At 38.1% G+C, this 72,089-nt stretch overlaps 1 protein-coding gene and 1 long non-coding RNA gene across 4 annotated transcripts; one reads left to right on the top strand and one right to left on the bottom strand.

Moving 5' to 3' along the window:
- Positions 1 to 23,623: 23,623 nt before the first annotated feature.
- Positions 23,624 to 68,071, bottom strand: LOC121389472 (neurogenic locus notch homolog protein 1-like). Of its 3 annotated transcripts, XM_041521120.1 has the most exons (17): positions 67,828 to 68,071; positions 64,617 to 64,717; positions 59,720 to 59,893; positions 51,032 to 51,122; positions 50,189 to 50,343; positions 47,150 to 47,250; positions 46,192 to 46,271; positions 43,064 to 43,162; positions 41,979 to 42,092; positions 38,360 to 38,458; positions 37,970 to 38,092; positions 36,748 to 36,846; positions 36,357 to 36,479; positions 31,715 to 31,816; positions 28,106 to 28,222; positions 25,271 to 25,366; positions 23,624 to 23,928 (listed from the first exon to the last, which is right to left on the bottom strand). In XM_041521120.1, the coding sequence occupies exons 1-17, from the start codon at positions 67,919 to 67,921 to the stop codon at positions 23,819 to 23,821; spliced, it is 1,878 nt and encodes a 625-aa protein (XP_041377054.1). In that variant the 5' UTR covers positions 67,922 to 68,071; the 3' UTR covers positions 23,624 to 23,818. The 3 variants fall into 3 exon arrangements, with proteins under 3 accessions (XP_041377054.1, XP_041377069.1, XP_041377061.1); XM_041521127.1 differs by lacking the exons at positions 23,624 to 23,928; positions 25,271 to 25,366 and adding an exon at positions 26,066 to 26,136; XM_041521135.1 differs by lacking the exons at positions 36,357 to 36,479; positions 36,748 to 36,846 and having other exon boundaries at positions 67,828 to 68,070.
- LOC121389490 lies at positions 38,775 to 39,763 on the top strand. The gene is made up of 2 exons (XR_005960071.1): positions 38,775 to 38,889; positions 39,329 to 39,763. It is a non-coding gene; the product is annotated as an uncharacterized LOC121389490 (long non-coding RNA).
- Positions 68,072 to 72,089: the final 4,018 nt, after the last annotated feature.

Here is a 72,089-nt window from a genome sequence, read left to right as displayed (position 1 = left end):
TCATCGGATATTGGGTGTCAAACATTTGGTAATTTTGACATATAATCTTAGAAAGGAAACCCGCTACAGTTTTCCATTAGTTGCAAGGGATCTTTTATATGCACCATCCCACAGACAGGATAGCATATACTACGGCCTTTGGTATACCAGACCAGTCGTAGTGCACAGGCTGGAACAAAAAATAGACCAATGTGACCACCGATGGGGATCGATCCCATACCGAGTTGTAAAGGTAGATCTCATCCTAGCGTAACATAAGGCCACTGTACCCCATCTAAAAATATATACTCAACAACGAAAGTTTAGCTAATGTTAAAAAATGGAAAATATTTATAAATTAACCTATTTTTATTAATTAGTATTCACATCTGAAATGTTTACCATTTACAAATAACATACACCCATCAACCTTTGACTTAACACAACAAGAGGACCTGGTTTTGTTGTAAGTTTATTCAACCATGGCAAATTTAGACGTCATAAAATATATTTGCTAAACTTTCGTTGTTGAGTATAGTTAATCATAACACACGAGTGAATGACTGAGGGGATAATAGGTCTACTACAATAGACCACTTCGTAGTTCCGATTATTTCCGTCTAAGCGCAATGAATTCTGGGAGATGTCACGGGTCAATGTTTCTTACTTTTGACTAAAATACACACACACACACACACACACACACACACACACACACACACACACACACACATACATACATACATACATATATATATATATATATATATATATATATATATATACAAACACACACACACAGACATATATATATATATATATATATATATACATATATATATACAAACACACACACACAGACACACATGCACACACACACACACACACACACACACACACACACACACACACACACACACACACACACACACACATCTACAAGTGGTAAACATATTACAACATACGAGGGAATTGTGTTGTCCGATAAAGAATGTGTTCATCCATGCCCATATGAGGCTGACCACCGCATTCTCCTCAATACATTCGATGCATATCAGCAAAGCTACAGATGGATCATGGTATCTGCTACAGGCACAGTCGTAGTTGTCTTAGCTATTGTCGTAACAATGGGTATACCCGGAAGAATGGGTGGCTTTTATCCATGGTGAAACATGCGGTACATACCTGTTCACGTCATCACGATCAAATTGATATGGCAAAGGGAATAGGGATTAGTTTGTCTCCAATTTGAGAAAATAAAAACGACATGTACATGTGGTACCCTGCATTTTTGTGTTGAACAGTATACCTAGATGAATGCCATAAGTGTATTTTAGTTGTGGTACTGACATATTTGGGTCATAGTTTAGTTGATATATTGCATATAGTGTTTTTAACCACACATTTTAATGTTGTTGCCTATGGGGGTTTTTAATTTGGTATAATACAACCGTAACAGTATCCCGTTAGTCCATCTTGAGCGGAAAGCCTCGATTTCGAAGGTCGATCGATCGAGATAGTAAGTCGATCGGTGGAGATAGTAAGTCGATCGATCGAGAAAAATAATTTGATATGATGTCCTTTCCCATCCACATTCCTTTCCTTGCCAAAGGAGAATTCGTCCAACTTACCTGGTTCTCTGTTTCTCAGATTGGGAAGTGGCTTGACTAACACGAGGCAGCACAGACAAAACAATGCCAATCTTCAACATGTTGTCCATCGTGGGCTTCTCCTGTGGCAAACAAGCAGTAACACCCACGCGTCGAAATCATCCGTTAAATACTAAGCGAGAATGACAATAATGAACACAATTTGCATATCGCGAAATCAGCCTACGACGACAAACCGCAATGGGCGTGTTAACTACTGCATATATTCAACAGCCTCAAATTAAGGAAATTTGGTCGTGTGCCATTAAACAATCGTTCCTTTCCCCCTTTTTTGTTATTACAATTCAAGTCGGTGTCTTATTTCAATAAAAGACAGCTCTGTTTATTACAAATCAACACGATTTTTAAAAATTACAATTCAAGTCGGTGTCTTATTCCAATCAAAGGCAGCTCTGGTTATTACAAAGCAACACAATTTAAAAAAATTACATTGAAGTTGGAAAGTTTATTACAATTCAGGGCAGTTTTATTCCAGTTCAAGTCAGTATTGCAATTCAGGGCAATATATAAATATGGTGCTGCGAAATATACTACTGTGGAAATACCAGGAAAAAAAAAAAAAAAAAAAATCTACTACTCAGTTTAATACTGATTTACAGCTGATGGCTTTAAAGTCCACTTGATCAGAATTCATACAACTGAAAAACAATCAAATAGCTTCCTTTGTTTGATCGACCATCCACATTCTTTTGGAATTGGATCTTCTCTTCGTTTTCAGCTGCAGATGTTGGGGTTTTACGATTTACACTTTTTACACATACATTTGTATGTCTACGTTTTGAGCCAATTTTCTAATTCTAACAGATCTAGAATTTCCACCATACAAACTAACTAAATCATTATCTCCTGCATCACTAAAATATTCGTTTATAGAATTGCCACAATCAAAGACTTTGGCATGAGTTCAGAACATTAATCTGTTTGGAATTATTTCAGCATTGTCATATTGTAACAGAACATGGATTTATTACCCATGTGGTTACAAATATCTTGGGACATATCAAAGTATGTCCACCTAGAATGCCAAGTGGGACGTAACACCTTTGACGTCACATGATGACGTCATTAATTGGCGCACTACAGCCTTACAGGAACGTCAACGAAACGAGTGATATAAATTATGATCGATTATGGGTAATAAATAGAATATTAAACTCGCTACCATTTCGTATCATGTTTATGCTAAAGCTCGTGACAATAGAAAATTATTTCACTCATAAACATGATACGAAATGGAAGCTCGTTTAATATCCTATAAATATATAATATTCCTATACACTTTGTTGCCATATTCTGCTTTGTTTCGTTGATATTCAAAACCTTTTTACCACTTCAACCCTTACTTATACATCTTTATACCATTACGCTTTATGTTGAAGTAGTAACAGGGGAAGGATCGAGACTTTGTCGTCTACTACACCCACTATTCAACCTTCCATTGCAAATTTGTCAGCTGTCCCTTTTCCTACAGTGTCTTGATACCACTGTCTTCGTCACAGTTACCGAGATATTGCGTATTTGCGAGGAACTTTTCCATGTATCCCTTCGAGCAGTGCCTTTGGTTTGATGGCTGCTCTATGTAGACATGAAAATATAGTCACAATGCACCTCATAATGTGGCTCATACATTACATATTTTGACATTGTGAAGAATTTGCAGTTGACTATTTCACCATCCAATATGTATTAAGTCTCTACAGGTACGCCTGTAAAAATCTTTATATCTGACAAAGGACCAAATTGCGTCAATTATACCTGGCTTGTTTACTCACATCAGCCCATCAATCCAAGACAAAGCTGGTGGTTGAGCTCATGTGTGAACAGTGAATGCAGTATAGTATAGTATAGTATAGTATAGTATAGTATAGTATAGTATAGTATAGTATAGTATAGTTTATATAAAATAAAAAAGGGACAGAAAAAAGTAATCTTTTTGTAATACCACTTTTCAGCTTTATAGCTATTCTATTTATTGTCCAAGAGCCAGGGGGTGTTTATTTAACCGAAAAGGTGCAAAAGGTCTGAGAGTATGTTTTTAATACCCTGATATATGTAGTTTATGGAACGGGGTTTCTTAGTTACCAAATACATTCTGATTTAAAAAATATTTTAATATGTTTTTAATAAAAGTATTGAAATATGCGTCATGCAGGAATTATGGGTAGAGATAACTAAAATGGCTGTAGTTAAGTCAATATACAAGATAGAGTAATAAATGACCCTTTATATTAACGCTACTGATCTCTACTATATATTCATACAATTTTGGTCCATAGAGATCAAAAGGTCACCATTTTGAAGCGGCGTCTAAAATCGGGGTAATTTTGTTTGTTAAACTTCTGTCTCATTTTTGTAAAATGTGGTTTATCAGATATTTTAAACTATTTTGGTATATGTCTGTGTACATCGATAAGGACACTAACATATTTAGTAAACTGGTTCCGATATAAAATATATAATGGCATAATTTTCATGACACGACAGTTTGTCTGAATTTCCAATATATAAGGGTACGGTAGGTGAAACATGTCATATACTTCTGAAAGTTTTAATGATATGATTATATATTATCACTCATATTGAAGGTAGTAACATGGAGTAATCATTGATGTGCAGTTCTACATGGTTGGTTGATTAATTAGGTCAGCAGAGGTCAAAAGGTCATCATTTGTTGCCGAAGCTTAAAATTGGGCCATTTTCTTTGGTCAGACTTCTCTCTTATTCCTATAAAATGTTGTTTATCACGTTTTCAAAACAGTTTTTGTATTCTTCTAGGTAAATAAGAGGAAAACAACATATTTAGTTAACTGGTTTCAACATAAAATATGTAATGGCATTGTTTTGTTTTTTTGTGATATTGCGATTTGTCGGAATGTCTGATATGGCATCGAATATTCAGACTTGTTAAAACATGTTCACAAAGAAACACGATACCTAGACTGAGTGTGTTAACATTATGCATGTATAGTGTGAATTTTATCGGGAAATAGTTGATGATTGACATAATTTATGTGGACGTTTTTCGATGCTTTGTAGTTGTTGCATAAATTATAATAATGAATTCTGTTTTTGTGAGTTTTTGTTGTTGTTGTTTTTGTTTGAGTTTTTTGTGGATTTTTTGGTGGGTTTTATTTTTTTTTGGGGGGGGGGGGGGTGGATGGAGGGGGGTATCTGATCAACTACTGTAAATTATGAAAATATGAAAAAAATATTCCTTCACTTCAAAATGAACAAAATGTTAAACAGGCAGAGTTTCTGCCAAAAAGAAATTCTTGGGTATGGCGCTATATAATTGAATATTTACAATGTGTGTGCTGCATGCACCTGCTGTCCACCTGAAAGAAAATGGGTTAGGGTTAAGAAAATCATACAATAATAATTATAAGAGTCATTAATTTTGTCAAAAGGTTAACCTAAAAAATGAAATCTGCAAAACAATTTGGGTATGGCGCCATACTAGTTTTACCCTCTGGCAGAAACCATGACAGAGTATATGCTACTACAAGCAGTTGTTTAAAGCACACCTACTATCAACTTTAGACTGCGTTTTTGTTTAGATAGACTTCACATGCAATACCCCTCATCCAGCTACTAATGAATACAAACGCGTTTGTGAACGTTTTTTTTTTGAATGTTTACCAGCTTTCCACATGGCCACTGGGAGCGACTATACCCTTCCATTATTTAGGCTTTCCAAGTTTGAGATATTCAATAAAATATTAGGATGCAACATCCTTACTGACAAGCTGAGGCCAACATATGTATATATGGATAAGATGATTAATTTTATTCTGTATATGGTATACAACTGGCGCGAAAGGGGCCCCAAAACAAATCCTGGGGAAAATTGGTATAGTACATCATGCTATTCCCTAACAACGGGAGACGGATACGATTCACATCTTTGAAGCACCTGCTTTCTGACAAATGTTCACTGATATATAACTTTCTGCTAATGCATCTTATTACACGTGATATGGTTGACTTGTAAATGTAAGCCAAACATATATCCAGATAGAAAGACGTTTCCAAAATACCAATGACAACCGAGTCAGTAGCATTGTCAAGTGATTTTCACGATGCCAGCACCACTGGCCATGACATGCCAGATGAGCTAAGATAATAACCATGATTCCAGTTCGATACCAATGGTAATGGCTTTGAATTGGAAGACAGCGATCAGACCGGTGATGAAAGTAGCTCAAACAATGAAGAGTCATAAAGAATTATCTCACGAGTTGTTTTAAAATGTATCTAACGAGCGAAAGCGAGTTTCATACGTTTTTGAACAACGAGTTGTGAGATAAATGGTATCTAACGGACACGAATGTATTATTATATTTCTTACATATACAAAACAGGTTTTAAGCCAATTTTAACATCTGTTTTCGACTGAAGGTTATTTACCGCCGTTGCACTTGTAGCTGACTTACGCGTCACAGACACATGATGTCAGGTTAACTATACGTCACAGTCTAATTGATTTCCATCGTGTAGTTTTTCATTGGATGTATGGCATTGGTGACCTGGTCATCACCTAGGAACAGCCAGTCGTATGTCTTCAAATTGACAACACACGTAGTGTGTAAACAACCATGTGTAACCAAAAATAACGCATGGCGTTCTCACCAATGGGTGTGTAAGAAAACTAATATATAATATCATCATCATCATCATCATCATCATCATCATCATCATCACAGTGTAACCATTGAGGTTGATTGATAACACAATGGGTCTAACAGATCGGTGGTCTCGTGGTTAAGCCGTCGGACATACTGGTAGGTACTGACGACCCAATGAGTAAGACCACTACACCGACTTCTCTCTCACTAACCCACTGTCCTGGACAGAAACCCCAGATAGATGAGGTGTGTGCCCAGGACAGCGTGCTTGAACCTTAATTGGATATAAGCACGAACATGAATGAATAAATGAATGATTGTATGTTTTGTGCAATTTAGGCAAGATTGAAGATGAATTTCATAATATATTGCGCATTTTTAGGATTACAGAGTTTTATATATTGATATAAATCATTATAGAATCCATTCATCTATGTTTAACTTAATATAGTTATTATCTACTAATAACGTCAACGAATTATGTAAATTAGGAAAATATTTATATGTTTAATAGACGAAAAACTAGTTCTAAAATTTACACTTTACGTTTTCAAATTGTTTAGTATTGTAAACACATTTTCTTACGTTCTCCTTATCTGTAAATTGTTATTATACACGTTATCGCTGATTACTTATTTTCAAATAATTTGACCTTTTGTTTACAACATACACATTTTATTCCTATAAAAAGGAATACACATTTTGTGCCTACTTCTGGCCTGAATTTCATATTATTATTATTAATTGTTGTTATTGATGTTACATAATTCTTATCTTAAACTGAGTTGAACTGATTTGGCGCGATGAATGTTCGGAACAAGTGAAATCGGTAATAAAGAGTATATTTCATGTGGGGGTTTTTTGGTCAAATATGATTTATATCTCATCTTGCGCGACGAGTGTGATATGATTGCAAACTTCACAAGATGAGATATAGATCATATTTGACAAAAAAACATGAAATTTTCTATTTATGATATAACTTTTGGCAATTTACCTTTATTTTTAAAATGCCAGCAGCAAAATAGTTCCAGCTTTCTTACAGTGAAGAGAACACTTTCTACAGTGACGATAACATATTTTAGAGTTAAATGTTGAGATTTTTACTCTAAAATATGTTAATGTCACTGAGTGACTAATAATACTTTTATTTCACTGATATTTTAAGATATTTCACTAAATGTTATATAATAATGGTTAATATTGTCATTATTAAGCTAATAGGGACGTAACGTAGCCAAGTGGTAAATCGCTCTCTTGATGCGCGGTCGGTCTGGGATCGATCCCCGTCGGTGGTGTCATTGGGCTATTTTTCGCTCCATCCAATGCACCATGACTGGTACATGAAAGTCCGTGGTATGTGCTATCCTGCCTGTGGGATGGTGCATATAAAATATCCCTTACTATTAATAGAAAAATGTAGCGTGTTTCCTCTCTAAGACTGTCATCCAATAGCCGATGATTAATATATCAATGTGCTCTAGTGGTGTCGTTAAACAAAACAATATTTAACTTAATAAGTCAATAAAATATAAACAAGAACTTAGAAGCAACAGTTGTAATATACTTGAAAACGTATAATTTAATTACTTGCAATATAATTATTTTATAAGGCGGAAGAAATGAAACACGATAGTAGTGACCAGGTTTTTGTTAACTATGCGTTGTTTTAGCTTCGCCAGTAAAACTCAATATGCGACAGTAAAACCAACATTAACGACCGCAAATGGTCAAATATAACATAGTTACCCCCTAATTAGCTTTATTAAATGGGCAACTCGGAGTGAGTTTTCAAGTTTACACAGTTTGACCATTGATGACTTCGATATATAGCTAACACAGATATTGATATTTTATAAAGTAATATATTGTAAACTTACATGCACGCAAAACACTTACTGTGTGTTAAATAATACAACATGAACTTATTACACAGTATACACCATTCTTATACCTTGGGCCATGACTTCAAAATGTTATTAAAATATTGTTGATGTCAACACATAAAACTAATTTTATGATTTCATCTAAATAGAGGTTCAACAAATGCCACGGATGCGCGGTACTACTGGGTACTTCAAAAACAAATGACCACAACTGAAATGGCAGATTTGGTAGAAGAATTCTCAGGACGGAGTAGCAGGAGAATAACAAGAAAATGCCCCCCCCCCCCCCCCCACCTCCACCCCCAAATAAATAAATAAAACAACAACAAAAGTAAAACCACCACAAAACAACAACAAACAAACAACAACAACAACAACAAAAAAGCTAGTGATGTGAAGTAGTTTCAAAGTTTGGGATGAGTTGTTTAGATAGATAAATGAAGGGGCGGGACGTAGCCCTGTGGTAAGGCGCTCGTTTGATGCGCGGTCGGTTTGGGATCGAACCCTGTCCATTGGGTTATTTCTCGTTCCAGCCAGTGCAACAATTTTGTATTTCTAATATATGATATTGACGATACACTGGTATTAACCTCTCTCTCTCTCTCTCTCTCTCTCTCTCTCTCTCTCTCTCTCTCTCTCTCTCTCTCTCTCTCTCTCTCTCTCTCTCTCTCTGATCCAGTGTCTTCTCAGAAATATCAAAACTACTATTCAGAGTGAAATGGGATACTTCTAGGAGAATGTCTTAGATGGATTGTCAGAATGTTACGAAAGCTGAATGACCAACAAAGAATGACCAACAAAGAACTATCTCAAATCAGCACCAATAGTGTTACCATGGAATGAACCTGGCTAATACATGGACTAGCTAGACTATATTTAGTGAAGTATCACAATGTGAGGGAAGAAGACTGGTAATAACCAAACAAGGATATGGCCATTAAGTCTTAAGCGTAGTATCTCATTAATTTGATTTATTTTGGAAAATACCCAGTAGGCGTAAAATATATATTTCTAAAAGCTTCGTATGGATTATTACGCCAGGAGTATCCTATGTTTTTTGGTCAGTGCCCACAGTTTAAAAACCTAACTGGCAACTTCCCCTCTAATCTAGAATTAACGTAACGTTTTGCCGATTATACTACATTTAAAATGGTTGGTTCATCAGCATATCAGCATATCAGCATATTTACTTCGTTATGTAAATGGTTTTGGGATACAGTCTTCTGTATTATACGGTGTTAAAATCAATAATGCGACTTAAGGTGTGTTTTAATATTTCAAATAAATATCGTGTTTGTTTTTCCAAAAATATTTACTTAGTATTTCTAAATCTGTTCTTTTCAGAACATTTATTTTTATTTTTTATTTTTTATTTTTATCATCGGAGAAACAAAAACACACTTCTGATTGACACATATATTTTTTAATTTGCTTTTATGTAAATGGTTAACTCTCAAATTTAGTTAACACCTATCATCATCATCTTCTTCTATATGTTTTGGTTATAATGTTTTTTGTTTTCATATGGGGAAATTAAAATTATGCTTTTATTATTTTTTTGCAAGGTGTTACTTGTTTGAAATATGTCAAATTCGTAGCTTAGTGCAGTCAATTTAATATAAATAAACTTAAATATGAATGAAATCACAAAATAAGATATTAATTATGTAGTTAAAAGTCCAAAATTAGTTTAACAGCAGTAATAATGTTTTATTGATTGCAGTGTGGATTTTTATCTAATGACTGTATATAGTTAATTGAAGTATAGTAACTAGTGAACAAGGTGTATTGTTAGTAAAAACCGACAGAAAGCTGCCTCTCCATATTAGGGCCCAACGTGGAGCGCCAGCTGTATAACCGGCATTTAGTTATAAGGATAATTCCAAGGGTTACTCTACGTGCGTTTGTCATCTTTCCTTTGGCAAACAAACACTCATATAATATCTTCTTTAGTCATTACATCATATTTAATTATGCTTATTAAATAGACTGTACGGAATTACGAATTTGACGTACCCAAAACAAAAATAATTTTATGTAATAATCACTAGGTGATATGAATTATTAAATGTAGATGTCATATTTTTTAGGCTATCAGAAAACAATGAAATCACGTTAGATATAGAATAGATGACAAGAGAGAACATGTGTTAATTAAAGGTGACAGGAAACCATTAAAGTAAAGAGCGGTCAAACACTGGTATATATATACTGACAACCGCAATGTATTTAAACGTAATATACGGTATAAAATGCTCGTAGAGAGGATGTTTAAAGATGAGGGTGAGCTATTTGGAGGTGTGGAGGCATTCTCCCCTGCGAGCTAGCATCTTATATTTATATGACCTCAAACCTGATGCGGAGGACAGTTTTAGATAATGTGTTGGACGTTCTAAAAGATACTGTTATTGATTTTATATGATAGGAAAACTAATGTAATCATACAATCCTGAAATGTACACAATCTCGCTTCGCACTCTCCCCAATTATATAATTATTGTGACAAGTATTTCTGAAAAAGGCGTTAATAACATTGCTGTGGATAACACACTAAAATTACAAAAATTACTGATACACGAATAATGTCTATCCTAAAATTACTGATACACGAATAATGTCTTTTTCGTGCACCCCCCCCCCCCCCCCCTCGCCCAACGATTTATAATTTATGCCTATGGATAACCAGTCATTTAATGCACCCAATAGCAACTGAAAATATAGTTTCTAGTTATTGCCGAGTGGAAATAAGTCACAAGACAATGACCTTTTTTTTCTTCTTCTTCTTCTTTTTTTGGGGGGGTGGGGGGGGGGGGGGGGGGGGGTACTGGGTTTTTTGTAACAGCTTCTCTTCACACCTCTTACAAAATAAATGGTTAACAGGTCTTACGAGACGGCCGAGCCCGAGACGAGCTGACGCCAAATTCGTGCCGATGCCGAGCCGAGCCAAGGCCGAGGCGAGCCTAGGTGAGTCGACGCGAGCCGAGTTGAGCCTTGCTGAGGCGAATCTAGCCGTGCCGTGGCGTTCCGTGCCGTACCGTGCCGATCCGATCCGAATAAACGCTGGTGATACGAATAAAGCAATAACGGTTGGATACATTACGCTGCAGTCTTGAGAGATTGCACGCTACTGGAGGGGAATAAGAGTAAAGTGATGGTTTCAAGGAAAACTCTCATATTTGAATTAAAATAAGTTTGCGAGTATGATGACAGTATATTTCTTCTTGTCTATCTATAATATGAAGATAAAAAATTTGGTATTTGACACGAGAGAAGCTATTCGTCCATATAATTGCATATTTATACCTACTATTGGCTGCATTTTCGTGCATAAGTAGTGATATATAACATGCACTTTTAGGGATACAGATAGTACACTTTTTTAAAAATAAATTTTCAGTTATGTGGACTGTATTACACGACATACATCAACGTTTTTCTAAGTGAAGGTGACGTATTTAGCAGTTAAAACATTTATAGAGTAAATAATTTTTCGCTTTGTTGTAAAATATTATGCGGTTATTACACATGATTTTTATTTGTTGTTTGCAACAATTATGGTAATTTTAAGATTTCAGTGATGAATTTGCTGTCAATATATTTTATGATAAATAATTAGCAACACATGGAAAGACACTGACATTATGGTGAGCTGTAAGTAGGCCACTTATTACCTAATAATTACGCATTTCCATTCGTCACACAAACCATTTAAGATTTGTAAAATGAGAGGGAATTAACAGGCATGGTAAAATATAAATCAATTTCAAAACAAAGACATTTTCTGACTTGGCATTGCAAAATTATCAAAGAAGTATTCGAGTCAACAGGACATTTTTCTCCAGGATTACCTAAAAGGTAGCCTTAATTCCGAAGACCAGACATGAACCGTAAACTGGTCCATGAAACATTCTTTAACCAACTTTCCAAAATGTTAGTGCTACACCAATGGCAATGAACCGCATCGTGATCTGTGTGGTAATGTTACACGAATATTATTATCCAAGGGAAAAGTATCGTTTGCAAATATTTTTTTTAAAAACCCTAAAGAATCGTTTCTTCTTGTTTCTGCTAAACTGAAGTAAAATTTAGCTTTTTGAAATCGTAGACTGAATCCTGACATCGGATACAAATGTTTTACCTCTTTCGTCGGTGAATATTTTGTTTCTTTTTTTAGTCTAGATATCCAATATTAAAACTTTGTACTTTAATAGAACACTTAATGTCTTTCCTTCGCTTTTGACAAGTGAAGGAAGAAATCCCGCACAGCTCTTGCCTTGGTACTTAAAAGGTCCATCTTATTCATCCAGGACAATAATTCACGCAGGGGGTGTTCTGTTGACCTAATAACGCATGACCTCACTTCATCCTGACGAGATATTTATTATAAAATAAATAAAATTAAAGAAAGAAAGAACTAAAGGAAAAATAATGAATGAATGATTCATTCATGTATTGTTTAAAAATGCATCGGCTGTTGGGTTTCAAACGCATGTCAGAATATGAATAAATTCATGATTAATTGGCAATATTAACATTTTAAAGTTACATTAAAAAGTGTAAACAGCTGTGCAAAAATTAAAATATCAGAAGTTCATTTTAAGAGAATATCCCGAGTTTTTTTGCCATTGTAAGACATTTCCCCATCAACAGAATCTTCCTGTTTTGAATATCAGTATCTGTAAATACAATGTGTTTCTGCTTGTCATAATGTTTGTAGTAGCCGAAACTTCAAATAATCTTGTACATACGAAAACATACATATTAGGTAGCAGAATGCCGGATGAGTTACTAAAGCAGTAGGTCGACCAGAAACACACCAGATATGCAACCACGGGCATTTTAAACAAAGAAATGCATTGAGTAAGTAAAAAAAAGAAAAGTGTTTGTTTTGTTTAACGACAACACTAGAGCACATTGATTTTTTTATCATCGGCTATTGGATGTCAAACATTTGATAATTTTGACATATAGTCTTAGAGAGGAAACCCGCTACATTTTCCTATTAGTAGCAAAGGATCTTTTATATGTACCATTCCATGCACAGGATAGCACATACCACGGCCTTACATATTCCAGTCGTGGTGCACTAGCTGGAATGAGAAATACCCCAATGGGCCCACCGACGGGAATCCATCCTATACCGACAGCGCACCACGTGAGCACTTTACCACCAGGCTACGCCCCGCCCCGTTGAGTATGTAAATTCATTTGCTAAAAGTGTATATTCTTAAATGATTTAATAATTTGCTAAAGTGTGTATATTCTTAAATGATTAATAATTTTAGTTGTATAACAGGTATTACATTGTTTAGCTTTAAATGTAAGAAAACAGAAGAGAAGTACTTGCATTTTACTGAAAATATATCATTGTGCAAACATATCATTTGTTTGCGAACTTAATATCGCTGAAATCACTCCCATGTTTCCCACACTTATTTGACTACATGCTGCTACAAATCACCAACCAACTCTGAAAGAATCACATTTAAAATCTATAAAATTCAAATTGGCGCTATAACCGCAGCGTAATTTACCCAACCGCTATCGCTTTATCCGTATGGCCAGCGTGGAGCGGAGCCGAGCCGTATCGTGCCCTGACGTGCCGTCCTGTCTCGTGCCGTGAAACCCTGACCTGTGCCACTCCATGCCGTGCCTCGCCTTGCCTTGCCGTACAAATTTGTTTTTCAACAATGACAATTTTGGCATGCTTCAAAGAGGTTTGATCTGTAAGCTGTTTACTTAGCTTTAAAAACATAAATACAACAATCTAATTAAAATTATCTCCACTATTACATGTGGATCTAACACCAGCCAGTTGGAGCTCATGTCCACAAATCAAAACCTTACTTGCAGAATCCTGCCAGGGATTTAAAACTAACAACACTGCGTAGTCCCCAATGTCCAGGTAACATTTCGTCTGTAAATAATAATTTAAATATTGACCAATCTCACTTCGCCTTTTATAACGTTATTTGGGAGCATACAAATTCTAAAAATATCGGGCGAGTCTATTTTAGTGGCCACAGTACTGCAATCCATACCAATACGTACGGGGTGGGTTATCAGTCTTCAATTTTACATTAAAAATTATTTATTTATTTATAAAAAAAACGAACTAAATCAGTCTTCAGTTTTACATTACAAATTATTTATTTTATAAAATAAAACATTCGTAATTCACACGAAACATGTCGTATACCCTCAGAATAATTCGAAATGTTTTCCAATTATTTTTAAATCACTGGCAGGATTCTGCAAGTAAGGTTTTGATTGGTGGACATGAGCTCCAACTGGCTGGTGTTAGATCCACATGTAATAGTGGAGCTAATTTTAATTAGATTGTAAATATAGCTTCTGTTGTTAAATAAAATGTTAAAATTTTGGGGTTCATTCAGTTAAATCCTTGTATTTCTTTTTATTACCTTTTAGATAAATTTCATGCGTTTTGTTTGGTCAGTAACTAATACCACACGTACATCGTGTCACTTGCGGGAAGATACAGGATTTGCGGGAAAGTAAAGGAAATAAAGAAATGTTTTATTTAACGACGCACTAAGTACATTTTATTTACGGTTATATGGCATCAGACATATGGTTACGGACCACACATATATTGAGAGAGGAAACCCGCTGTCGCCACTTCATGGGCTACTCTTTTCGAATAGCAGCAAGGGATCTTTTATATGCACCATCCCACATACAGGGTAGTACATACCACGGCCTTTGATATACCAGTCGTGGTGCACTGGCTGGAACGAGAAATAACCCCCCGACACGATTACAGAATAATCATGAACGTTTAAAACACGCAAGATAATAAGGTGACAAAAGTTGTCCACCCTTTGTTTACAAATCGTCTGCTTTTAAAATTAGAATGTTGACACACTTCATACCCAAGCAGCTAACAAAAAGCTGCAAGTATCATACATAGTTATTTGTTATAAAACAAATTCCAATATATTTTTTTTAGGAATTTGATTATATGTTATGTTATTATATATTACAGAATTTAATGATATGTTATGTTATTAAAATATATTACAACTCAAAATATGTGTGTGCTTTGTTTAAAAGTTTGACTGTTGCTGTGATTTGTGTTTAATTATAATAGATCTAAAAGGTAATAAATTCGTTAAGCGGGTTTTTGACAAGGAGTAGGGATTGCACGCCCCTCCAACTGAACCCCCACACAACTAATGGTATTCGTATATCTCCATAACTACTGCAGGTTTTCACTATATATGGTGATACACATGCCTAGTGTGCTATTTGATCCATTTTGAATTTTCAACCTGTGTATCATTCTGTTTAATTTTCAGATATTAAGCTTTTGTGTCCATGTGTCTGCAATATACTGACGAAGAATACTGAATTGTCTATAGTATATAGGCAGCAAATAAAGTTAGTTTCGCGAATGTTGCATACTATACTTTGATGTTTTCAAAGTTTGTTTGTCCTCGTACTCTACGTAACGAATATTTTATCATATACTAGTAAGTAATTATTTGAGAGTACAAACGATAGTTTCAAGGAACATGCCATCAAAATATATATTTCTTCGTCCGTGGGTTCATCCAGTACACGACGACAAGTATCTATTATTCTGTCTGTGGGATGGTGGATACAAAACACCTCTTGCTCCTAACGAACAAATCTTGAGTGTTCTGGAAAAACCTAGTACGTCTGATTTTGGTCAAAATTGGGTTAGGACCATTTTTGGACTTATTAGGTTTTACCTCATCATATAACACACGTAAGAATAAAAAAATCATCCGTGGTTTCACGAATTTTGTAATGGTAAAACCTAGCAGGTCCCGAGTATTGATTCATTTATTCAGCCAAAACCTAGCAAATTGAAGTGGGGGCATTGTTTTGATACTTACTAGGTTTTTCCTAAACACATTCCGTACTATTTGTATTGGCAAAACCTAGCAAGTCGAACTAGCCAATCATGACGCAGGAAACCCAATGAGGAAAGCCCCAGAAATCCTTGATTTTAAAGATTTTGTTGATCTGTGTGCCAGGGCCAGCAAGCACACTTCACCAGTAGTTATGCACTACAACGACTTCCACTTTTTTCAAGATGGGCATAGGACCCGCCAAAGCATTCCGTAAGGGTTGTCGATCACACTTTTACAAGCAGAATTTTGGTGATGAATTTGCAGAAGTCGAGTTTTTAAAGCCAAAGTTTGATATGCTGACGTTTCCGGGAGTAATGGTGGAGCCGAGAGGCTTCCCTGCAGCAAAAAACCCCCAAGAAGCTCCTGAAATTAGCCGAGTGTTTTGTCCCTGCAAAGAAGAGGTTCCGGCTAGATATGCCCAGTAATGGTGCTAGCCATGACCTTGTGGAGGCATTTGACTGATGTAGCCATCAGCACGTTTATGTAACCCCCACCCCACCCCACCCCGTCAGGCATTCAATCAACACAACACTAAAATCCTTGACAACCCTTACTAGGTTTTTCCTGACGGGTGACACAATAAGACCAAAATGTCCTATGTGTAATGACTAAACGGCTGCTGAAGTAAAAACTTTTGACTTTGCAAGACTGCCAAAGTGCACTATAAAGGAAAGCTCATCAGTGAAAATATCTGACTTCGCACTAAAAACTGCCAAAGTGCACCTTTCCATGATTGATTAATCCATTAGGGTTTGGGACATTTATTTTTATTGTGCCACCCTGTATAATTATGGAAAAATTGGACTGATGTAATCAACATTTTGATGTAGCCGGGATCAAATTGGCCTTTTGGGGGTAAAATGTACATTTTGGCGAATTTTGGTCCTCTTCCAAGGTCTACTGGTAATAATTGAGAGGGGGTTTCAAATGACTGGTTGTGTATTTTATATTTTGTATTTGCCATGGAGTTCAGTTAGATCGGCAGTTTGTATTTTTTCAAGATGTGTGGAATAAAGAAACCAATTTTATTGACTTGCTAGGTTATTGTTGATAAACTGTGCCACAACTGTTTTCATTCAAGGCTAGAAAAACCTAGTAAGTCAAGTTGCGATGGAACTGTCAAAATAAAAACAAAAACATGTTTTCCCTAATTTACTCTTCCTAAGTGATGAACAAATAATCACAAAGCAAGTGGCGGCTTAATCCTTGCAGGGTGTAGTTTTCGGTCAATATCTCAAATTCAGATTTTACTAGGTTTTTCCAAAACACTCAAGAAATGTAGTGGTTTCCACTCTGATACTATATGCCAGAATTACAAAACACCTCTTGCTCCTAATGTACAAATGTAGTGGTTTCCACTCTGATACTATATGCCAGAATTACAAAACGTTTGACATCCAATAGCCGATTATTAATAAATCAATGTGCTCTGGTGGTGTCGTTAAATAAAACAAACTTTAACTTAAAAATAGTATGCACAATGTTTACAATACATAGCCTTTAACTTCTTATGTGGTTTTATTCATACAGAATCTAATATTAAACATAATTTCCCCGACGTTGGTAGAAGAATATACATTTGGTAGGCTTTAGCGAGTCATCTGCCTTTTTGAAGCATTAGTTCCAAAGGAACAAGCTATTGCTAGAAATGTACGTGCCGTTTTACCGTTGTTAACAATCATTACATTAGCATACGTGTTTTAATTTTCTGTACAAATGAACAATATGCAACAATTCTCGAGTTTGTAAATATGCAGATTTCCCACTAATCCTCTGAAATTGCCTACTATAGATGTTGCCAGGCCATATTTTTATGAGCATGTGTCTGCGCAATGTTGATAATGGATCAAGATAGGCCATTAAGATTGTTCATAGCATTTTACCATAGACAATATGTGCGTCTTATATGATCCATCATCGACAGTGATATACCGACATTGGCGGAGTAGTGTAGTGGTTAAGCCATCAGACTTGGTAGGTACTGTGTTCGACTCAACGGGTAGGTGTAAGACCACTGCAACGACTTCTTTCTCACTAACTACTAACCCATTGTCCTGAACAGACAGCCTAGATAGCTGATGTGTGTGCCCAGGACAGCGTGCATGAACGTTAATTAGATATAAGGACGAAAATAAGTTGATATGAATGAATGAATGAATGAATGAATGAACAAAGAGATAATGCCTAAAATCATTCTGACCTACCCATGATATATCGATTCCTAATTCATCACCACTTCAAAATGCTACAGTATTTCAAAACTTAACCACCCACCCACCTCCCGAATGACATTTTAATACAATTTGTTCTCCAATTTGAATGGATTTCATTGAAAAAAATATTACCAAATTAAATCGGCATTTGCAATTGTTTGATAGCGTCGTCGCCATCTAGATACAAAAAGTATACGTATCTTGAAATTTTAATCTTCGAAACTTGAAACCGGCCTCGGTGGCGTCGTGGTTAGGCCATCGGTCTACAGACTGGTAGGTACTGGGTTCGGATCCCAGTCGAGGCATGGGATTTTTAATCTAGATACCGACTCCAAACCCTGAGTGAGTGCTCCGCAAGGCTCAGTGGGTAGGTGTAAACCACTTGCACCGACCAGTGATCCATAACTGGTTCAACAAAGGCCATGGTTTGTGCTATCCTGCCTGTGCTGTGGGAAGCGCAAATAAAAGATCCCTTGCTGCTAATCGGAAAGAGTAGCCCATGTGTGGTCCTTAACCATATGTCTGACGCCATATAACCGTAAATGAAATGTGTTGAGTGCGTCGTTAAATAAAACATTTCTTTCTTTCGAAACTTGAAACTTTATTTCCGTACACTCGAATGACATCATCTGAGGAATCATTGTACAATGGGTATTTACAGTGACTGACAAGATAACAGGAGCTCGTCGTAGAATATATACAAACCTAATTCAAAATAGTTATATACACATTTTAAAATGAAGACACATGGTATTGTTAACATCACAGGATATTGTCCTAATATTAATTTTTGTTTAATAGTATGGAGTAAATGTAAACACTTGTGACCCGTGTCATTTGGCTGAAGAACATTTAAACGTTCTACAACAAATAACCTGTCACTCCTAAAATGGAAATGATCAATTTCTTCATTTTTTCTTTTGTTTAACGACACCACTAGAGTTCACCGATTTATTAATCACTGGATGTCTAACATTTGTTAATTTTGACATAAAGTCGTAGAGAGGGGAAAAAAAACCGACGCACTCAACACATTGTATTTACGGTTATATGGCGTCAGACACCCGCTACATATTTTCATTAGTAGCATGGGATCTTTTATTTGCATCATCCCACAGACAGGACAGCATATACTACGGCTTTGATATACCAGTCGTGGTGTACTGGCTGGAATGAGAAATAGCCCAATGGCCCCACCGACGGGGATCAACCCTAGACCGGTATGCACTCTCCACTACGATGTCAAATACTGAATACATTGTCTTTTACAAAAACTTTGGGTTGATATTTACCTATTTTTGTCAGATATATGTCCAATGAATTAATGAATTTAGGAGATTGGAAATGTATTTTTCCGGACTTTATTTTTGCAATGCTTCAAGCTAAAATTTTGTATAGAGCTTTATCATATATTATTACAGATCAAGTTTGACTTTCATGACGATTTGGGAAGGGAAGTACACCAGTGGTAAAGTGCTTGCTTGATGCGCGGTCAGTCTGGGATCGATCCCCGTCGGTAGGCCCACTGGGCTACTGTTTTCGCTCCAGTCAGTGCACCATGACTGGTACATCAAAGGCCGTGGTATGTGCTATCCTGTCTATGGGGTGATGAATATAAAATATCCCTGGCTACTCCACATTCATTACAATTCATTATTATAATATGTACTCCACATTCATTAGTATACATGTACATAATAATAATAATGTACACATCCTATTTATACACTTCACATTCATTACAATACATATAATCTACACATGATTTACACACTTTTCATATAACCTACACTCTGCATTCTTTAATATAAATGTATTATGCATTCCACAATTATGATTATATATATGATCTACTCTTCACATTCATTACTATACAAACAAAAAGGAATGTGTTGTCTAGATTATATGAATAATAATGAACGGGGAGTGCAGATTATGTGTATAATAATGAATGTGGGGTGTAGATTATAAGTATAATAATCAATGGGGAGTGCACATTATATGTATATTTAATTACACAAAATGTCATTTGGTATGATTGTCAATTGATAGTAATGAATGGGGAGTGTATATTATATGTATAATAAAGAATTGGGAGTGCAGATTATATTTATATAGTAATGAATGGGGAGTGCAGATTATATATATGGTAATAAACAGAGTGTATATTATGTGTATAATAATGAATAGGGAGTGCAGATTTTATGTATAATAATGAATGGAAAGTGCAGCGTATATGTAAAGTAATAAATGAGGAGAGTAGATTTGTCGTATAATAAGGAATGGTGTGTGTGTGTGTAGATTGTGTATACTAATGAATGTTGAGGGTAGGTTATATGTATAATAATCCATGTGTATATTATTGTCTAATACGCTGATACCCACATATGTTACTAACATGCACCACAATTAAGTTATCTTTATTTGATCTTCATTCTTCTGTTTTGCTAGATACAATCATTTTCCATTTTTAACGGAAAATCGTTTGCAAGGTCGTCTAAAATTCGCTTTTCTTCCATTGTCTTTCAGATCGTCCATCTAACTTCCTTTAGTTAAAACATTATAAATGTCGTTAAACAAACAATGGTTGTTCATGTCGGATCTTTAAGCATACAAGCTGGCACTTAACTGGGGTGGGGTAGGTCTGATGTAATTATTTTGTGATTATACAATATGAACCTGTTTAAGACCAAGCTTTGCAATGTTATCTCCAAATAATTTCTGTCATATTAATCGGAAGTAAGAGAAGCCAGTGATGGGTGAAGAGATTCTGGGATCCATCCGATCACCACATATGATGAGTTATTAGTTTTATTCTGCAAATTTGCAAGGGCGGATCCAGAAGAGTTTTAGCCCCTTTGGGTCCGCCCCTGATTCATATACCCAACACCCTCGTTTAGATTCGCCACTGAGATTTATACCAACTTTTTTCAAAGTGCACTGGCTATACAAACGTCAAAAACACTAGAAGTATATAATTATTTGAGTGCTTAAAAATATATTATACCCTACGTGTAATGGGGGAGTGCATATTATTCAGAGGGAATGCATATTATACATATAATATAGACGGAGGGAGTGTATATTATATGTATAATATGCACTGGGGAGTGCTTATGCTAAATATAATGTTGACTGGGGAGTGCATATCCAGGGTAGTGCAAATTATATGTGACACCAGTCCATTTATACTAATAGTATTGACTGTTGCAAGAGTTATCGCCCCAAATGTATAGTTGTCAAAACACAATTGTGGGTAAACTTGCCACTGGTGTAAGTTTACTTAGACGTTTTTTGCTAACGTTAACTCGCCTAGGTTTTACGCTACACTTTAAACCGAATGACCACGTTGGGAACCAGTCAAAATAGACTGCAAACGTTAACTTCACTGGCTTTCGCTGAACACTAGGCTGGACCTCCGAAAGCCATGATCACAAAGTTAAGTTCCTGTTTTATTTAACGACGCCACTAGAGCACATTGATGTTTTATCTTATCATCGGCTATTGGACATCAAACATATGGTCATTCTGACACTGGTTTTTTTAGAGGAAACCCGCTGTCGCCACATAGGCTACTCTATTACAACAGGCAGCAAGGGATCTTTTAGTTGTGCTTTCTACAGGCAGGATAGCACAAACCATGGCCTTTGTTGAACCAGTTATGGATCACTGGTCGGTGCAAGTGGTTTACACCTACCCACTGAGCCTTGCGGAGCACTCACTGAGGGTTTGGAGTCGGTATTTGGATTAAAATTCCCATGCCTCGACTGGGATCCGAACCCAGTACCTACCAGCCTGTAGACCGATGGCCTAACCACGACGCCACCGAGGCCGGTTGTGAAAAAAAAGAATAAAAAAAAAGAATGTAATACCAAGAAATTGGAAGTCATTGTGGACAATTGTGTTGTTTCGATTACAGCAAAATATACTTTCAAACCGACAGCACAGTTATCGTATTCAAAGTCGTACTCTGCATAAAGAAGAGTTAAAAAGATGTTTTCACAAAGTCGTAACTGTACCCGTGAATCAGGAGCTTCCTCCATTAGGAGGACTGCCACTTCTAAATACTTTTCATATTTGTCAAGAACCGAACACAAACCTCCAAATTTAATTTCTTTTACTTGCTTTATTGTCTTATGTTTAAAGGTAGGGTCAACTCCAACAAGAGCCTTATGTGTTGGAAAGATGCATACCCGGACCACCAACACATACTGACACTTTAGCAAATGAAAAACGCGTAATTTTAGAGTTAATAAAAAAACATGATTATTCCTGCTAACTGGGGGCAGCCATTTTGTTTCGTTTTTGTGACGTCCGGTGGGATAGCTTGGGGCGAAGTGACGTCAGCTCCTGACCATCTCCTGTATGTACAGTGTAAACACCCTCCCGCCCCGGAATCGACAACTGGCGATGTCAGAGGCTGAATCCGGGGTGGGCGTGCCTGAACCCTCGTGGATAGGGGCACGTAAATATAGTTACCCACCCAGTGTAAACAAAAGCAGTAATTTTCGACAAGGCGCTTCTCTTTGATCAACCTGACTTGTAAAACAGCATAAATGACGTAATAATATAATAAACTATTTAACTAAATATATTTCAAGTTGCATTAACGGAACAAAATGGGGTTATAGTATTTTTCTCTGTTTAATAATCCAAAGGAAAAATGTACACCATTACGCCTATTGATATGCTACGTTGGAGCTAAAACGACAGCCCACGATACCCAAGTCGGCAAGTGATAATTTTCTTTTCTTTGGGACTACGTAATTGGTCAGTTCTGTGGTTGTAGATGGAAAAGTCTACTTAATCAATAGTTTTACAGAACTATTTACAGTAATAAACCATGTCCATTACAATTTTAGGGGCGACAGGTAATATTCCACAATACCGGTATGTATTTTATGTCTAGACAGCGTCAATTAATTGGCTCGTCTGGTTACCAATCAAATACACACCTGCCAATCAGAAATCACAGGTAGAAGCAACTAACAGCATAGACCAATTAACTAAGAAAACACTCCGTGTATCATTTCAGTACGTAGGTTAATGCATGAGAAAAACATTGTTAATTGTTTCGACTTGTTGTGTAGCCACTTTGACAATGGTATTTTATTTTGTATTGAAAAAAAATATTTATACTATAGTGCTGGATATACTTGATGTGTATTATTACAGAACATTGCAATGTTTGACTATTTATCATCCCGCAAAAAACAGGTAGATTGTGTTTCTCTAGTTCTAAGGCTCATTCCTGACGTGCCGCGTTAAGTATTACGTAACCACCAGCTCGCCAGAGGGCATACTCACTGAGATGGTACAAAATGGCTGCGCCCGTTATATATAATAGTCGTCACATTTAACAGTTTTATTAATTAACTATACGATTATACGTGTTGATATTAAGCAATAATGTGCATTATATATCGTTGAATATGCATACCAGGCCAAATGCCGTAATTGTCCTCTCCTTTAACATTGTCATTTAACTTGTTACATTTTGCTTTGGTTGTAATTAACTGCTCAGCATGAATAATTTAAAGCAGCTCAGCATTTTCCACACATCGTTGGACAGTGGTAGGGCACGTTGCTATACTTGCAGTAACTACTTGACCACTCTGTGCCGCAAATGGCTGGATCAGATGCAGGACAAGTCACTGGAATAAAGAAACAAACAAATAATTGATAAATAAATTAATTAATAACTTAATAAATGATAAATAAATAAATAAACAAACAATTGATAAATAAATAAATAAATAAATAAATAAATCATAAATAAATAAAGCAAATAAATAACATAAATAAATGATAATAAATAAATAAATGATATTAATTTATATAAAAAAAAAAAAATGAATTTGTTTTTATTCTAACTGCATCTTTAATGCAATTGTTTGGTACTAATCACAATGTATAGCAACACGCAGTTTCAACCAGTGCTCCACGGCTGGTATATTAAAGGCTGTGGTATGTATTGTCCTGTATGTCGGAAAGTGCATATAAAAAAATCCTTGCCAATGGAAACATGTAGCGGGTTTCCTCTGATAATTACCAAATATTTGACATCAAATAGCCAATGTATAATAAATATATGTGCTCTAGTTGAGTCGTTAAACAAAATAAACTTTAAAAAAATTATGGAATAAAAACAAATCAAGATGTAATACAATGTAGTTTGTATTATACCTACATCTGAGAAAATAATACACTATTATTTTTATTACATACCCATTTAATCTTGCTATAGTAATAAAGACAATACTGACAGTGAAATATATATTTTAAAATATTTTATTGAACACATATGTGATACAAAATCTTGCATGCATATTACGGGTTCACCCGAATGACGTCATGTTTCTAGCCAGGACGTTCAGCGTTCCCTGAATTCAATAAAATTCAACCAACTTTCCAGACGAAGTAACTTGTGTTATTTAATTAAACGTTTGTTAATAGTAATATAGAAAGGTGATATGTAATTAATACAGCATCACACACTAGTTGGTTTGCTGTGTTATTTAATGCACTCGTTTATAGTGTGCAAGATTTATACCATTGTTATACTATTCTTGTGCACTATAAACTCGTGCAATACGTAAAATGGCAAAAACAAACTGGTTCGTGGTTCTCTCTATGTATAGAAAAATGCAACCCTTCTTTGTATAAAACAATAAAACTAAAAATGTTAAGAAATACTAGTCTGCAATGGAGCATAAGATACAGGATGTTGCAAACTCAAGTTCGAATATACTAATGAAACCCCGGATATAACAAAATCAGTTTGGAATAGAGAGACATACACAAAGGCAAACAAAAAGCAAACAGACATATATAACAATATCAGATAGACCGAATTTAACAGACACGCAGAGATAGACATACATACCTCATATATATATACACGTGTGTGTGTGTGTGTGTGTGTGTGTGTGTGTGTGTGTGCGCGCGCGCGCGCGCGAGGAAGTGTTTTGTGAAAATGCACTAAAATAAACTCACATGTTGTGCACGTATCCCCAGAATAAGCCGCTTCGCACCGACAAGTGCAGGTATTCGTGTCTAAAGTACCGTAGTTTCTACAGATCTTACCACATGCTGGAAAATAACATCTCTGTAATTAATAATATTATTATAATTGGGTTGACAGGATCAAGTGCATGTAGCCTGGATCAGGGTACCGTAGTTTCTACAGATCTTACCACATGCTGAACAATAACATCTCTGTAATTAATAATATTATTATAATTTGGTTGACAGGATCAAGTGCATGTAGCCTGGGTTAGCGTACGGTAGTTTCTACAGATCTTACCACATGCTGAAAAATAACATCTCTGTAATTAATAATATTATTATAATTTGGTTGACAGGATCAAGTGCATGTAGCCTGGGTCAGGGTAGCATAGTTTCTACAGATCTTACCACATGCTGAAAAATAACATCTCTGTAATTAATAATATTATTATAATTTGGTTGACAGGATCAAGTGCATGTAGCCTGGGTCAGGGTAGCATAGTTTCTACAGATCTTACCACATGCTGAAAAATAACATCTCTGTCATTAATAATATTATTATAATTGGGTTGACAGGATCAAGTGCATGTAGCCTGGGTCAGGGTACCGTAGTTTCTACAGATCTTACCACATGCTGAAAAATAACATCTCTGTAATTAATAATATTATTATAATTTGGTTGACAGGATCAAGTGCATGTAGCCTGGGTCAGGGTACCATAGTTTCTACAGATCTTACCACATGCTGAAAAATAACATCTCTGTAATTAATAATATTATTATAATTGGGTTGACAGGATCAAGTGCATGTAGCCTGGGTCAGGGTACCGTAGTTTCTACAGATCTTACCACATGCTGAACAATAACATCTCTGTAATTAATAATATTAGAATAAAACTATGTAACTTTAGTCTAGATGTCGGAAGCGCAGTGGTAGAGATGGGGGCCTCTGACCCCCCAACGCTGATGCTGGAGGGGACAGGGTGTGCGTTGACCGCCCTACCTCCACCCCAAGTTGAAAGATGATCTAAATATGGATTTAAATATATATATTTATTTCTTCATTCCAACAGTTCACAAGAATGTAGATAATAATTATCTGCGCTATTAGAAACTGTTTTAATACAACCAGAGTTTATTATAAAATTTCTAAATTGTTTTAAAACAATTATGTGTATATTATATATGGTACGAGATCCACTATTCGTTCGGGTTTAATTTTCGTGCAGGCACTAATAATAACAATATATCGCACAATAACGTGTTGCGATGATTTCTAACTATCAAAATTGAGTAAGAAAACATTGCATCTTTTATTCAGAAACTATAATAAAAATACATTTTAAAAAAGTAAGCTATGGTATAAATGATTATTCAGTTGATTACTAATCCCAAAATTGCAGCTTCTAAGAGAGAGAGAGAGAGAGAGAGAGAGAGAGAGAGAGAGAGAGAGAGAGAGAGAGAGAGAGAGAGAGAGAGAGAGAGAGAGAGGGAGGCAGGCTATTTCTTGGATTTTTTCGACTACGATTTTTTATGTCAACGAGTGATGTGTGAAAACCATATTTTCACGAAATGCGAAATAGTTTTCACACATCACGAGTATTCGAAATAACACTATCAAATGGTATATTTATTATATAAATCTTTCCTAATTTTTAACAAAAGTTTTTGCTTTTTAAAATATTTTTCGCTTATCCTGTCGAAAACACATAACGCCATGATATATATTTTCCGGTGAAAGTTTTGCTAAAAATTTATTTTACCACGTACTTTAAAAAAAAATGAATAAAACTTATCACATTTAATTATTAAATTAATAATTATTTAATACTACTGCTGTGAAAACACACCTGACAAAGCGATCGTCCCACAAAACTAACAAAAACAAAACACGAATCGAACTAGAAGCGAAACTCTAACTTACACTCTACGACAGCATATTGTGTCGCCATTATCTGGCTTCGTACCATGGACTTTTTAAACAGAAATATGGATAAAAATTACCATTATTTAATTATTAAATTAATAATTATTTAATAATACTGCTGTAAAAATATACCTGATAAAGCGATCGTCCAGAAAACAACAAAAATAAAACTTGAATCGAACGCGAAGTAACATTTTAACTTACACTCAATGTCATCATATCGTGTCACCATTACTTGGCTTCGTGAAGTAAAATTTTAACTTACACTCAATGACATCATATCGTGTCACCATTACTTGGCTTCGTACCCAATCAGTTTTAGATATTTAACCGACATTACACTTCGTTTCTAAAAACAATTTAGGTACTGTTGTTTATATTAATTTTTATTTATTTTTCAAATACGATCAGTTGCCATGGTAATCATAATAGTAAAAATGATGAAGATCAAGCTGTTGAAGCGCAATGCACATTTCATTTTAACTCTTTTTTTTGCTTATATACTTAAGGTTCAAGCACGCTGTACTGAGCACACATCTCAGCTATCTGGGCTGTCTGTCCAGGACAGTGGGTTAGTTGTTAGTGGTTAATGAGAGAGAAGAGGGTGTAGTGGTCTTACACCTACTCACTGAGTCGTTAAAACTCGCTCTGGGTGGGAGCCGGTGCCGGGCTGCGAACCCTGTAACTTGCAGCCTTATGTCCGAAGGCTTAACCACGACACCACCGAGGCCGGTATGCACTGCCCAGGTCAGGTCAGGTCAGATTAGATTATAGAGTTTAACGTGCACATTCGTTGTTGTGGCGCACGCTTGTCGTAGGCGCAAGTTCTTGGGAAGGAAGCCTTTGCGTGCAAGACTGGGCGCACTGCACAATATTACATGCTACTTTTATACATACGCAAAGGTCCGCATTTTCCACACATCATAGGGCAGAGATACTTGACGTTCCAGTATCTCGTGCACGCGTCACTCGCCAAAGTAGCGCACGATTTTGACACTGAAGTTGGACAGGTCACTGCAATAGTAAAAAAACATACATTTTTATTACCAACACAGAGGCTATTATGTGCCTAACCTGATTAGTATGTTTGTCTAGACTGTCTTCGGTTAGAGAAGAATCCTGTTAAAGACGCATTAGCTGCTTTTACCGACAGAGCCGAGTGACCCGCATGATACGACCCTTACAGGCTTTCGTTTACGTCACCACAAGAAAATACAGTTTGGCTTCGATTCGCATAGGGGAGTCGAGTTTGTTCGTGTACTGGTTGACAACATGTAATTTAATATCATGACTGGACTCGAGAATAATCAAACTAAAGCTCTGTGGCATCAGATTTAGGGGAAATGTGTATTTTAGACACAGTAGTTGACTACAATTTGGTCGTCGACGATTACCGAAGTATTACATACGCCTATCTCTAGCTTTATACTACAGGGGGGGGGGGGGGGGGGGGGGGGGGCTACAGGGGGGGGGGGGGGGGGGGGGGGGGCTAGAGATGACTCGAGCTATGCACATTCCTACCAAGCGCCAAGCGAGCTTAACGTTGCTTGACAATTTTGTCTAATGATCCAGCGCGGTAGAAACGTGATTCAAACATTATCAGACTCTATCGTACTGATTACTACATACCACGACTTTCGATACACCATTCATAGATAGCGGAGTACAACTCTCCGCTGACGATATTTGACTCCAGTATTAAACAATGCGATATAGCCACAGGTAAAAACAAAAATTCAGTCTCTTGTGGACAGTGATTGCTATATACCCCGACTTTTGATCCACCATTCACAGGTAGCCGGTAAAGTCCGTGTTACTAGATGATCAACCATCGAACATTAAACGTGCCTGTCGCTGTTCAACTTCTGTGCTAAGCAATAGGACACCTCCCCCTAGATCCAACAATGGTACCCAGGTAATTAACACACGAGAGTCAGCAGTACAAAACGAATCGGAATATAGTACAATATTAGTATATCACAAAATCGAATCGCACAGGTGACAGTTCTAACATAATAATGTGACTAAATCTGCTACACGCAGCGTGTAATTCAGCATTATGGAAGTAGTGGTAAAACTACTGTTACTAGCGAACGTTGAGTTAACAGTGGCAAAACCACGCCTCTCTCCAGCGAGTTTCTCCGATAAGAGGCGCTAAAGATAGATCGGGTTTTCCCAAGCTAAAAATAGAACGATGTTACCCTTCTGTTGACTTTGTTTTACCCTTGTGATAGGATGTCGATACATTCCTTTACTACACTATACACTATATACAATACACCCTATTTAAGACGAGGGTGGGGCCCTATCACAAGAGGAACACAAAGTCATCAGAATGGTAACCTTGTTCTATCTTTAGCTTGCAGAAATCCGATCTATGTTTAGTGCCTCTCATGAGAGAGGTCGCCGCAGGCTCGGTTTTCCCCATGTTACTTAAATGGGTGAAAGTGCGCCAGAAACGGTAGTTTTACCACTACTCGTGGATATAAACAATACCACACTCACCCTTAAAGCCGCACACCCTAGTTCCATCCAGCGAAAATAAATTATAATTTGGTTAATCTACAAACCTGTAACACACTTAGATCACGTTTTTATCAAATGGAGTGAAAAAGCAGGTTTTATATCGATAAATACCATGGGAATCCCCATGTCCCAATTGCTTGAAATAATTTTGAAAGTTAGTATTCTGATGTCACCGGTAGATGTCGCTCGAAGCACAACAGTGCCTACGTCACGACAAATTTCACAGAGTGCGCACAGACTTGGGGTGCGTTCTTTTCACCTCTCCTGGACATGTTCCAACTGTTCTGTCCTGGTTGTATCCCCTCTCCAGATATCGTAAGACTTAGCAAAATTATTGGTTTTAAGGGTTTGTAACGTTTTGTATTGAGACACTTACTTGTCTGAACTTTATTGTTACTGAAAATGTTCACGAACTGTGAAGAAAAATCTCACAAATGAACAACAACAAATCGGATGTTGATTGCACGAACCGTGCACGAGAAAACAAACCGAACCAAAATGATAACGGTCACGTGGTATACCAACATCTGTGACGTTTACACAGGAAGATTCCCTCTAAAAATAGATTGGACCTCGCTTGCTTAACGGTTTTTTCTCGACAACACGTCTTGTGAAAAAATGCAAAAAATGCATTTCGTGGTTTTACAAACATCAGGATTACCAAAAAGCACTTCAGGTGAATGGAAATGTGTATTCTAAATAATAAAATGTAAGTAAAGTGCAATTTTATTTGTGAAAAATGGGGTTTAATAGCGAAAAACAACGCCGTAATGGTTAATAAATAGCCGTAACTAGCGTGTGTCCCTTTAAAATAAATCAGAAAAAAAATCATCGCAAAACTGGTAGCGTTAAATGTGGAATCAAAAGTTGGGTGCATCACGAACTTTGAATGTTGAAATACTATTTGATGTACTGCTTCCTATAATGCCATCTGGTATTAAGAAAAAACATCCAAAAGAACTGAATGAAAAAAGAACGAAAGAAAAAAGGCACTTTTAATATTAAAAAGGAAACTTTTTCGTATATTTCTAGAGGAGCAGGTGTCCCCTTGCTTCCATCACCTCCTTCTGAGCACGGCACTTCAATATCCACAAGAAGAACGCAGTAATGTCAGGTTATATTAAAGTGCCAGACCCTAGTTTCAACCCATGGAAATGGCCACTCAATTTTGTTAATCTATAAACATGTAACACATTTGGATAAAGTTACGATAGCATGGAACAAGAGTGTGAGACACTGAAACGGGGAAATACTCTTAAAATATAGACTAGAACTGGTCTCCCAAATCGTTACTTCTCAGAGATACGTGCGTGTTTTTTTAAATATGAAAACTGTATTTCGTGGTACTAGAAACAACAAGTTGATCAGAAACACATCGGATGTACGAAAATAGATAATCTAAAGAATAAAATCTAAGCAAGGCCAGTATTTTTTTATTATTCGATTTACGAACCCGCCGACGTAAATTTTGCTGAAATAAAAATATAAAAAAGTGGTATTTTTCACTTTTATTTTTTATTTTTTGCCGCCGACTTCCACAAATAGCTCTAAAGAAAAAAAAAGTTACCATTCTAGTCTATTGTGGCGCATTTCGTAAGGTAACAGTGAGAAATAACACTTATTTCGTCAATAAATATACCGTTGTAGATACGAATTGTTAATTCGTCTGCGGTCGCTCTCTTTCGGTCCGATTCGCTATTTCGCTCACCCCTACTGATACACCCCAAACAGGTTGGGGTTTTTTTGTTGGGTTTTTTCCTTCCTCCTACCTTTGTGCACAAAAGTTCTTGTTCGTAAACCTAAAAAAAAAAAAAATACTGGCCTAATGTCTGATTTCACTTATCAAGAACGGCTCTAATAGTGAAACTTTACGTGTAATGTTTAAAAACTAGCGTCTGTCACTTTAATATATAGCCCTGGGTCGAGGTTGATGCATGTATCATCTTCATTATAGCATGGATTGCAGGAATATATACTCACGTGTTTGACATCGGTCTCCGCTATAATACGAACCCTGGCACTTGCACGTGCATGCGGTTTTGTCGAGGGTGCCATCGTTCTCACAAATCAAGCCATTACACGCTGAAATCAAATACAGAATGGGCGAATGTTTAACAACACCCCAGCACACCAGCTATTGGACGTCAAACAAAGTGAACGAATAAGGCGCAAATTTAATTCGTCCGTCATCTGCATATATATATTTATAAGTAATCAACATCAATCTAGTACGTAGAGGCATAAACATACAGACAAATGGAAGGTGCGCCTAAATGAACGACTGTTTAAGAACACACCAGCACGAGCTATAAACAAAGTGACAGAATGAATGAACGATTGTTTAAGAACACACCAGCACGAACTATAAACAAAGTGACAGAATGAATGAACGATTGTTTAAGAACACACCAGCACGAACTATAAACAAAGTGACAGAATAAATGAACGATTGTTTAAGAACACACCAGCACGAACTATAAACAAAGTGACAGAATGAATTAACAACTGTTTCAGAACACTCCAGCGCGAACGATAAATCGGCTATAGGGCGTCAAACAAAGTGACAGAATGAATGAACGAGTGTTTACGGACACCCCAGCACGAATTATAAATCGGCTATAGGGCATCAAGCAAAGTGACAGAATGAATGAACGATTGTCTACGAATACCCCAGCACGAAACAAACCGGCTATTCGATGTCAGACAAATGTTAAGAATAAATGAACGAATGTTTAACGACACCCCAGCACGATATATAAATCGGCGATTGGGTGTCGAAGGTATATGAAAGTATATGACTATCAACATCAACACAAAAGTTCTCAAACTGTCGATAAAACAGAGTAAACAGCTATAAAATTGCCATATACATATATATACAATCTTCAAAAAACTCTAATAAGAATTTACAATTGCCAAAATGGTAAGGTATATTAGCTCTGGGGAATGTTTATATGATAATAGTGAATTAATAGGGCAAACATTACAACCGGTAGTTTAGTATTACAGTAGATTTTATGACCACCAAAGATCTTGAAGGACGATTGGGGTCAGAAGTGAAATTTGAAAGTTGGCGGTTTTTATCAGTAAATAACAAATTCAAACAATAAAAATGACTAAAAAACCCCAATAACAACTGTATGATCAACAGCAAAGAAAAAGATTGACAGAAATAGTGTTCCACAGTGATTAATGGACCTGCCTGGAAATTGTCAAAATCGAGAATGACACCCCACGCACGTGTACGGGGCAACTGCGTGATGCATGTGCAAACTATGGAATGTTTCGATGTGTTGATAAACACACCTGAACGTTCTTTACTAGGATGTCTGTGGTCAAAACGTATGTTCGGTCAAATAGTTGATATTAACATTAATATTTCAGGTTCCCCTACTTTTTTGAAGAATATATATGTATGTATGTATGTTTTTATATTATCGACAGAGACACGAAGAACACAATATGGACATTATTTGAGCCATATTACTTTTTAAGTATGTGCCGTTTTTATGTTATCGACAAGGAAGGAAGAACATGTTTTATTTAACGACGCACTGAACATTTTTTATTTACGGTTATCATGCCTCAAACATATGGTTAAGGACCACACTTAAATATAAAAACAAAACCCGCTGTTGCCACTTCATGGACTACTCTTTTCGATTAGCAGCAATGGATTTTTTATATACACCATCCCACAGGCAGGTCAGTACATACCACGGCCTTTGTTACGAATAATTCACATCATTTGAGTTATATTATTTTATAATTAGTATTTTTATTTGGAGTTTTTTATATTGGTGACAAAGAAACAGAGAACGCAATATTCACACAATTTTAGTCATATTTGAAAAATTACGACTGGGTCTTGAAAGTATGTAGCCATGACTCACTGTCAGGTGCTTAAATCTGTGCCTACAGATGAGAACTGGTCTTGTCAACAATATATGACTCCAACTCCGTCTGTAGAAGGACTGCCACCTTATAACACAAGTCTGTACAGAAGCCAGAAACCTTTCTTCAACTTTCATAACCATACAGACGGTTGAATGTACATACAGATGTGAATAAAACGATATTTCCTATAACGAAATGCATGTACTTTACAGAAATATTGCTAAACGTATTTTGAGGGCGAAATACATTTAAAGTATTAATCATAGGCTTACGGGCACATACGTTTGTAGGCGGATATGCCCGAATTTGTATAACAACGTTTTGCCCATATATTTTTGATTCTGTGAATTAAAATAAATAATAAAAGGTGTCCTTTTTTAGTGTCGCCGATACCACCAAAAGCACACGTTACATACACATGTTAACAAGTTGGCTTCCTTTGGAGGACGTGTTCACTAGATGAATGCATTGTTATATATGTGAGGGGTGGGATGTAGCCCAGCGATAAAACACTCACTTGATGCGCGGTCCGTCAGTATTGTACTAGTCTGTCTCTGGGATAGTGCATATAAAAGATGCCTCCTTGCACATTAATCACATGGAGTGGCGATAGCGGGTTTCCTATCTAATTATATATCTGGCCCTTAAACACATGTTGGATGCCATGTAACCGTAGTTAAAATGTGTTGTGCGTCATTAAAAAAAACCCCATTTCTTCCTTCCATCTTGCTTTGTTAAATTATGCGTGAAATAAGTGACATGTTATATTACATACGGAGTAGACATTATTGCAGCTCTTATATTATGTGACTTTGCGATCTCCAGGTATTTTAATTTTATTTTTATTCCGATTCCTGACATTGTTTTCTGTAAGAATTAGCCCGTAAAACATAAAATAAACAATTGTCGGGCCTTTTTTCATTACTACCTAGCAGCTACATAGGGTTCCAAATGAATAACTACGCATTTTTTCATCGATTAAAACTAACATTGTGAGTTGAATGACTGGTACAGACGGTGAAAAACGTTTCCGGTCAGAATATATCCATCGTTTTTGCTGTTTAGCAACACTATTGGAGCACATTGATTAATTAATCATCAGCTATTGGCTGTTAAACGTAATTCTAATACAACTGTCATATAAGCCTTTTTCCCATTGGTTAATTTTCGAGATCAATCTGACGATGAATAAACGCTGTCATGGGCAACCAGGATCACTTAGCCTCATGTGTGGTGTTTTCCTTAGTATATTAATTCCGCGTCGTCCATTATGTTTAAACGTCGTTATAAATAATTTTCAAAATATTACTAACTTAACATGAAAATGATGTTATTGTTCTTATTTTATTATTATTTCGTGCCACTGTAATTTTAACACGAATTAGCAGCAATGGACACCCACCCTCCCCGAGTAAAGTCCGGTCCCTGATCGATCGCAGCACATTCAATTCGATCGTGTGTCTTATGCCTTCTAGTCTGTATTCCCAAAATGGCACAAGCAGGTTAATCAGAAATAATTGTATCACAATCAAAAGTACACCATTTTTGTTCAGAACATACTTTTTGGGACAATGAAATTGATAAAGAAGAAAAGATGGAAATGACTATCAATTTTGTAAACGCATTTTGTAAACAACATTATCTGTTTTAAAATATCGCAAAATATTGAAAGACTCATGAAAATAATACTTACCATTTCGTAAATTAATATTATTTTATGTATTTATAAAAACAATAAGTGAAAATCTGTGAGGAAAAGTTATAAAGTTGTAGACCTACCCCATCAACGTCGTTCTTGTCCAAAATTAATACAGGCGAATTGCGCGAAATAATTCTATATGAGGTTCAAACACCGCTTCACAAATGTAAAGCCCAATCATATGCTTACGTTTTGCAACAAATATTAACAGTAAACGACTACAGACTACAGTACTAATAAATTTGCCTTTATTTCGCTCCTATGTCAGTGACGTCATGTCAAAGAAATAGAGGCTATTTCATGTTTTTTGTCAAATATGATTTATATCTCATCGAGTGAAGTTTGCAATCATATCTCACGAGTCTCAATCATATATATTTGACAAAAACACATAAAATATTATTTTGACAATTTACCTTTATTTTTAAAATGCCAGCAGCAAAATAGTTCTGGCTTTCTTACAGTGAAGATAATACGTTCTACAGTGACGACAACACATTTTAGATGAAATAGTGAAATTTTCACTCAAAATGTGTTGTGGTCAATGAGTGACTGATAACACTTCTATTTCACTGATATTTTAAGATATTTCACTGCATGTTATATTATAAAGAGAAAATATTACGTCATACTTTTACTTACTACAGTACAAGCATTTTCATTGAATATCATAAGTAAGGAGATTAGATAATTAGGTTTTTAAAATTTGTGGGATTTCTTTAATAAAACATAATAAAATTTCTTACAGATACTCCTAATATGTTTAGTATTAGAATGTTATCCCCTAATTTTGGTAATTCTGACATGGAGTCAACAGAGGAAACCCGCTACATCTTTCCTAATGCAGCAAAGGATCTTTTATGCACTTTCCCAAAGACAGGAAAACACATACCATACCACAGCCTTTGACCAGTTGTGGTGCACTGGTTGTAACGAGAAAATATGGATCCACCGAAGTGGTTCGATTCTGCGACGCAAGCACCTCAAGCACCTCTCATACATGTATGAACCTAATTGAGTACTCACGCGCTGCGGGTTTCTCACAGCTTCCACACTGTATGGGGCAAATATACGGAAGATTGTAATAGCGGGTGCAGTCATCTGTTGTTCGGGAAGCACACCACGAGCTCTGAGATGTCGGACAGGTTACTATGGAAACAGGGAAACAAATCGAATTAATCATGTAAATCTTAATCTGAATTTTTGTTTTTGCATTAATGATGTATATACGAATTTAAAATTTGAATATTATGATTGTTAGTGTACCTTGAAAGAGTACTGATGCCATGTATTTTTTAAAGTTGTACGACGTCACTAGAAAAATCATGCATCCACCCCTGCACCCCTGCACCCCCTTCCCCCAAGTTGATAAACTTTTGAAGGTCCGTCCGCCTGCGATGATAAATACAATACGTACGTGTCTCACATGACGTCCCCGAGTAGTCTGAAAGACACTGACACTTGCAGGTATTCAAGTCCAAGGTGCCCAGGTTTTGACACGACAAGCCATTGCATGCTGAAGAGAAAAAAAAAAAATATATATAACTCTCAGCCATACATAGACAGCTGATGACCTGTACCTAACTCCCAACTACACGTAGACAGCTGATGACCTGTACATAATCTCCTGCCATACAAACACAGCTGATGACCTGTATATAACTCTCAGCCATACATAGACAGCTGATGACCTGTACAACTCCCAGCCATACGTAGACAGCTGATGACCTGTATATAACTCCCAGCCATGTGTAGACAGCTGATGACCTGTACCTAACTCCCAGCCATACATACACAGCTGGCGACCTGTATATATCTCTCAGCTATACATAGACAGCTGATGACCTGTACCTAACTCCCAGCCATACATACACAGCTGATGACATGTATACAACTCTCAGCCATACATAGACAGCTGATGACCTGTACCTAACTCCCAACTACACGTAGACAGCTGATGACCTGTACATAATCTCCTGCCATACAAACACAGCTGATGACCTGTATATAACTCTCAGCCATACATAGACAGCTTATGACCTGTACAACTCCCAGCCATACGTAGACAGCTGATGACCTGTATATAACTCCCAGCCATGTGTAGACAGCTGATGACCTGTACCTAACTCCCAGCCATACATACACAGCTGGCGACCTGTATATATCTCTCAGCTATACATAGACAGCTGATGACCTGTACCTAACTCCCAGCCATACATACACAGCTGATGACATGTATACAACTCTCAGCCATACATAGACAGCTGATGACCTGTACCTAACTCCCAGCCATAAGTACGCAGCTAGTGACCTGTACATAACTCCCAGCCATACATACACAGCAGATGACCTGTACAAAACTCCCAGCCATACATAGATTGATGATGACCTGTACATAATCCCCTGCCATACATACACAGCTGTCAACAGAGGAAACCCGCTACATCTTTCCTAACGCAGCAAAGGATCTTTTATGCACTTTCCCAAAGACAGGAAAACACATACCATACCACAGCCTTTGACCAGTTGTGGTGCACTGGTTGTAACGAGAAAATATGGATCCACCGAAGTGGTTCGATTCTGCGACGCAAGCACCTCAAGCACCTCTCATATATGTATGAACCTAACTGAGTACTCACGCGCTGCGGGTTTCTCACAGCTTCCACACTGTATGAGGCAAATATACGGAAGATTGTAGTAGCGGGTGCAGTCATCTGTTGTTCGGGAAGCACACCACCAGCTCTGAGATGTCGGACAGGTTACTATGGAAACAGGGAAAAAAATCGAATTAATCATGTAAATCTTAATCTGAATTTTTGTTTTTGCATTAATGATGTATATACGAATTTAAAATTTGAATATTATGATTGTTAGTGTACCTTGAAACAGTACTGATGCCATGTTTTTTTTAAAGTTGTACGACGTCACTAGAAAAATCATGCATCCACCCTGCACCCCTGCACCCCCTTCCCCCAAGTTGATAAACTTTTGAAGGTCCGTCCGCCTGCGATGATAAATACAATACGTACGTGTCTCACATGACGTCCCCGAGTAGTCTGAAAGACACTGACACTTGCAGGTATTCAAGTCCAAGGTGCCCAGGTTTTGACACGACAAGCCATTGCATGCTGAAGAGAAAAAAAAAATATATATATAACTCTCAGCCATACATAGACAGCTGATGACCTGTACCTAACTCCCAACTACACGTAGACAGCTTGTCACAACCGTATTTTATTGTACATAAGTTGTGGAGTATCGGTTGTGTAGATTATTTGAATATTTTATTTAGCCTATTACTCGCAGTTGTCATATGGTACCTTTTCGTACGTGCAGTCAAATACCCTAGCACTTGCAATGGTTTGGTCTGCAGTGGCACAGCGTGATTGTGGACTAATCCATTTTCGTTGACACTTGGTTAAAAGTGCTGGTCAGGGCTATTGTTAGGGGAACCCAGAGCTGTGATGCACACGGTGCACACGGTGCACGGGCAGTGATACATGGTGTGTGGACACGTGTCACGTTTTGGAACTAGAGAGGTTTCCTGTGAACAGCTTGGGTAAGTAGGGTTTTGTTATGTATCTATGTTTATATTATATTATACTTGGAGTTGCATTACGTTGTAAGTATTTTATTTTAACTTGTATATTAAGGAAAAGGCGGTAATTTGTTAGGAAATTGTATAGTTTGGCAGTAAATATTGTATGTATACTTATAGTAATAATTGTTAACACTGGTTAAAGTAAAACTGGTTATATAATGTAATTTTAATAGTTGACAACTTTGTACATGTATATTTAATGGACATAGTGTATTAAATAAGAATTGGCCGTAGTGTTTTGTAAATAGGTTGCACTAATAAATGGCCAATGAAAAGTACTGGAAATATTTTTTTGTGGAAACCAGGTTATATGCCAAAATCCTGTAAATCAAGGTTTAGTTACTTTATTATGGTGTAATCATGGCAATTGTATTATTTACCGTGTTTTTATTGTCAGGTCAGGTGTATTATTGTGAGCTGGGGTGATGATGGGTTACCAGCAGCTTGTTGCGTCACCGTGGGGACTGATACCGATGGCCTCGTTGATAGTGGAAGAGTGACGGTCGGATTTATTGAGTTGGGGTGATAATGGTTACCAGCAGCTTTTGGTGTCACCGTTGACCGACACTATAGATGGCCTTATTTATGGAACAGAGTGACGGCGAGTCGAGGGTTGCAAGAACAAAGCAACACTGTCGATGAACTTGACCTGGACTTGGTTACACGTATTTGAAAGGGTTCTCAATTCCAGAGACTGATAATTTATTGGTGCTTGGTGTTATTATATATGAACAGTATTACCTTATTACCAGTGAATTGTTTATAAACCACCACTAAATATTAAGATTAATAATTATTTATTGATTCTTGGTGAAATACAAATGTAAAATTATTTGTTTTTGTTTTCTGTTGGGAAATTGTGTGATTAAGAGCCCTTGGTCACTCTTGACGTGACACAGCTGATGACCTGTACGTAATCTCCTGCCATACAAACACAGCTGATGACCTGTATATAACTCTCAGCCATACATAGACAGCTGATGACCTGTACAAATCCCAGCCATACGTAGACGGCTGATGACCTGTATATAACTCCCAGCCATATGTAGACAGCTGATGACCTGTATATATCTCTCAGCTATACATAGGTACAGGTCATCTAACTCCCAGCCATAAGTACGCAGCTAGTGACCTGTACATAACTCCCAGCCATACATACACAGCAGATGACCTGTACAAAACTCCCAGCCATACATAGATTGATGATAACCTGTACATAATCCCCTGCCATACATAGTGATGACATGTACATACCACCCACCCACCCCCAGCCATACATAGACAGTTGATGACCTGTACCTAATTCCAGCTATACGTAGACAGCTATGACCTGTACATATTTCCCTGCCATACATACACAGCTGATGACCTGTACATAACTCACAGCCATACATACACAGCTCATGACCTGTATCTAACTCACAGCCATAAGTACCCAGCTGGTGACCTGTACCTAACTCTTAGCCATACGTACCCAGCTGGTGACCTGTACCTAACACCCAGCCATGCATACACAGCTGATGACCTGTACCTAACTCCCAGCCATACGTACCCAGTTGATGACCTGTACCTAACTCTCAGCGATTTGTATGCAGCCGATGACCTGTATTTAACTCCCAGCCATTTGTACGCAGCTGATGACCTGTATCTAACTCCCAGTCATACGTACCCAGCTGGTGACCTATACCTAACTCCCAGCCATTCGTACGCAGCTGGTGACCTGTACATAATCCCCTGCCATATATACACAGTTGATAACCTGCACAAATCTCCCACCCATACATACACAGCTGGTAACCTGTACCTAACTGCCAGTCATCCGCACACAGCTGGTGACCTGTATCTAACTCACAGCCATAAGTACCCAGCTGGTGACCTGTACCTAACTCTTAGCCATACGTACCCAGCTGGTGACCTGTACCTAACACCCAGCCATGCATACACAGCTGATGACCTGTACCTAACTCCCAGCCATACGTACCCAGTTGATGACCTGTACCTAACTCTCAGCGATTTGTATGCAGCCGATGACCTGTATTTAACTCCCAGCCATTTGTACGCAGCTGATGACCTGTATCTAACTCCCAGTCATACGTACCCAGCTGGTGACCTATACCTAACTCCCAGCCATTCGTACGCAGCTGGTGACCTGTACATAATCCCCTGCCATATATACACAGTTGATAACCTGCACAAATCTCCCACCCATACATACACAGCTGGTAACCTGTACCTAACTGCCAGTCATCCGCACACAGCTGGTGACCTGTACCTAACTCCCAGCCATTCGCACACAGCTGATGACCTGTACCTAACTCCCAGACACACGTACACAGCCGGTGACCTGTACATAGCTCCCATGTAATTCAAACAATTTCCATATCAGAATATATTCTGTGAAGAATTCGACATCAAGACGTTCACGTGACTACTAGCTTTAGGGAGTACTCTCCATTGACAACTACCGTGTAAACATTCAACATTGGTCGACCACACCAGTTTCGGTGGTGTTGTGGTTAAGCCATTTGTCATAAGGCTCCCACCCAGAGCGAGTTTTAACGACTCGGTGGGTAGGTGTAAGGCCACTACACACTCTTCTCTCTCACTAACAACTAGCCATTAACAACTAACCCACTGTCCTGGACAAACAGCCCAGATAGCTGAGGTGTATGCCCACGACAGCATGCTTTAAGCTTAATTTGATATAAGCACGAAAAATAAGTTGAATAGGTCGACCACAAAATGTTAGCCGCCGTAATACCACAGCACCGCCTCATGCTGCTGTTATACAAGCGACAGAATACCACTTGTACAGTTGGTATCAGTTAGTACTAAATACAAAAAGTAATTTCAAACCAATGCGTTACTTAAATACCAAAGACGTCAACCTACTTGTAATCATCAAAGAAGGGTTTTAAAAGGCATTTCAGAATTTCTGAGGAACTATTTCCTAACTCGGACTACAATAAGTGCTACAACAAGTAACGACAAGTAAACAGTGGTGTGTTACCTAAAGGTAATTTATATGTAACGTCCTCTTTACTTACGTTTCGGACAGATACCACAACGCTGAGGACACGCGTTACGCACATAGAGGTTGGTTTGACATTTGTCCAATGTATAGATACTGCAGGAGCTTGGATCTAGTGTTGGACAATTCACTGAAAACAACAATTGCTTTTGAAAGTTAAGAAAAGAAAAATCAAACGGGAAAACGCATATTAAAAGACAATATGTTAGTCCACACGCAACCATCGACACTATTGACGAGAGAGAGAGAGAGAGAGAGAGAGAGAGAGAGAGAGAGAGAGAGAGAGAGAGAGAGAGAGAGAGAGAGAGAGAGAGAGACAGACAGAGAGAGAGAGACAGAGAGACATACAGAGAGACAGAGAGACATACAGACAGAGAGAGAGAGAGAGAGACATACAGACAGAGAGAGAGACAGAGACAGAGACAGAGATACAGACAGACAGACAGACAGACAGAGAGACATACAGACAGAGAGACATACAGACAGAGAGACATACAGACAGAGAGAGAGAGACATACAGACAGAGAGAGAGAGAGAGAGAGAGAGAGAGAGAGAGAGAGAGAGACAGACAGACAGACAGAGACAGACGCAGAGAGAGAGAGAGAGAGAGAGAGAGAGAGAGAGAGAGAGAGAGAGAGAGAGAGACAGAGAGAGAGAGACAGAGAGAGAGGGAGGGAGAGACAGACAGACAGATAGACACACAGACAGAGAGAGACAGAGAGACAGACAGACAGAGACAGAGACCGACAGAAAGAGGGATAGAGATAGAGGAAGCGAGCGAGGAGAGAAATAGGTGGGGAGAGCGATATGGGAAAGACTTTTAGTAAATAATCCAGGAAAGCACCATTTAGCCTCCCGGGTCTCCTCCTGTCTTAGACGGAAGAACTGGCCCACGCCAAAAGCAGTTTGCTCTGAACGTGCACATTAAATCATTTCCAATCCAATCTTCACTTATTGAACTTTTCTCATCAAGTGCACCAGAACTGGTATATCAAAGGCCATATAAAATATCCCTTGCAGTTAATGGGTATAATATAGTGGCTGTCTCTAATACTACGTGTGGAAAATAACCAAATTATTCATATCCAAAGTCTTACTTACGGGTTTCACACAAGTCACCCTTATACAGAGCTGGACAGGTACAGGTGCAGGTGCTTATGTCTATGGTTCCTCCGTTAAAGCACAGTTTCCCACCACAGTCTGCAAACAAACAAACACCTTAGTAATATCACATACGCACACAATTGTAATCTATAATAAAGTACGCAAGGCCTTTTTAACAGTTACCAATCGTTCTGGCCGCTTCTCATCTTTTGAATTGTACTGCCGATCGCCTTCTTTGTATTTACTCGATATCTCATTTTGCAAGATCGGTTTGCGCTTAGGTCCAGTAGATTACCATACACACACAGTGCTAAATGGATTCCATAAATACAACCGTAATGGAGGCCGCCATCTTTAACATTCCATCTGACAATAAATTATTCAGACTACCAACTGACAGGACAAAGCTGGCCAACTTTCTGCTGTCATGACTTCTACGACCGTCCAGTTGCTAGTCCGAGCGCTCTTATAACTCCACTGTCGTCGTAAACGACTTCTACGACGTGGAGCTTTCCGTATGTATAAAAGTAACATGTAACATTGTGCACTGCATACTGGCCTCGGTGGTGTCGTGGTTAAGCCATCGATCATAAGGCTGGTAGGTACAGGGTTTGCAGGCCGGTACCGGCTCCCACCCAGAGCGAGCTTTAACGACTCAGTGGGTAAGTGTAAGACAACTACACCCTCTTCTCTCTGACTAATCATCTAATAACTAACCCACTGTCCTGGACAGACAGCCCAGATAGCTGAGGTGTGTGCCCAAGACAGCGTGCTTGAACCTTAATTGGATATAAGCACGAAAATTTGTTGAAATTAATTAATACGACCGATCAGTTGTTATGCCAGGAAGACACAGCACGATTAGTATCGGTTGTCGGGACTAGTCGGCTCTTGGTTGACGGGTTCGACCTGTCGCGCTTTGTCGTAATGCCAGGAAGACACAGCACGATTAGTATCGGTTGTCGGGACTAGTCGTCTCTTGGTTAACGGGTACAACCTGTCTAGCCTTGTCGTAATGCCAGGAGGACACTGCACGACTGTTATCGGTTGTCGGGACTAGTCGGCTCTTGGTTGACGGGTACAACCTGTCTAGCCTTGTCGTAATGCCAGGAAGACACTGCACGATTATTATCGGTTGTCGGGACTAGTCGGCTCTTGGTTGACGGGTAAAACCTGTCGAGCCATGTCGTAATGCCAGGAAACAGTAAGATTAGTATCGGTTGTCGGGATTAGTCGGCATTTTGTTGACGGGTACGACCTGTTGAGCCATGTCGTAATGCCAGGAAGACACTGCACGATTATTGTCAGTTGTCGGGACTAGTTGACTCTTGGTTGACTGGTACGAACTGCCGAGCCTTGTCGCAACGATAGCTTTCAGCTGGCGGTTGTCGTTTGATTGCTGGTGTCTTCAATATCGTTTGCGATAAATCGGAACAAAAAAGGTCGAAGAAACGATTCAAAATTCGAATCTTGTGCGTTATGCGATTGTTGGTGTGATCACAAAATCGTAATCGCCAAACGATAAAGTGGCAATGTCTTCACACCCTACAATAGATATCGCCCTTCCTATCTAATCAGAAAACCTTTTTTATTTCTACATTCTATCAACTTAGCCAAGAGGGGGGAGCCATGTTTGTTGAGCTTTGGGAAGAGGCCTATATACATGTGTAAATAAAAAAAAGTAGGTGTAAACCTATTTGTAAATATTAATCAGCTTTATTTTACAACAAATACTTTAGGGGTTAAGGAGAGTAATATTTAATGCCTTGTATTAGGTAAAAGTACATGGTAACATTAAAACATAAACATGTATGCTTTTTTTTAGTTTTAGATAGAACATTAATGTAGTTTGGATTACGTAAACAGTGGGGGGAAAAAATACCGTTGAATTTAAAAATATTATTTAGTGATAAAGGGTTATGGTTTTCAAAAATAAGGTAGGGTGGTACTCTTTTAAATGACATATAGCAGTTATGGTCCTGTCAACCTATAGTCATCTTCGCAAGCCAGGGTACCGTTGAGCATACATTGTAGAATAATTCATGGTATCTTGGCTTGCCAAGATGGCGTGTGGCAGAAGCCAAAGGGTGATTGATAGCATGGCTCTCTGCGGGAGGAATGGGTCGGCGGTATATTGTGTAATTTGTTTAATTATGTGTACGGTGATCAAATTGAGTAATTAATTAAAAAGGGCTGAATTCATTATTAAAAAGATCCTATATCCTCCTCTCTCCATCCAGGGTTAGGCGGGATTTAGCTCAATCGGTTGAGTGTTCGCCTGAGGTGCTTGCATATCAGGATCAAATTACCTCAGTGGATCCATTCAACTGATCAGGTTTTTCTCTCGTTCCAACCAGTGCACCACGATTGTTCAAAGGCCGTCGTATGTGATTTCCTGTCTGTGGGAAAGTGCATATAAAAGATCCCTTGCTGCATTAGGAACAAATAAGGCAAATAAACCAAATATAAACTGGTTTGTATAATATATATATATATATATATATATATATATATATATATATATATATGTTGAGTGGACGGGGGGGGGGGGGGGGGGGGGGGGGGGGCTTGAGGATGTGGATGCAGGATGGAAACATAAAAGGTTTCAAATATAATGGTATCCGCTCGTTTATAATAGCACCAACTAATCTACTGTCAGTGTCTTCGTGGAAATCGTTTCTCGATTCTCGCATGTCAATTGGTTGTCGCGGTGACAACGAGGAGCACGTGCAAATGTCTTTATTTGAATCAAAGCGCAAGCCAGATTTATCGCATGATGTCTTTCTAGCATTATTCTGGGCACATCCGTCGTAAGTCGGGAGTTGGCGAGTTGGCGAAATTACAACGCAACCGTCGAGTTTGCCATCTTCGTCGTGAAAGTAGAAATGCTAGGCTTAGACTACCAACTGCCAGCAGAAAGTTGGCCAACTTTCTGCTGTGACGACTTCTACGACTGTCCAGTTGCTAGCCTGAGCGCTGTTGCAACTCTATTCTCGTCGTATAACTAATTAGTTGTTATTATGAGCACACCCGTCGCAAGTCGGGAGTTGGAGAAGTTACAATGAAACCGTCGAGTTGGCCAGCTTTCTACTGGCGGTTGGCAGTCTGATCCTAGCATTACTTACCACATAGGTTGCCAGAGCGCTTGTTGGGACATGCTGCAGCGCTGGTGCCACTTATGTACGGGTATTGTATGGAACTCTGTCTGCAAAAACAAAAGCACAAAAAGTAGCGCTGTCGTCAGGCGTCTAAAACATTTATGGATTACGCAAAAAATCTGTTTCCGGTAACTGATCTCTAAATTAGTTGTTTGGTTGGGTTGGGTTTGTTTTGGGGTTTTTGTTTGGGGTTTTTTGCGTAACCCATAAATAGTTTAGCAAATATTCTGTCCTCAGATATAAATTTTAATCATGGTATCACACCAGATCTTTTACATGATGAGGCAAAGCGATCGCGGTCACTCGCTGAACTGGTTTTTGCGCCTAAAGTTAAGTTAATGTGATATGATAGAAAACGAGTGATACCAGTGCGCTTGGACTCCTGAACACTGATGTAGGAGTGACGCGGATTACTTGACCAAGTTATTTTTACCGGCCGCGGTGGTGTAGTGGTTAAACTATTGGACTTAAGGCTGGTAGGTACTGAGTTCGCATCCTTGTACTGACTTCCACCCAGAGCGAGACTTAATGAGTAGGGGTCGATCCCCGCCGGTGGGCCCATTTGGGGTATTTCTCGTCAGTACACCACGTTTTGTATATCAAAGGTCGTGGTATGTGTTATCATGTATGGTGCATATAAAAGATATCTTGCTACTACCAGAAAAAGGTAGCGAGAGAGAGAGAGAGAGAGAGAGAGAGAGAGAGAGAGAGAGAGAGAGAGAGAGAGAGAGAGAGAGAGAGAGAGAGAGAGGGAGAGAGAGAGAGAGAGGAGAGGGGGGGGGGGGGGGAGGAGGTGTAGTGGTCTTACAACTATCAACTGAGATGCCCTGGGTGGAAGCTGTTACCGGGGTGCAAATCCAACACCGAGGCCACCAGCCTCAAGTCCGATGGCTGAACCACTACACCGCCGAGGTGGGTTACTTACCCTACGGCATAGTTACATATATGATGTATTTTACTGGCGTATTCACTGTTTTCGCAATATGCCGATCCACAGCCAATTCGTGTAGCGACTGCCGAAACAACCTATTAGAAATAAAAATATAAATAAATAAATAAGTAAATAAATAAATATCATAGTTAAGTTTCACGTTGAGTTTCAATGAATAATAAATCATAATAAAGCAATACTAACTTATGTGTAATGACCTATCTTCTTAGGAAAAAATCATATTAAAGGGACAGTCCTGAGTTTACAACCATTGTGTGACCAATAGAGCCTTTTCGATGACGTAACATACAAATTAAATACATTTTTTTTATTTAGAATATCAGTGTCTGTATTTACAAAGTGTTTGTTGTTGTCCTAATGCTTGTAGTATCCCAAACTGGATTTTAACTTCCAATAATATCGTACGTACGAAAAACATATATATCACGAATTAAAGGGACATTCCTGAGTTTGCTGCAATTGTTAAGATGTTATCGACTAACAGAGAATGTTTAACGATTGTAATTACATATCTAATATATATTTCTGCATAACATATTAGTTGCTGTATATTAAACGTCTTTCTGATCGTTCGAATATCGTTCTAGATTAAATTTTATTTTATTTCTTTAAAATATTTTTTTTGGTACGTACGAAATTATTTGAAGACAAAATCCAATGTGGACTTCTTACAAATATTGAGACGACCAGAAACACATTGAATATACAGATATTGATATTCTAAACAAGTAAATGTATTTAATATGTAACTTTAATCGTAGAACTATTTTATTAGTCAGAAACATATTACAATGCAACAAACTCAGGAATGTCCCTTTCAAGTAAAATCTGAGTGCTACAAACATTAGTATACGATCGCAAACACATTCGATATACAGACACTGGTATTCTAAACATGAAAATGTATTTAGTCTGAAATAGTAGTCGCCAACAAGGCTCTGTTATCGCAAACACCTTACAATGGCTGCAAACTCAGGACAGTCCCTTTAAAACAATAATAGCCAGTGTGTTATTCCCGATCTTGTTAATAATAAGTCATATTAAAATAATACTAGCTCGTGTGTAATGGCCGACCTTCTCAGAAATATACGGACGTCCTAAAGAAACTTTACATACATGAAATTTGAACAATTTGATAAATATTGTTATTAATAAAATAAAAAATAAAACAATTTAGAAACTACCTTACAAACACTTTGCTTGCATCACGAAGTGCACTGACTCGTTTAGATGTTGAACTTCATGATACGTTCATATCACACTATACCATTCTTTTATAATGTCCTAGCTACACAATAATACCAGTAAGTCATAACAAGTCAAAGTAAGTTAAAACAATGGCTGATCTATCAATTGTATAATTACCTATCTTCTCAGCAATAAGTCACATTTAAACAGTTCCAGCCTTTGTTTGATGACCTATCTTCTGGGTAATACTATTAAGTCATACTAAACAATACTAGCCTGTATGTAATGGCCTATCTTCTTTGTAATAATATTAAGTCATTTTAAGCAAATCTAGCCTATGTGTAAAGGCTTATCTTCTCAGTAGTAATAATTAAGTTATATTAAGCAATATTAGCCTGTGTGTAACGGCCTGTCTTCTCAGTAATATTATTAAGTCATATTAAACAATACTAGCCTGTGTGTAATGGCCTATCTTCTCAATAATACTGTTAAGTCATATTGAACAATACTAGCCTGTGTGTAATGGCCTATCTTCTCAGTAATACTGTTAAGTCATATTGAACAATACTAGCCTGCGTGTAATGGCCTATCTTCTCAGTAATACTGTTAAGTCATATTGAACAATACTAGCCTGCGTGTAATGGCCTATCTTCTCAGTAATACTGTTAAGTCATATTGAACAATACTAGCCTGCGTGTAATGGCCTATCTTCTCAGTAATATTATTAAGTCATATTGAGCAATACTAGCCTGTATGTAATGGCCTATCTCCTCAGTAATACTATTAAGTCATATTAAACAATACCAGCCTGTGTGTAATAGCTTATCTTCTCAGTAATACTATTAAGTCATATTGAACAATACTAGTCTGTGTGTAATGACCTATCTTCTCAGAAATAGTATTGAGTCATATTGACTAATACTAGCCTGTGTGTAATGACCTATCATCTCAGTAATGTTGTTAATTGAATTGAACTTAAGTCATACTAAATAATACTAGCCTGTGTTTAATGGCCTATCTTCTCTGTAATGTTGTTAATTCATATAAAACAATACTAGCCTGTGTGTAATGACCTATCATCTCAGTAATGTTTTTAATTCATATAAAACAATACTAGCCTGAGTGTAATGGACTATCTTCTCAGTAATGTTGTTAAATCATATCAACAATACTAGCTTGCGTGTAATGGCCTATCTTCTCAGTAATGTTGTTAAGTCATATAAAACAATACTAGCCTGCGTGTAATGGCTTATCTTCTCAGTAATACTGTTAAGTCATATTAAACAATACCAGCCTGCGTGTAATGGCCTATCTTCTCAGTAATACTGTTAAGTCATATTAAACAATACTAGCCTGTGTGCAATGACCTATCTTCTCAGTAATACTGTTAAGTCATATTAAACAATACTAGCCTGCGTGTAATGACCTATCATCTCAGTAATGTTGTTAAGTCATATTAAACAATACTAGCCTGCGTGTAATGGCCTATCTTCTCGGTAATACTGTTAAGTCATATTAAACAATACTAGCCTGCGTGTAATGGCCTATCTTCTCAGTAATACTGTTAAGTCATATTAAACAATACTAGCCTGCGTGTAATGACCTATCATCTCAGTAATGTTGTTAAATCATATCAACAATACTAGCCTGCGTGTAATGACCTATCATCTCAGTAATGTTGTTAAGTCATATAAAACAATACTAGCCTCCGTGTAATGGCCTATCATCTCAGTAATGTTGTTAAGTCATATAAAACAATACTAGCCTCCGTGTAATGACCTATCATCTCAGTAATGTTGTTAAGTCATATAAAACAATACTAGCCTGCGTGTAATGGCCGACCTTCTTGGTTACATCAGCACCTACTCTTCCAACGCCGAACTTATAGTCGGCTACCTCGTCATACCAGGCTTTGATGGCGGCCTCGTAGCTGTAGAACCCGTATGCTGCGTTCTGACCGATGTAAACCTTTGGTAATTCTGCATGAACAACATTAAGAACAGTTACTATTTAGAACTGAGAGAGATAAGGAGGAGATAAAGAGATACAGATACTAATGAGAGAGAAAGAGAGAGAGAGAGAGAGAGAGAGAGAGAGAGAGAGAGAGAGAGAGAGAGAGAGAGAGAGAGAGAGAGAGAGAGAGAGAGAGGAGAGAGAGAGAGAGAGAGAGAGAGACAGAGAGAGAGAGAGAGGGCGAGAGAGATAAAGAGGGGATAGAGAGATAATGAGAAAGAGAGACAGACAGAGACAGAGAAACACACACACACACACACACACACACACAGAGAGAGAGAGAGAGAGAGAGAGAGAGAGAGAGAGAGAGAGAGAGAGAGAGAGAGAGAGAGAGGAGAGAGGAGAGAGGGGGGAGAGAGGGGGAGATAGCGAGATAAAGATAATGAGGGGGGGGGGGGGGACTGCTGCCACACGTTATTCCTATCCCAACCGACAAATCAATAAGATATCTTTTATATGCACTTCTCACAGAAGACAGTACATACATACCATGCCGTCGATGTACCAGTCGTATGACATTGGCTGAGACGGTGAGAAATTCTGACTCTATAGACTATCGTCAATACTACGACTTATCCCCCCATACGATCTCTGTATCACCGAGCTACACCCCACCCCTACATAACTGTATGATAAAACACAACGAAAGTGCACCTGGAACGGCGTGTGCCGTGCCCCCGTCATGACCTCTCACACACTGCCTCGCCCACTTGGCTGCTACTATTGCGATGTCGTCATCCCAAATCTAGAAGACAAAAAAATATTAAAGCTGCATTCCCGTCTTACCATCATGGAACAACGAGTACGTATGAAAATACAAACATAGCTGTACCACATTACGGTTGTTTTCCCATTAACAAAATGGGTGCAATAAATCTGTGTTACAACTGTATACTATTTAAACCCCACCTCTCACTGACCCAAACTTCGTTAGCGCGTCATGCTAATAGGGTCAGTTAACGCATAGACTAACGAGTGATATGCATGGTATTTTGTGGGGTTTTTTTTGGGGTTTTTGTTGTTGTTGTTGTTGTTGTTTGTTTGTTTTTTTGGGGGGGTTGCACACTTTTGATGTTTTGACTCGGGACTGTCAATAAAAACGAAAACATCGAAAGTGTTCAATAACCATGCATAACACCCGTGAGTTTATGCCATAACTTTAACAAGTACAGAATCACTAAACGTGTATTATTTCGCTATCAACGGATTTTGTGAGCTGCCTCGATGCAATATACACATCTGACGCCACTTTTAATATAATTATGCTACCACTAAAGAACAAAGGCGTACGAACTCCCATTTTTGTAAAGGGGGGGGGGGGGGGGGGGGGGAGGGGTGCAGGTTGGCGTTTGTCCGAATTAATAGTCCATCAGGTCAGACTGAAATTTTAGCCAACCGGTACCAAAGAGCTGACCAAGGTTTTTTGGTATCGTTGGAAAGGTATACATCCCAGGAGTTCATTTCTGCCTAATAGCAAGCTGAATATAGTAGCTTAAGTGTTGTACGCCATGTTGAACCCCCCCCCCCCCTCCATCAAAATAACGAAAACAATCTACTTGTTGAATGATCTTTAAATATAACTACTCAGTTTGTATGTGTATATATATGTGTGTGTGTGTGTGTGTGTGTGTGTGTGTATGTGTGTGTGTGTGTGTGTTAAAACAGAATCATCAAACTATAAGGTTAGTTGAATGCAGTATGCCACACACACACACCACACACACACACACACACACACTCGCGCGTGCGCTCCAGCGGGTGGTTGGGTGTTTGAGTGGGTAGGTTTTATGTGCGTGCGTGCGTGTGTGTGTGTGTGTGTGATTCTGCATTCAACTAACCTTATAGTTTGAAGATTCTGTTTAATTTACTAAATAATTATATTTTAAAAATAAAATAATGTATTCAACTTGTCAGTCAGTACAAGAAGTATATTTATAACATCCTGTAAACGGATACCCTAAGAAGTGGCAGTTGTCCTATAGCTGAGCTGGCTAAAAGCGATTTTACCAAAATACCTTCTGACACTCACTTGTGCAGAAATATGCCTTTGATAACAGAAAACGGACTTAACCTACATTTACTAAATATACATGAATATTCATGATGTTTGTGAATGTGTTTATGCAATAAGATCATCCTGTGCATCGATGTCTTCATCACCAGTGAATGAATGAATGTTTAACGACACTCATCACCAGTGTTGGTTACTACAGTTTTGTATTTTGTAAAACATTTCAAGTCATTTGATAGACATGTGCAGTTAGGCAGAAGACAAGACCTCGAGCATTTACAGGCCATCATAGTAAGAAGAGTCTCGGAAGTGGGTGCCCGATTGACCCAGTTAATTCCCAAGAGCTGTTTCTCCCCAGTTGCACCGACTCTCCATCCTTTACCATGTGGTGTTGGAACGTTGGCGTTGGCTTTTAAACTCCTCCTCCAGATAGTTTCTTAATGCTTGCATGTAGCTTGCATGGTATGTGTTCGCAAAGCATCATGACATGATGGAAGTTGGTGAGGATCAATCTGCCACTTCTTCGCCAATAATACCAGGTGTTGAAATTTGTTGCCGGATGTTGTTGTTGACTTAGGTTCGTATACGGTCTCACGACACAGATGTCATCTGCCATTGAAATCCATGTTAAATTGCCCAGCTTCAAATAAAGATTGCCGATAGAACGGGTTCTCGTTGGCACTAACAACGTACACCATTGTGAACATACATTATGTAAGCATTTATTTTCACTCCAAAATTGAGAACATTTCCGTCTCAGTTGTTTTGCTATTTGTTATTTGACCACATCTGGCTGTAGTACCTGTCCGAACAAGTGATTCATTAACCGATTCACTCCGGCTGTCTCTTGCGCTATACACCCATGTCCCAAAATGCCTATGCACAATATTACAAAATAACATGGCAAAATACAGCCAGAAGGCTTACCATTAATCTCACATATTGTTTTAATTATTTCCCAATTCCTAGAAGTTAATATGTGAACCACAACATGTGTCACAATTAGGAACTATAGTGATGAATGAACTCTCATCCGGAAGTGAACTGTGTAGTGAGACCTAAACGACGTGAAAAGGCTTCCATTTTATAGAACATACCAGCTTTTAAGTTTCATTCTACACCCAGTTGCTCGAATGAAGACTGGATTAAAGGATCTGCCATAATGAGATTCAGGGCATTGATCTTCCCACGTCTAGCAAATGTACTGACACTGTCACAGCCTGTGAATGTGTGCATGCCTAAGAGTGCTTTTCAAACAGAACTCCCTAGTACCATCGCTATGTTGTCAATGTCAATATACCTAACTCTAGTTGTTGTTCTGCATTTCATATAGAGGGTGAAAGTTATGTCTGTTTTGAAAGCGAGACAGAGCACTAAGACGTCGGTGTCATCTCAGACTATCACAACTGCCTGGAAGCATTCTGCTGCTGCATGAGATACATGGAATAGAATTCTGGGGTCTGCTTCTTGTTGACTTGACTGCAGTTCAGGAACAACCACACAAACCAGCTTCTGTGATTTGATGGCACTGCTCACAACATGTGACATAGTGTTTTACCATTTAACTTGCTGGCATTTTCTGGTTGGATCCGATCACTAGTAATGCAGTTAATGAAGTTTGTTTTGTTTCGAGTGCTCACAAGAAACTTTCGCCACTGGACTACTGTTTGTCTGGATGTGATATTCTTGTATTGAAGGTCACCATTTTGACCTCGCATTTGCCTGTCCAAGCCTTTGGTAGAAGTATCCCGGTATATGCCAAACGTGATGTCAATGCGTTCACTATTTGCAGCTAATGCTTCATGGAGTGCTATGAACAAGGTTTTGCGTTCTCCTTTTATTTTATTCACACGCGACATTCCATCAACTATGCAAGCTGAGTGTCTTGGAATTGTTTCTGCCAGTGCTGCATTCTTCTGCAGGGTCTTCGCCAGAACAGATTTGCTGGTCTTGCGTAACATCCCATCAGCATTAGCTAGACCAGGTAACAGGGCCAAGAGGATATTCGAGAACTTCTCTCATCTCTCATGTCAGTATCTCGTGTCTGTGCCATTAGGATCAAAGTAGCAAACAAGGTTGTTGTTGATTTGAGCATCATTGTCTAATCATTTGTCTTGATTTGTGTTCCTTTATTGGTATGGGTGAATGTTTTAACATAGCTTTTGGGAGAGGGTCATGGTATGTTACTGTTGGAGGATCACTGTCAAGACGCTGTACCTTGAATGTTTTATATAGCTCTTCTAGTATTTGAGCCCTAGATATGTCATCAGCAATGTCCTTTGGAGTTAGAGTAGCATTAAAGATGTTTTGTAAATCAACTGATTCTTAGAAAAGACTCACAAAATCATCTATGACACCCAATATTGATGCAACTGGTTGCTCATCTTTCTATATACACCGATTGCTCACTTCTGCGTGATGAAGATCACTCTTGCTCAAGCCCAGCATATCACGAAACATTCTAATATATCCACTCTAATATTCAGCAGTCAGGTAGTACCGACTTACTGGCACTATTTCAGACTAAATTGGCAGGTTCAGCATGGTGTTTTGGTGTCCTTAGCTACAGTTTCTCCACATGTCTGATAAACTGGTATTTTCCCACATGGATTTGACGGTCCTATCTGGACAGAGAATGCACCTTCGATAAAACTTTTGTGAACATCGGGATAATTTCTTGGTAGCTGAGACGGTAACCAGTCAATTCGTACCATAGACATTTCGTACCCAATTTTACCATTTTGTACCCGTCATTTCGTACCCTGGTCATTTCGTACCATAGTTGTTTGGTCATTTCGTGACTTGGTCATTTCGTACCTCAATAATTTATTGTGCAACTTAGTTGACTGATAGATAGTAAAATGTCGAATTACTGATTTAAAAAATAAACATTAGGCTAATGCAGCTATATTGAAGCCCCACCCTTAAGAAATTAAGAAACAAACAAACAAATAACAAGAAAAAGATAATATATTACTTTTATTACTTTTATCTTCAAACGTTTCCGTTCATCATTATAAGATGGGGGGGGGGGGGGGGGGGGTGAGTCTCGTATCATATAAAATGATCATCAGTGGCAATATACATACATTATGTTCATTTAAACCTTTGCTCACTTTGCAAGGTATGTTTACACGTCAACGTTTATTCGTCAACAATAAAAATAAGAAGTGGCATACCATGACAAAAATAAGATACCGAGTACGAAACCACTATGGTACGAAATGACTGTGGTACGAAATAACCAAAGCACTATGGTACGAAACGACTATGGTACGAAACGACTATGGTACGAAATGACTATGGTACGAAATGACCATAAACTATGGTACGAAATGACTTTGGTACGAAATGACTAGTAATCGCTGAGACATCTCTGATTAATATGCACTCAAATAACGTGCATAGATCAATCTGTCGTAGGTAAGCACTATGGGATGTGTGACGTACTGAAGCCATATGTAGGTTCCAATCACCTTCTCGCGATGCTCGTCTCAGTACAATGTGTCATACCATGTCCATGTAGCTAACACAGAAGGCAGAGAGTGCCCCATTTGGCCGTTCTCAGAAAATGATATACTTTGAGAAGTAATAGAGAAGATGATTCAGCTGTTAAGCCATAGTATTTCTGAAGACATCTGGTGTAGTTCATCATGGGTGTCTCTAATGACCTGCTCTAATTGTGGCAACGTGATTTTAATGATGTTCTAGCATCCATGTCAGGAAACCTCTCCATGCCAAATGCAAGAGTGCTTCAAATACATATTTGAAGGGTCCACGGGAATAACATACGATGCCACTCTTTTCGTATTTTAAGATAATTGATTTTTAAAGTTTGCAACTCTAGTAATGAAATTGTGAAATATTTATACTTTAACAAGGAGTTTTTACCAACAACAGTTAATGGCCTACCATAATTATATATTTTATTGCATTGGGTTACTGTAACCGTTACATCGTAGGTTCTTCACGTGGACCCTTCAGCTGTGTATCCTTACACCTCAGTTATATTGTTGAGCATCCATAACAGCAGCTACTGAATACCGGGCAAGCACAGCAAACCTTACTTTACAACATATTAGTTTATTTTTAGGTGGGTACTTTGTAAGTAATCTCGTCTCCCCTGTAATGTCTTTGCACATCATATCCAAAAACCACCCCCATCCCACTTCCCTCACCCCTGGGCATACTTTATGTATGTCCCCTTAATATATTAATGTATGCAATTCTTACCTTAATTACAATACACAGTTCATTTTATATCACTGAATAAGCAGGGAGGGATTTTGGGTGGGAAGGGGGTGCATTTAGTGCGAATTGGTGTTGTCGTTATTTTGGCGAGGGGGGGGGGGGGTCACAGTGGCATACAACACTTAAGCTACTACTTCCAGCTTGCTATCAGGCAGAGATGACTTCCAGGGATGTATACCTTTTAACGATACAAAAAAACCTTGGTCAGCTCTCTGGTACCGGTTGACCCCCTGACCTGGTGGACTATAAACGAAAATGCCCGAATCTGCATAACAACATTTAATCATATTAGCATTAGCACCTAACAGCTATACAGGGTTGCAAACGAATCTCTACACATTTTACATGGATTACAACTAATTTTGATGGTAGAATGATGGAAATATATGGTAAAATGGTCTCAGGTTAGCACATTTTGCCCGAATATTGGTATACTTTTTTCCCGAATTCGAGATTTTGCACCAGCACTGAGGGGGGAGGGGGCAGTTGCCCCTACCTCCTGCCCCCTCCCCCGTCTCATACGCTTATCCCAAAGAATAGAAAAGCTACCAGCAATTTGAGTTCTGTAATAGGGAATGTTTATTTTTTCTTCTTGTTTTTTTTTCTTGACTTAGATGGCAGATAAAGTATACTTCACACAAAGGAAAAAGGAAGAGGAAGAAACCACTGGCTGCCATATCGGCAACTTCTACCAATAAACCACCAAAGGTTTTTTTATACGCATCCAGACAGTACATACCACTGCGTTTGATATAGGATAGGGAAACACTGAGGGCGATTCACACATTGTACTTCATGCAAGCGCTATACCACTGGGCTATATTCCGCCCCTTCACGAGAAGTAAAATAATTAATATAGAAATAGTTAAAGTAATGTGGATGTGGTAATAGTTAAAGTAATGTGGATGTGGTAAGAGTTAAAGTAATGTGGATGTGGTAATAGTTAAAGTAATGTGGATGTGGTAATAGTTAAAGTAAGGTGAATGTGGTAATAGTTAAAGTAATGTAGATGTGGTAATGGTTAAAGTAATATGGATGTGGTAATAGTTAAAGCAAGGTGAATGTGATAATGGTTAAAATAATATAAATGTGGTAAGTTATATATATATATATATATGTATGTGTGTGTGTGTGTGTGTGTGTGTGTGTGTGTGTGTGTGTGGTAATTGTTAAATTAATGCGGATATGGTAATAGTTAAAGTCATGTGGATGTGGTAATAGTTAAAGTAATGTGAATGTGGTAATAGATAAAGTAATGTTGATGTGGTGATAGTTAATTAATGTGGATGTGGTAATAGTTAAAGTCATGTGGATGTGAAAATCGTTAAAGTATGGTGGATGTGGTAATAGTTATAATAATATTAATGTGGTAACAGTTAAAGAACATTCAGCTATTATTATACTGTAGAACACCAGAAAACTGTGTTATGAGCGTTGAATATTCCTGACCTACAATTTTAAACATTATTGACCATCAGAACTCATGAATATGTAAATGAATCTTGTCTACGTGCCATTAGTTTAACATGCTATAAATATATACCTCAACGAAGGTTAAACATCACGCAATACTGTTCTCTTTGTTCTATTTCTATTATTAAATGGAGTAACATTACTGTTTCTTGTTCAAATATCGGAACGGAAACTTGTGTTAAAAACTGTCGAGAAGCCTTAAAATTATATCGGTCGCACATTTAAGAAATAAATTTTCTTTATTCAGTGAGTACTAACTGACCTACTTTTCTAAGGATTCCGTATATCCATGGGATGTGAACTACTGGATGTTTGTTCCATGTAGGTTTGTTTATACTTATTGTCCGGCTTATATCCAATTAAGGTTCAAGCACGCTGTCCTAGGCACACACCTCAGCTTCTGTCCAGGAAAGTGGGTTAGTGGTTAGTTGTTAGTGGTTAGTGGTTAGTAGTTTGTTGTTAGTTGTTAGTGGTTAGTTGTTAGTGGTTAGTGAGAAAGAAGTTGATATAGTGGCCTTACATATACCCACGGGGTGCGAACACAGTACCTACCAGCCTTAAGTTCGATGGCTTAACCATTACAGCACGGAGGCTGGATGGAATGACACACATATTGCTGAAAATATCAGGCAGGACAGGCCCGTAGCCAGCCGGTTTTATGGGAGGGTGCGCTAAGTAAATTGACGGAACTAACTTTAAATATCCTGAGGATACATACACTAGTGTGGTGATAGAGCCAATTGTATTTAGTGTGGTGTCCACCACGAGTACGAATGACGGAATACAGAGTGCACACGTCTCCTCACACTCTTAATGACCTGCCCGATTTGTAACAATGGGATTCACAATGGTGGACAGGTATCGTGACTATAACCATTTAAGGTGGCCCTTTTTTAAATTAGTATTATTATTTTTTAAATTCACCATCCAAAATAAACAACCCTACATACTTGCCCTGAAAACGCGCATCTAGGCACCTTTATTTCATCAATTTATGAGAAGTATACTCCGGGACAACACCCCCCCCCCCCCCCCCCCCACACACACACACACACATTACAGCGTTTGCTCCCTTGAAGAGATCGGCAAACTCCAACCTGCATCCGCCCTTGGATTCTCTGCCAAGTATGTGTTAGAACTGTTTCGTTGTGAGCAGACAGGGGTCATGTGTGGATTCTCTGCCAAGTATGTGTTAGAACTGTTTCGTTGTGAGCAGACAGGGGTCCTGAGAGAGAGAGAGAGAGAGAGAGAGAGAGAGAGAGAGAGAGAGAGAGAGAGAGAGAGAGAGAGAGAGAGAGAGAGAGAGAGAGTGTGTGTGTGTGTGTGTGTGTGTGTATACGTGCGTACGTTAGTATGTCCTCGGACCCTGCATTGCGGCCAAAATGTTTTGTGTGTGTGTGTGTGTGCGTGTGTGTGTGTGTGTGCGTGTGTGTGTGTGCGTGTGTGCGTGTGCGTGTGTGTGTGTGCGTGTGTGTGTGTGTGTGCGTGTGCGTATATGAGTGTATGTGTGGGGGTGCGTGGGATGGTGGTGGATGTGGGTGTATGTGTTGTGTGTTGTTGTTTTTTCCCCCTATTGTCTGTGTATTATTGTGTGCGTATTGTTTTACCAGCTTGAGTATGTTGGTGGCAGTAGGCTGCACGCCTTTGCGGTAGTCGTTGTGTTGCTTCACGATGGCCGTTTTTTCTGCGTCTGACAACACCGAGTTGGAGACGCCGACGTCCACAAGACACATGGTGTGGTTTTCGTACAGGTCCAGATACTTCTGCTCACAGGTCGATCTCTGGAAACACAAGACAAGTTGTACGTGTACGTCATAGAGCAATCAATTTCGGCCGTGCTTATTACGTTGTATGGTATGGCTTTGGCGTCCAGGTTGGAGCGCCTTTATTTAAATCACTAGCTTATATTTCTATCTAAAAGTTGTTGTGATGTTTGTTGTTTTTTGTTTTTTTTAACCTGAAATGGTCATATTTTCACACCTAGTCGTGTGAAATATATTTCTGAGTGTATAATGTTTAAATTTTAGTTACAGACCAGTATATTATTATTATGTTTGTTACCAGCTGAAGTGTCCTGGTAATTCAATAGGATGTACCATCTATCCAACAATGAGTTGTTTCAAAACGCATTTAAGGGGCGGACGAGTGTTTGATAGTTTTAGAAAACGAGTTGTAAAATAAATGGTATCTAACGGACATGATTGTAGTATTATGTTTCTTGCAGATCCTATATACCACGTTTAGACAAAATTGAAAAATGTTTACAACTGAAACTTATTACTGTTGCAGTTCACTTGTTCGTCACAAAGCAATCAGTTTCAGGTTAACTGCTACGTCACATTTAGTTCCGAGGGTTGGAGCTGACGTATCTACAACTCACAACGGTGATTGATTGTGTTTCTTGCCCATTTAATTACAGTCTCACAACAATAACTTTGTAAGCTAAGGTTTGTTTATTCTAGAACGATTTATAAACACTTCACCTACAAACTACTTTAATCATATGAAGAAACATGTAGTCCACATTGTGCAACAACATAAAAATTACTAAACCATAAATATGAAATTGAAACTATTAATTTGCCATGCGTATTTAGAAATCGTGTAGCCCTGGGATCAGACAGATTTATCTAGCACCGTGCGAAAGCTCACTAATTCAGTCCAGAGGGCAAGAACAACGAATGTTGCATCAAATTTGGTACGTGTCCGTTCATTGGGCGCTGTGAAATGAGCTACCCAATCAAATGACCAGTTAAACCAATGCCTGATATAATTTATGAGTGATTTGTTTTCTCCGGTTATGAGTGCCCGCTGAGGTAATAAACTTTAAAGATGAAATCTCGCCGTCTTATCTTGTAGCATCGTCTATTACTACAAGTCACAAATACGCCTACAGTTTGTATATATTCTGTGTCATAACTATGAATGTTAGTCGCAATTTATTGGTTAAATATACAGCACTATTAAACAAAGCAGGCATGTGACGTGTGACCAGAAAGTTTAGCAGGCTGGAGAGTAAAACTGGGACGAGCGAAATTTATGTGTGTGTGTGTGGGTTTTTTTTTGGGGGGTGGTGGTGTTTTTTGTTTGTGGGTGTTTTTGGAAATGAAGACATTGGGTTTGAAAATGGGAAACTTCACTGTATTCAAGCTTGGGTGCTTAAATTCGGATAAACCTTTTTTTAAAATAGGAATCTCCACTGTGTTATTAAACATGATATCATACATTTTACTGTTCAAATGAAGACAGTTTTACAACAGCAGATTTTAAAAGAAAATTACAATTAAAGAAAATATTATCACGGGTCTACTTGCAAATACATACGTGTACATACGTGTATCATAATTCACTGTGTTTATATTTATTTAAGATTTTAAAATCTTACAAAATAATCAATCCAATATATAATTGTTTTACATAATTGATTCGATGATTTAAAAACTGTAATGTAATGTCAGTAGATTTCCAAGTGCTATTTACGTAAAACAGGAAATCAGTTGTAACCAGTTATAACCAGTTATAACCATAGAGGACTCGCCTCAATTGTTAAACTGAGGTTCGTTTTAATATGCGTTGCTCCCTCCACCTCCACCCGTTGAAAAGCGAATTAGTAACTTTTCATTACGTGCGTTTACAGGCTTCCATTTTTATAGGAGCGCAGGATGATTTTTGCCCGAATTAAAACGAAAATGCCCGAATCTGGATAACAATGTTTTATTTGTTTATATTTGAATTACTACCAAACTACTATATATAAGGTTCCAAACGAACCACTACGCATTTTTGCATGCATTACATGATGGAAATACACAGTGAAAGTTTTCTGCCCAGCTCTTTTTGTCTGAACTTCAACATCATTTTTGCCCGAATGCGAAGATTGTTTTTCTCTCTCACACACACACACACACACACACACACACACACACACCACACACACACACACACTGGTCCCTCGTCTTGTACGCTTATCTAATGACTAAAGTGGTCACTCCAAGACGTGTAGTCATTTACTAATCTAACTTACTTTGTTTTGTTTTGTTTTTTCTTGTGTTTTTTTAAACTTACTTTCTTTATTACAGTTTGAAGTTTGTTTTGTTTAACAACACCAAAAGAGCACATTGCATGATTAATTCATCATCGGCTATTGAAAGGAAGGAAGGAAATAACACGGCCTTTGTTACACCAGTTGTGGAGCACTAACTGGAACGAGAAATAGCCCAACGGGTCCACCGACGGGGATCGATCCTAGACCGACCGCGCATCAAGCGAACACTTTACCACTGGGCTACGTTCCGCCCCCCACCCCGGCTATTGAATGTCAAATATTTTGTAATTCTGACATGTAGCCATCAGAGGAAACCCGCTCACTTTCCTACAGACAGGAAAGCACATACCACGGTCTCTGGCCAGTTGTGGTACACTGGTTGGAACGAGAAAAAACCCAATCAGTTGAATGGATCCACCGAGATTGTTCGATCCTGCGACGCAAGCACCTCAAGCGAGCACTCAACCGACTGAGCTAAATCCCGCCCCTTATTACAGTATGAATATTTTTAACTTCTTAATAAAAAGTGCTAGGTCTAATTTCGTATAAAAATCTCCTCCAAAGTGATATTGTACGTTATTAAGCCCGGAACTTGAATACTGAAAGCCTTGTATGTACCAAAGGCGATACCACCCATAGGCAATGTAATAACTGGATTTCTTCAATATTTGTATGTTCTGTATTGTCTATACCTTTTCCGCCGGTCAGCTTTAAAACATGATGGTTCCTATGAATCATAACATAAACATATTACATAGCTCATAGTACGATGGCTTAACTATCTCGCCACTGAGTCCGTATGTTTATTAAATGTATTATATATTGAGAGGCAATGTGCATGTATCGGAATATTTTCTTATAGAAATGTCATATTAAATATATAAAGTATGTTGACAAATGACATATTGGTGACAACTGTAAAGGGATTTGTTTTCAGAATAAAATGCATTTATTGGCGTTTACTGCATGCGGAAATCGTTTTTGCACACATGTTGCTTGCTCGCTCGATGCGCGGTCGGTGTGGGATCGATCACCGTCAGTGGACCCACTGGGCTATTTCTCGTCCCAGCCAGTGCACCACGTTTGGTATAGCAAAGGCCGTGGTATGTACTACCCTGTCTGTGGGATGGTGCATACAAAAGATCCCTTGCTTCTGATCGAAAAGAGTAGCCTATGACGTGGCGACAGCGGGTTTCCTCTCTCAATATCTGTGTGGTTCTTAACCATTTGTCTGATGCCATATAACCGTAAATAAAATGTGTTGAGTGCGTCGTTAAATAAAACATTTCTTTCTTTAATTTTACGTGTTGCTTGCACTTGTCTTCATACAAAAGAAACCGGGTTTTTGTGCCTGTCTGTCTTTTTCCAAAATGCCAAAATAAGTAATGCTTAAGAAATTATGTTTTATTGTTAAAAATAACCAACACTTGTTTTTTTGTGTGTGTTTTTTTTCAAACGGATTTTATATTTCAGTAAGAAAATATGACTGAAATACACATTGCGTTATTTATGTCTCTCAGTACACGATCAGTCTGATACAGAGTGTCAAAGGCAGTTGTCAATCAGCAACGTAACAGTTCCAATATAGCTACGCATGTATTACCCATAAAGTAAACATATATTACCAATGTCCTGAAATATCAAACGTAACACATGGTGTGAAGCAGAAACTGCATTTTGATTAACCATGAAGTGAGTATATCCACTGGCAGCACGGCGATCAAACCATTCGACGGGGTTATTTGGTTTTCATCCACGAATATTCATGCCGTTAACATTTTATGAGTTTTACAGCTAATAAGGAGCATTCGTGCGAAAAAAAGGCAAATCCATTTGACTACATCTGTGACGGTACGACAATACGCTTAGGAATGGGATGGAGTATTATGTTAAATCAGGGGCAGATCCAGGAAATATTTTTAGGGGGGACTATGGGGAAAAGGGCAAATAGACCAACTCGTCAAAAAGGCATCCCAGTGGGAAAAAAATGAAATGGGGGAAAGAAAGGTACTTCAATATTAATGAATTTTTGCTTCGAAACATAAAGTTTATACCTTAAGCTATATGCCTATAAAAAAATACAATTAAATAATTCCATTTATTAGTAGAAAAAAAAATGTTTTAGAGGGGAAACTTCATAATGTGTCAAACGCATTCACTAATGACGTCATTGTTTTATGTGTACATATTCAACACACTAATATTTTGTCCACAATTCTTTACAGACAAGTGACAAAGAAACAAAGATGGTGACCATGCTATATTTAGCCAACGCTTATTCGGGAAACCCCTCTTGTCGTCCAGTGCAAGACTTTAAAACATATATTATTATTGAGTTAATTATAAAACATATGCGTGGCGTTGATTAATTTGTAGTTATGTGTTACAAATAAATGTAAAAATAAAATATTGTAGTTTCAACTTTGACATAGGACCTTTAAGACTGTTTTAACACTTACATCGATTTCACGTCGTCGTCGATCATTCTCGCCTTTTGGGGATTCATTTGGCTTAATGCCAAGTTTGTTGTCCTCGTTTACCACTCCATCCTCGATTAATTCTAACAAAATGAAGAAAACAAAATTTATATAGAAATTATATTATTGACCATTGTTCTCGCTCTCTCTCTCTCTCTCTCTCTCTCTCTCTCTCTCTCTCTCTCTCTCTCTCTCTCTCTCTCTCTCTCTCTCTCTCTCTCTCCATCTGGCTCTGTCTTTCTGTCTCTGTCTGTCTCTCTCTACTGTCTCTCTGTTTTCTGTGTCTGTCTGTCTGTGTGTCTCTCTCTCTCTCTCTCTCTCTCTCTCTCTCTCTCTCTCTCTCTCTCTCTCTCTCTCTCTCTCTCTCTCTCTCTCTCTGTCTCTACATCTGGCTCTGTATTTCTGTCTCTACCTTTCTGTTTCGGTCTCTCTCTCTCTCTCTCTCTCTCTCTCTCTCTCTCTCTCTCTCTCTCTCTCTCTCTCTCTCTCTCTCTCTCTCTCTCTCTCTCCCTCCCTCTCTGTGTCTCTCTCTATCAATCTCCCTGACTGTCTGTCTGTTTCTGTGTCTGTCTTTGTCTCTCTATATCTGTAATTGTGTGTGTGTATGTGTATGTGCGCGCTTGCGTGTTTGAGTGTGTGCGTTTGTTTTTGTTTACTTCTGTAATTTTAAATTAAACAAAGGAAAGGAGTATTTGCTTAACGACATTTCAACCCTTTTAAAACTATGACAATATTCAAGATTTGGTTATTTCAACAGTTGGTGGACAAAACGAGAGACAGAGAGAAGCCGTTGCCTTCACTTGGGCTGCTCCTACCGAAAAAAAAACTAACAGCGATGGATATATTATACATTTATTTTCCAAAAGGCAGGACATTATATACCACGACCTTTGACGTAAAAGTCGATCGATCCTGCGACCCATTCCACCTAATATCAAACGAAAGCTTACATTCGAGTTTTTTTAGCGTCTTTTCTTGAGTTAAAGGGCGACTGCCAAACTTTAATACCGCCAAAAATACCCATTGCCTGTGACACCATGCATACAAAAGATGCCATGCTAAAAATAGAAAATTACAGCGGGTTTCCTTTCTAAGACTATATGTCATAATTACCAAATGTTGATATCCAAATAGCCGATGATCAGTGAATCAATGCGCTCTAGTGGTGTCGTTCAACAAAACAAAGTTTAACTGTTTAACTTTTGGTTATGTATGCACAAAGTTGAAGTTTCTTTTAGACACGTACAAAATAATCAGTTACTTGTAGAAAAAAAGAAATACAAACGGAAAAAAGAAAGAAAAAAAAAAAAAAAAAAAACGAGAAAAACCAACATACCCACATCATTTTTATTGATTTATTGATTTATTTTTAAAATCCCCACCCTATACATATAGTGTGACCATCAGGTAATGGAAGAAAATCACAGTAACGGCTGTGGGGCTGAGTGTCTGTCCAGGTCTTGCTTTAGTAAGAGGTGGAAGGTTATCCGCGTATACATTTTGTTAATTGACAACTTAGACGTTTCAGTTACATATGGTTGCACACCAGTATTTCTCGAGTTTTCGGTTTGGAAATTACCTGAAAACGTGATAGACACGTGTTTAGAATTATATTTGAAGTAACCTTTGACACGTTTACACGACAAAGAACACCTTGAGAAAAAACTGAACAAGTCGCAAAGTAGTGTGCTGTTTGTTTTCTGATGTTGATTCGTGATCGCGGTGCGACCTGTCCCGCATTCATTGACAGCGAGCGATAACGTTCGAGATCAATTTGACTGGTTCTCACCGTCATCATTCGGTTTAACGTGTAGCGCATGAACCAGTCTACTGTTTAGCGAACGTTTTTCTACTGTCTGGCTGAACGCATAAATGAATGAATGAATGAATGAATGAATGATTACAGCTATTGGGTGTTAAACATAGTGCGATGTCAGTTCTTACACGTACGGCACTTATTTATTTTATATTGTTTGTTTTTGTTTTATTTATTTGTTGTTTGTTTTTGTTTGTTGTTGGGGTTTTTTGGGTTTTTTTTTTTTTTATGTGAGGTATTTTCAATGTCCTGAAATATAAAATATAAAATAAAATTTCACGCCCGCACTCATCAAAAACAAATTGGATGCAAATGTAGTAATCAATTTATAATTTTGGCTTTATAAACATTCTAAGAACCAAGAACACACACACACACACACACACACACACACACACACACACAAAACAACCAGAAATCAACAATCGAAGTAACAGACTGCAACCGTAAGATAAAGAGACTGTCAAGTATTTACTGCTATTGTAAGTTAAAACGTTGTTTTGTTTAATGACACCGCTAGAGTACATTGATGTATTAATCATAGGCTAGTGGATAGCATACGTGTCCCATTAGTACCAAGGGGTCTGTCGTTCACGGTCTGACGACTACCATTACAAATGCAAGGTATTTTCCTGTTTACAATATACAGCCAATGCGTTTCTCGTCGTCCTAATGCTTGTATTAGTTGAAACTATATTTATTCTCCCAACAATTTGGTACGTACTAAAAACAAATACAGTGTACCATTCCGTATACTACTGATTTCGTAAACTGCAGTAGTTAGTACAGGATAGTACTCAGGGCTCGAAACTCGCCAAAACATATGGTGGCCCCAAAAAATAATAATGGATGTTGGCAAATTAAGGTACGCGAACCATGAACCACGAGCAAGATTTTAAAGTGGAATAAATATATGCAATACAAATATTAATAGTGGCTCATATAGCTCTAAAGAAGATCGCCCAAATAATATTATTTGGGCGACTAACGCCTTTATTTTTTAATATTTATAAGTCGCCCAAACGGGACATTAGTCGCATTTGGCGACCTGGCCATAGGCCGTTTCGAGCGCTGCTTTGTGAAGATGCAAACATTAGGATGGTCACAAACACGCTGGATAAAAAGACGCTGACGTTATAAACAATAACATTTATTTCAAGTGTAATTATTTTATCGTTAAAAAGGTCTTATTAATCGGAGAGGGGTGGGAACGTAGCCCACTGATAAAGCGTTATTTCTCGATCCAGCCAGTGCACCACGATTGATGTACAAAGAACGTCCCCCTAGACTGGTTTAGATGCCTTCCGTGGGGCTTTTCCTTTAAACCAATGCTAAAATGTCGCTCAACAAACACTCATTTCCAAGCTAACAACTTACCTGGCTCTGCCTTATTCAGTTCGGGAGGTGGTTCGGCAAACACCAGACAGCACAGACACAAAACAATGACAGCTGTCTTCAGCAAGTTTTCCATCGTGAACTTCTCCTGTGGCCAACAACCAATAATAGCCACTCGAAATCGTCGTTAAATACTAAGCGAGAATCGCAATAATGAACATAATTTGCATATTGCGAAATCTGGCCTCAATGTAAAAGGCATTAGCGTCAACTAACTTCGGAAATGACGTACGGCTAACTTTTCCGTAATGCTCCTGATTGTGTCCATACAATTATTATTATTATTACACGCACGAATGGTGTATACTCACTAACAAAATAAAGGCAAACATTGAGAAACAATTGCGTCACAAATTCAAATAGTTACACGTACGTGTCGTTACGCATACAAACACGTTCGCGTGTCTGGGTACGCGCTCTCTCTCTCTCTCTCTCTCTCTCTCTCTCTCTCTCTCTCTCTCTCTCTCTCTCTCTCTCTCTCTCTCTCTCTCTGTCTCTCTCTCTCTCTCTCTCTCTCACACACACACACGCACAGACACACAAACACAAAACACACACATACGCGCGCGCGTGCACACACACACACGCACGCACACACTCACCCATACACACACACCCCATCCCCACACACACACACACACACACACACACACACACACACACACAGACACTAACACACACACATACCAAACCCCCTTTTTTGGCCACAATGCAGTTAACGTCATTCCGCTGCTAGATCGCTATGAGACTAGACGTGTCGTCGTGCGCTCTCAACATGTGAATATATGTATAACACTGGTCGATAACACTTTTATTGAAAAAAACTCTGAATTAATGCAATAAAAGTATACTTTTGCCAGCTTCGATCAACGTGTTTCTCTATCACCTGTCAACACGTGTCTGTCAACGTTGTAATGATCAACCTTGCATATCAATTTACATAAATTTACATAAATTTACATAGAAGCTTCAATACATACCTTATTGCAATTTATGAATCCATAAATGAAATGAATGTCTTATTTTATCTGTTGACGTAAACATCCAAGCATACTTTGAATTTCCCTCCGAGTGACAATACAAAATGGCTGCACACAGACTTTGAAGATTGCATGGCCTATTTTAGCTATAGTCTGTTTCAAAATTATCATTGATTATGTCTAACGAACACTATTTGTGCTCATTTACATTGGGGTTTTTTAATATGTCATTTTGTGTTGTCCAAACTAAGGAGCATAGAACACTATTTATATTTATCTCATTTGCACAATCTAAATGTTTCTGAAACAGACTATAACAGGAAGTGTTTGTTATTTAGAACTTATAAAAAGTCGGATCCATTGTCAGGGGCGTGCGCAGGACATTTTGCAGGGGTGGGGGGGGGGGGTCGAGGTGTCTGGCGAAGCCCGACACCGCTAGCGCCGCAGGCGCGAAGCCCGTGGTGGGGGGTCTGGGGGGCCTTCAGTATATATCGAATACTTCTATAGTTATTAATGATGATTTCTAAATTGATTCTTTTCTATCAGCAATAATATACTGGACAGCATTGAAAACGCACCACCAGTTTGTGATAACAAATGTGAATGGGGCATATATCAGCATTAAAAATATCAATAAATAAGAACCGTACTGCCTTATAGACCATGCATAAAGACAAATAACTTTAAAAAATGATTGCCTGAACACTCCATGAAACACAACACCAAAACGCAACATGCATAGCATGAAAAACGTAAATTGAATGTGCAAATCATGCTGATTGGGGCTATAAAAGATGGTCTCTGAAAAGCCACTTTCATTTATGAAGTAGTCTTTGAGGGAACGTTAAAGAAGTGATGGCAAGGTGGACAGCTGAGGAACGTGAACGTGCCTTAGGCATGCTTCAAGTCGAGCATTTCGAGTCATCGCACAGCGGTTTGGATACCACCATTCAACAATAACTAGACTCCACAGGAGATACCAGCAGACAGAAACCGTCTACGTTTAGGCCAACGACGTGTTACAACACAACGATAAAATCACCATATTGTTCGCCTCCACATTCGTAATCGAAGGCTGCCAGCTGCTACGACTGCAACAAATGTTCAAGGCTGAAGTCTATGTTTTTACAATTTCATTTTATGTGTATATGCAATGTATGTCTTCAAATGCAAGTATGAATCCATAGATATACACTTGTTTTATCTGATGTACATTATTATGACAAATGTGCCATCTTGTCATTTGTTTATTTAATTATATTTTTACAATGTACCTCCTATGCCGTTGAATTACGACCAGTGTGTAAATAAAGTGCAGTTCAGACGAGCGGTTATCAGCTCAGACACTGTGCGTCGTCGTCTTCGCTCGTAGGCGTGGAGAACGTTACCACAATGGCTGCCTTGTCCAGACGGTCGATGGGATGGAGGGAGTGTCATGGTGTGGGACGGAATCAGTTATCACCGAACAGCACTCCATGTTTGCCGTGGCAGCATGAATGCCATTTACTACCTTGATAATGTCTTGCAAAATCATGTCATTCCCTTCTTTCATCAGCATCGGCAAATACACATATTTTAGCAAGACAACGCCCGAGCACACACAGCACGTGTTACAACACATTATCTAGCGAACAATAATGTCCCTTTGCTTGAATGACCAGCACTGTCCACTGATTTATCATCAATAGAGCATCTTTGGTATTACCTTGGTCAACGCATCTCATGTCGTCCATAAATGAATAACCTTAGAGAAGTGAAAAACGCACTACAGCAGGAGTGGAATGCTACGCAGACTTATCGGGTCGATGAGAAGACGTTGCATGGCTTGTGTTGCTGCAGATGATGGTCATACGCGCTATTGACTTTTCATTGTGACCCCACGTGTCTTTCATACGTAGATGAATTAAAACTAATCAATGTTTGTGCATCTTTTTTTATTTGTTGTCATTATCAATCATCCATCTATTGCTGTTCACAACACAAACATTTATTGCTCTGGTATTCTTTTCGAAATCCAAACATTTCTTGGTGGTGCCTTTTCAATGCTGTTCAGTATATTTATCAAATTATTCAAATGTTATGTATGTAAAGTTTATTTGGGACGTCAATGTGTATGTACAATATAGTGAGAACAGAGCTAGAAAGCTGTTACGCTGGGTTTCGATAGACGTTCACTCTTCATCTGTCATAAGTCACGGTTCACTATTCACGTCTGAACAGAAGAACGTACAAGTCATTTTCACGGTGTCTTACCCATAGGCGTTCACATGTCACTTTACACCTTCATGTCATGGGTCACGCATAAATAGAGGAACGGACATATATGCTCGTTTTTATTTTTGGACATTCTCGTTCCATCCAGTAAACCACGATTGGTATATCAAAGGCTGTGGTATGTGCTATCATGTCTATGGGATGGTGCGTATAAAATATCCTTTGCTACTAATAAACAAATGTAGAGGGCATCCTGATGATTAATAAATTGATTTACTCTAGTGGGGTTGTTAAACAACAAAAAACCAAACAAACAAATTTCGGACATGAACAGGCAAAGGTAGCAAAATGCCAGTGCTTCTTCCTTGGGGGAATCTTTGACAGTCCGCGGCATAAAGGAAAGTGGTAAATGAATGCAGTCTGCGTGAACTTGGTGGAAACCGTTATGAAAGTGAATCGCGAAAGGAAGGTAGGCTGGGTTTCCATAGAAGTTCACTTTCCACGTGTCATGATTCACGTTTCACCATTCACGCGTGAACAGAAGAACGAACAAGTAATTTTCACGTGTCATGATTCACGTCTCACCATTCACGCGTGAACAGAAGAACGAACAAGTAATTTTCAAAGTACAGGCCCCATAGCAAGGAGTCCAACCTAAACCGTATGACACGTGCTTGAACTTCGTATACCACTACCAAACTGGCGGATGAAGCTCGCTTCGATACACGACGGTGAGTACATTTTGTCTTACAGCTGCATGCTGAATGCCTTTCTGATTAAAACAATATTGCGATACGGCTCTAGAATGAATACTCTATCTATCTGTTTACGTAATTCTCGATTTTGTTCAACGAAAAAAAAAGCTATTGAAGAAAAACCTCGTTGTTTTGACGGTCAAAACAAACATGATCAAAATATTTGGTTTTATTTTAATGAAACAAGTTATATTTATATACCTTGAAAGTGTCATGATGAAAGCTTGTACACCCTCGGAGCTACATTATGCAAATATGTTTTGGAAAGTCATTTTATAATTGTTCATCCAAGAAA

The sequence above is a fragment of the Gigantopelta aegis genome, chromosome 3 (genome assembly GCF_016097555.1).
Source record: "Gigantopelta aegis isolate Gae_Host chromosome 3, Gae_host_genome, whole genome shotgun sequence".
NCBI classification, from domain to species: Eukaryota; Metazoa; Mollusca; class Gastropoda; order Neomphalida; family Peltospiridae; genus Gigantopelta; species Gigantopelta aegis.
The sequence above is the reverse complement of the archived record's forward strand: the minus strand, read 5'-3'. Positions and strand labels throughout refer to the sequence as shown.

Excerpts from the sequence above, each read along its gene's own strand:
- LOC121389472 (XM_041521120.1), bottom strand. The coding sequence starts at position 67,921 with ATGGAAAACTTGCTGAAGACAGCTGTCATTGTTTTGTGTCTGTGCTGT. Across the intron at positions 64,718-67,827 it reads ACTGAATAAGGCAGAGCCAG|AATTAATCGAGGATGGAGTG; the intron begins GTAAGTTGTTAG and ends TCATTTTGTTAG. Across the intron at positions 31,817-36,356 it reads CTGTGAGAAACCCGCAGCGC|CGTGTAATGGCTTGATTTGT; the intron begins GTGAGTACTCAA and ends ATTTGATTTCAG.